Here is a 53,465-nt window from a genome sequence, read left to right on the forward strand (position 1 = left end):
AACTGTAGAACTGTTCATATGGTGCAGATTTGAGTTGCTGTGGTTGCCGACCACTTGAATTTGGTATGTAGGAACATCATTTTTGCATCAACTAAGGTATGTCCCGGATCAGCTACTATGTTTATTCAGCTAATATTGTTACTCGGCAACTATGTTTATATAATTTGCATATTTGACAAAACATCTAGAAAAATGCCTTGAAATGCCTAGGCTCGCTTAGACTCGCCTAAGCTCTAGGCTGTGGGTCACCGCCTAGAAACCGCCTAGTGCCTTTTTTTTAACATTGGTTGTTTTGCATGTGCTTTATGGTTTGTGCTCCTGCAGCATACGCATGCATGCTTAATGCAGCACTAGAGTTGGCACATGCAATCACTCCTCTCCTGTTTTCTTTCCTTTTTCTTCCTTTAGATCCTTCTCTTTTATTTATTTTACTTCTTGTTTATATTTATATCTTATCTGTGTAACTAACTTATTCGCAATGTTAAATTATTTGTTCGCTTTTGTAGATTAAATCATTCCATGATGTTAACTTATTTGTTCGTGATATTCATTTTTCATTATTTATCTATACAATTAAATGGTCGCGATATGTAATATTTTGTTCATTGTATATTATTATTTGTATGTTTAATTTTTTTCATGGAAATAATCATTTGTTCGTGTTGTTAAAATATTTGTTCCTACTTCCTACTAGCCAAAATTAATTACTAAAACTTATAAAAAATACATTTTCAAAATATTGTGCAAACATAGACAAGTGTGGTTAGAAAAATAATGGTATAATTCAAATTTAATTTTGATACTCGGTTTAATGCTTATGACTTTTTTTAATTTTGAAGTCTGACTGCATGCATGTGAGTCAGTCACCCTCCTTTATCCTTATCTGCATGCACAAAATCTCTTCATAATTTGTAGAAATAATCCGTCTAGATAACTGGGCCTAATTACAGCCCAATTCACTATGTGCACCCACAATTGTCCGCTTCACGTGATGGTTCGCATAACCATCACCCCGAAGTAGGGATGAAAACGGACGGAAATATTTCCGTTCCGACCCGTTCCGTTTTCTATTTTTGTCCGTCCGTTTCCGTATTTGTGGGATCCCGTTTCCGTATTTACAGAAGTAGAAATGAGGTTTTTCTGTCCGTTTCCGAGGAATCTCGTTTTTACATGGAATTGACCCGTATTTATTCTGTTTTCCATCCCATTTTTAATCTACATAAGGTATGTCTAAAAATTGATATGTTCAAAAACATATCAATCACTAAGTATGCATGTTAACATGTTAACACATGTCATACTAGTGAATATTGGACTAATAACTTCGTACGTGTATATTATTTTGTGACTTTGTTAATGTATACTCGAGAATATTTGATCGCGTTATTCTTTCCGGCTCAATGTCCGTATTGATTTATTTCTGTACTTCCGCGTATTCCGATCCCGTTTTCGTACCCGTATTTTTCGAACCCGATCCCATTTCCGCCAAAATATATAGAAACTATATTCCAAATAAATTTATTTAAAAAAACTATATTCAAGTATCTATGTAATGATATCAAGTATGTATTATAAATATTAGTATTTTTTTATATAAAATTAATCAAAGTCATTTCTTAGGAAGTGTGAACGACAAATATTTTGGGACGGAGAGAGAACACGCTGGTGGTATACTGAACATACCAGCAGAGTGCTGAACAGTTCTGATGCACGGGAGGAGGATCTGATCACTATGATGAAATGTCTTATGAAATGCAAATCTAATAAATCTTGGAGGTGCCTGCAGTCCTGCGGGCTGCAGCAGAAGACCACAGGTCCACTGCACCAGCACATATGGCTGCCTACGCACGGCCGTACGTTCATGCATGGTTTTTGACTTCTCCTCCTGCACTATAATGCAAAGTTACCAGGCGCTGTGGGACCACGCGGCTCCACCAATTTTTTTTCCCCAATTACCCTTACAAACAAATTCTGTCCTAAAGTCAAGATAGTGAAAGGATCGAGGCTCAAGAAGGGGAGGTTGAATTGGAGTTTTTTTTAATTTCTATAAGGTCCTTAACCTCAGGGGAGGAGCCAGAAATTTATTTTTTTCATTATTAGGAGGGACAACCATGCTAATTTATATAAAAATTTAATCAAAATTCAAATTTTCAATGTAAATTTGGGAGCCATAGGGGGCCAGGCCCCTGCCCGCCCCCTGTCTACGCCCCTGCTTAACCTAGACTAGTATTATCCAATCTATAAATTTGAAATCTAATGACTAGACCACACTAGCAATGGATCCTTAGGTAGGAAAACACACTAATATGCTCATTTTGCCTAGGGAAGACCACACTAGCAACAACAAGTCCTAAACAAAGATTCACACTAACATGCAAATTGTCCTAGTCAAACTACAAGCAAACAAGAGCAAGAGCAAGAACACAATAATTTAATTGCTTGAAGTGAATGCAAAGGACACGAGACAACCGGATTTTTTTCCCGTGGTATCGAGGAGTTGACGCTCCCCCCTAATCCACGTTGGAGCACCCACACAAGGGTATCGCTCCCTTGCTTCACCAAGGAGCAAGTGATCACTAAGAATGCTCCTTCTCTATCTCCGGAACGGCGAGCTGTACACCGTGTACAAACTTCTCTTCTTGGGGCTCCCACAAACTCCAAGAGCTCACCAAGAACCTTCCGATCACCAAGACCGTCTAGGTGCCATCAAACACCAAGAGTAACAAGCTCCTAAGCCTTTACTTGACCTACACTCAGTTGGCCCTAGTTCAAGCACACTTGCTACACTTGTAAAGGTTGAATTCTTCAAGTGTTGAACACTATCAAGCTCTATAACATCACTCTTTTGCTCAATGCACTCTCTCTTTTTCTCAAGAGTGGCCTCAAGTATTCAATGTATCAAAGGCAGCTTAAATGAGTCAGGGGGTGCCCTTATATAGAGTGGAGAGGGTCACATAGCCGTTAGAAGTCCACTGTAGAAAAATCGTGACCATCGGAAGAACCGACGGGTTAGAAGTTGAGGGCGTAGGTTCAACCGGTCTTCTGTGTCCAAATAGTAGCCGTTGGGGGTTCTGACATAGTATCCAGGCTTGCGTCATTGCACCGGTGCATGCTCCGAAGAGTCATCGGTTCAACCGGTGCTGAAGAGGTTCTCTGATCAACTCAAACAAGCTCTCTGGAACATAGTACATCGAATGCACCGATGGTAGTTTTTGAAGCGTTGGATCAACCGGTGCTGAAGGCGAGTTGAGGTCCACCAAACTTGCTCTCTGGAACAAAGTACATCTAATACACCGGTGCTTTGCTTGGGACCATCGGTTCAACCGGTGATATAGAGTGACTTGACTTGATTTCAGCTTGCATCCAGAGGAGATAGACCGACAGGGGCGTCGGAACTTCCGCCAAGCGTCGGATGCACCGATGCTGCAGTTTTTCTTGATTTTTAGCTGAATTGACTTGGAGTTGAATGTTACTTCGATTGTTTCTTCTTCCAAGTGTTTTGTTGACTTCTTTTGACTATCTTGAGCTGTTTTTGAGCTAGTGTGCTAGATCTCTGAGGCCAGCTCAATTTTGGTTAAGCTACTAACTCACGAACCCCTCTTAATAGTACGGTCAAGAACTAGAAACTATAAAACCTAGCTAAATCAAGTGTCCTTCATCTCCTTGTGACACTTGAGACTAGAAAGGTCCTTAATCTTTGAAATTTAATCCTTGGCACGCATGATTATTTTGAATTGAGGGGTCTCCTTTCACATTTCATATGGGACTCATCCAATCATTGATTTTTCCTTCAAAACACACGTTAGTCGCATACGGTTGTAATTAATCACCGAAACTTACCATTAGCGTCTATTGGCCTAGATGCGCTTCAGATAGCAGGAAGCAAAACTAAGTTTAAAGAATTTGCACAATTATAGAAGATAAAAAATTTATAGCAGTCTGGTCATGAAACAACCCAAAAGTTTCTGTCAATGCTCTAACCACCACCCATCATGGGAAAATATTCGATGCGATAGGACCAAGGCTTGTTTAGCTTCAGTTATCCAGTGACAACAAAGATGCAGGAATCTTCTTGTGGCGCTTACGAGGAGTATCCTCAAGCTGAACATGCTCATAGGTACTGTCTCTTTTCAGCCTTGGACTGCGCCTGAGCACCTTCCCATCAAAAAGGAGAAGATGGTTTAGACACTGACTTTGGTGGCCTAGGAGGCAAACCACTAACACCATTGGCCTGAACCTGCACTTGCTCTGAATTTTCAGCTAAAAGTATGGCTTCATCCTTGTTATCACCAACTGAAGCCAAGGGAGTAGCTTCTATCCCAACTTCAACTTGCTCTGTGGCGGTCAAGGGAGCCAGTACAGATTTTCCCAGGTTAATGTATTGATCTCTATCCATATTATCAACATCAATCTTCTGACTTCCAGCCAAAATACTCAGCAGCACATGAGGAATAGGCTTATATGGCACAATGGCTTTGGAGTTGAAGGCTGGGCTCCAGAAAACCTGGATCTTCTTGCAATCCGCGTGCCACCGGTCCCACCAAGTGATAAGCCTTCACAAAAGGTAGACTTATTGAGCACAATTGGCTCAAAAGCAGAGTCCCAGGATCTCTTGAGACCCTTTGGCAGAGGAAGCTCATGCACATAAGGTGGCTTCAATGCAGAGATCGGAGGTAAAATCATCCTGCAGAGATTAGCAAACATCACATGCTCTTGAGGAATTTGCTCTGATTCTCCGTGCAGCTTACCCTTCTCACACGCTGCCTTAGCTTCCTTAACCAAGGATCCCAACAATCTTCTCTTCTCAGCCCGAACTTGATGAGCTTTGGAAATTTCCTCATAGGTTCTTATGCAATGGGGCTTAGAGACAAGATCTTTATATTTAGGTGCCTCCTCTTTCAACTTTATTAGCTCATCTTCTGAAAGCACCTGAATGGAACACAAGCTTCCATGAATGAAATGCACAGTGAGCAGCTGAGAACACAGACTAAATAGTGTGATTTACCTCATGAAAATCATCTTCTTCAGGGAAACATACCACCTTCTGAGCTGTTGCAAGCTTCAGCGCACCCCAATGCTCACATTTAATGCCAGATACATTCTCAAAGCGCCAACTAGCATTGGCCAGGTATTCTAAATAATTCTTGAAGACAGCATCACAACGAAACAAGGCGCCTGCTGTCGCAACAATTTGCTCATTGAGCTGAAATACAAAGAGTGATGCTTTATAACTAAGAGAAAATTGTAAAGGCAATTTTTCTATGAAAACTGGTCGGTCAAAAATAAAGTATTATATGCGCACAACACATAAGCTATCGTATAATCTAACACAAAATGGCAGGGAGCTATAAAGCAGAAAGCATGGCAACTCCAATCATTGAACTCACCATCTCTGGTTCGACATCAAATCCATAACGACTCAGGAACATTTTTAGTCCTTGGCTCATTGGGAAGCGGTCATCTTTAGCCACCTCAGCTTTTTCTTGAGGCACTAACGTGCGCATGAGATGCTGTATGCCCCCACATTACCTCCATCACAATTTCATTGTGCACGCAGGGTATTCCCTGAAAGACGTCACAGCAACAATGACCCTCAAAGTTGTTCAAAAATTATAATCAGAAAAGGAGTAAAATACTCACCAACTTTGATTCAATGATTGTTTTATATTCAGGCTTTCCAACAGCCAATTTCATATCTGGGCGGCGCCAGAGTAGATCAGATCAGCAAGCCTTTTGTTAACACCAGTATCAGCATTAATGGCGCTGGATTTGTCCTTAAAAGCTCGAAATTCAGCCAGAATAGCGGCCTGTTAAGGAAATAAGGGTGAGCATGTTCATGGGCACAAAGAAAAAAATTAAACAATTATCATGCATGTCTTTGGAACAGGAGAAGAGGATGAAGAAGAGGGGGCATTCAGTAGGTATATCTAAAACCATAAAAATGTATACCCTTTTCATGTCCTTGTTTATCAAATACTTCCAGTGTAATTCCTAATATGTTCACAAGTTCAATCAGAAAGTAGCACCACCACATCTGCACACAAATGTTTTAGCGTGTACTAATTGATTCTTAGAGATATCCTTGCACCTATGGTGACCTTTCAGCAAAGAGGTATCATGCTACATGTTTTACAAATAGATGATTGGGAGAACAATGAGTTTCTGTTCCTTTCTCTCAATGCAAAGAGCTACTTAATTAACTTGATGACAAGCAAGTAAGGAGATAACAATCAGATGGAAAAGCAAGGAATGAAGGAGGTACTAACAATTGGTCGGCGACTATCAGCAAACTTTGCCCAGATAACCTGTAAGAGGCAAATAATAAAACGGGGAGATATTGGGTCGCTTGCATAGACCAAAGGAAAAAGAAGCACATCATTGAAGGTCAACCAAGCAAGGAGAAACAACGTACCTTCATAGCATTAGGTAGGTGAAGTTAAACCTCAGAACAAGAGAAAAGTGCAAAACCAGATGGCGTCTCAAACAGCAGCAACATAACCCCATTATTCTTCAATTTTTTAACTGCAAACAAGATATCAAACAAACTTAAGCAAGCAGGATTGCCAAGAAAAAAACACACATAAACGAATCGCATGTTCATGTATCAAGATTCAAGAGTGAAGCCAGCCAGCCCTGGGCATGGGGCTACCCTCGCCTCCGCCTTCAGTCAAATCACAGCAGCAATTCTCGTCGGCGCGGTCAACACCCCCTTCCCTCAGGCCCCTGCCTGCCCTACCTACCTTTAAGAACGCCTCCAACCCCCAGTCCCCAAATTCTAACTCGCCGGTTCACAGGAAGGAGAAGGTTATCCGGATCTGTGTGATCGGATCCAAATAGATTTAGTGAATGTGGAAACCGTCTCCCCAGATCTCTGTTTTCCCCCACCGCTATAAGGATCCTCTAGGGTTTTCGCTCTCACCTTGAATAGCTTACTGACGTTTTCATTTCCGATGTGTGTGAGATTGAGGAGGATGACGGCGGGCGGCTAGCTCACCTATAATCCTCGAAAGGGGCCGCCTACAGTAGATCCCATCCTGAAGAGTCTGCCCCATCGTTTGAAGAGAGGATGCGAGAGGAGATCAAGAACCGAGATCGAGATTTTTGCGAGGTTTGTGGTTGCCGATGGGGGGCGGTGGGCGGGTAGGGTCGCGGGACAGAGGGTGAGGCAAAGTTTAAATCTTTGCCGAGTACTTTAGGGCGTGTTTAGTTTGCGAATTTTTTTGGATTCGGTTATTGTAGCATTTTTGTTTGTTTGGTAATTAGTGTCCACTCATGGACTAATTAGGCTCAAAAAATTCATCTCATCATTTACAGCTAAACTGTGCAATTAATTGTTTTTTAAACTATATTTAATACTTCATGCATGTGCTAAAGAAATTTATGCAAACTCATGCTACATATAGACACGCACACTAGTATCAATTATTCCTCACAAGCACATACGCACGTGATCTACGCACGCTTCCTTTCTTCTCTTTCAGAACAAAATGACTTTTTATAGCACATCTATGCATGCACAAGCGAGAGCAAAAAAAAAATTTAAAGTACAAAATCTCGTCAAACACCCACCTTTAAAAGAACTGTGTTCCTTTCTTCAGCGTCTATATATATGTTTTCTTCAATGTTTGGGAGGGCATGTCCCCAGACAGGGACGGGAGCAACCTTGATCCGGGCTTTCCAAATGCCCACAGAAGAGAATTATATTGATCACTGCGAAACTAACCTCCGGCAGTTTCACATCCACAGGGAAGAAACTGGACACAAAGCATCACTACCGGACTTCCAAACTTTGCCGAGTGTTCATTACACTCGGCAAAGGACAGGTTCCACTCGGCAAAGTCTTTGCCGAGTGTAACACTCGGCAAAAGACACTCGGACTTTGCCGAGTGTTGGATTTCGGGCACTCGGCAAAGGCTTTGCCGAGTGCCCTGACACTCGGCAAAGCAGCTACATGGTGCCACCCTGGTCCGGCGCTTTGTCGAGTGTCTAACGGCAGGCACTCGGCATAGTTTGAATTTTTGCCGAGTGTCCGCGGCCGACACTTGGCAAAGTTCCCGCGCCAGGTTGCCGCCACGTGTCCACTTTGCCGAGTGCTGGACTTTGGCACTCGGTAAAGTTCCCGCGACAGGGTGCGGCCACGTGGCTATTTTGCCGAGTGCTGGACTCTGGCACTCGGCAAATTTTCAAATCTTTGTCGAGTGCCTTTTCTTTAGCACTCGGCAAAGTATGCTGACCTGTGCAGGCCCCTTTGCCGATTGTTTTGGATTAAACACTCGACAAAGTGGTGAATTTTTCTTTTTTTGTTCCTTTTTTCTCTGTTTTTCCATACAAATACAACAGAAATATATATAAATGCAGAGGTCGTTACAGGCAGTTATAGTCCATCACATATAATTGACAATTACAAGAATGACATCGATACAAATAACACAGTCCATCACATATATCACAAGTCCAATACATAACACAAGTCCAATACATAACACGAGTCCGATACATAACATTCCATCAAAAAAAGGCAAACAAATTATTTGCCGAGTGCTGGCTCAGAGGGCACTCGGCAAAACCATCCTTTGCCGAGTGCCAGGTAAGGGGGCACACGGCAAAGAACTTTTTTTAAATCATTTTTTGACACCCTCTCTTTCTCGTTTCAGCATATTTTCAAAATTTGCTGCAACATACTTTGGAAATATCTTGTCAAATTTACTACACAATGCATATTCCAAAAATTACCAAAATTAACCATTATTTCATGTAGTTTTAGCTCAAGTTCCATTTATATAAGTGCAGAAAAAATAATAATTATCAAACGGATTCAAAAAATTACCATTTTTTGACATGATATGATCATTGATGTCTATTGGCTATAAAAAAAATTTAGAGGCAAACCATAAATCGACTGTCACTTTCACTTCAAATCATACCGCACCATTCTCAACAATTTTGAAACTTCTTCAGAAATGTTCCAGGTTGTGAGCAACGTACGTGACAACTTGTGCGAAACATTGTCAATTTTTTACCATAGCCTCCACATAGGATATCTTGACATCTTGTCAAATTTCAGGATTTTCGGACTTCGTTTACTTTTTATAGAACTTAAAATCCGCTCGGGCACGCGATCGAGGTCGTGTTTCCTTAACAACATGTTTGAATTTTCTTTTGATTTCATAAATAAGTCCTCAATGTCGGTTGAATAGTATGAATATAAATTTTTTACTCATTTTTTTCATATATTTGAATCACTTGCAGTTCAAATTTGATTTGATTCAAAAAATTGATGAAAATACAATTAATTCATAAAATATATAAAATACATTTAAAAATACACCAAATTTGAACATGGAGTACCACATGTTGTATGTATTGGGTACAAAAAAATTTGAGGTCTACAATGGAAAAAAATTAAATATTTGCTGAGTGCCAGCGAAATGCACTCGGCAAAACAAACTTTGCCGAATGCCTGCAAAAAACACTCGGTGAAGATTCGGGTTTGCTGAGTGCCTGACGACCGGCACTCGGCAAACAATAACGGCCGTCAGCCGGTTTGACGGCTGGCGCACGCGGCGGCCACGTGCGCAAATGTTGCCGAGTGCCTGCCCCGCGGAACTCAGCAAAGGTATTGTATGCCGAGTGTTGGACTTTTGCCGAGTGCTGGAACTCGGCAAAAATGGAATGTACCGTGCGCGGAAGCTTTGCCGAGTGACTGGGGCTCGGCACTCGGCAAAGAGGTTGTTTGCCGAGTGCTCGTGGTTTGGCACTCGGCAAAGCACCGAGCACTCGGCATATATGCCGTTTCCGGTAGTGCATCCATGGTTTTACCATTTGGCAGTGATCCTCTCATTCATTCTAACCTAGAATCCAGAACTGTCCGGCTTGCCAAAGACGCCCTAAATGTGCTTTCTTTGGCCTCCATGCTTGGGTTGGTTCAGTGTACTGTGGTGCTTCCGTGCATTAGCTTACCTTCTTGCAGACCCAATGCCGGCATTAGCAGCGACGCTAACTTCAGCTTCTCCGTCACAAGAAATAACAGATAAAGAGATTCTTTTAGTGAATAAAGGGAAACTAGATGCAAAGTTGTTTATGTTAGGTACACGGCTAGGAGAAATACCATGAGTGTTTGCTCGCTATTTGCACATCTTGGAAAGCAAACTGTTCTTTGCTTGCTTCTCCTATCAGATATGTTGCTTCAGATCTGATGACAGGAGTCCTATTTATAGTCCCCTACCCTTTGCTTTGTGACATTGCAGGTGTATAGCAGGGAGCGTTGTCACCATTTGCTTTTGCCATCCTCTACATAGAGACCAAGAGAGAGAGACAGAGAGCAACAATGGCAGATCTTGCCATTGGGATTTCCAAGACGGTGGTTGAGAAGCTGGTGAACAAGGTCAGGTCCGCTGTCAAGGAAGAGGCGGAGAAATGGCAGATCCTGCAGCGTGACATTGTTTTCATCAAGGACGAATTCGAGATGATGCAATCCTTCCTCAACACCACCGGGCGGGAGCGCATGAAGAACCAGGTAGCAAGGACTTGGGTGAGGCAGGTTCGTGACCTGTCTTACGACACTGAAGACTGCATCGAGTTCGTCCTTCACCTGGACACAAAGCGGGCGACCTTCTTCTGGCAATTCTTCCGCTTACTGAAGCCCAAGGTGGTACCAGCAGCGCTGCCGCTGGACCAAGCCGTCGCCGAGATAAAGCAACTCAAGGCCCAAGCTGAGGATGTGAACCAAAGGAACATACGCTACAGCCTCACCGGCAGCTCTGGAGATCAGCAGATGCTGCCAGCTCCTGCTGCCAGCAAGAGGACCCTGGACATCTTCATCAAGCCCAGGGATGGCTTTGATAATCAGGCAGGCACTTTGGACCTCGCCAGATTGATAAAACGGGAGGGCAAGGAACTTCAAGTGATTGCCGTGTGTGGAACAGGAGGAGATCTTGGGACAACATCCATCATCAAGAAGGCATATGACGAGCCTGAAATCTGTGGCATGTTTCCATGTCGCGCTTGGGTGAAGCTGATGCATCCTTTCAGTCCCCATGAGTTCATCCGGAGCTTGTTGGTTGAGTTCAGCACAAATTCTTACAAGACCCAAGAGCCCAATACCGAAGGGCTCAAGATCCAAGAGCCCAATACCCAAGGGCCCAAGACCCAAGAGCCCAAGACCCAAGAGCCCAAGACCAAAGATCCAAAGACACAAGAAGAACCCAATACCCAAGAGCAAAAGACCCAAGAGCCCAATATCCAAGAGCAAGGAGTTTTAGAATTAGAAGTACAAGAGCAAGAGCAAGAGCAAGGAGTTAACACCGGAAGTCTGCAACAAGTGCTGGAGGTGATGAAGGCAACCCAAGAAAGTATGCTTGCAGAATTCATGGGGAGAATCAAGGAGAAGCCATACCTCATCGTCCTAGAAGGTCTCTCCACCATCGTGGAGTGGAATGCCATCAAGACATTTCTTCTAGACATGAAGAATGAGAGCCGAGTTGTTGTGTCAACGCAGCAGGTTGAGATGGCAAGCCTGTGCGCGGGACAGCCATACCACGTATGGTTGCTCCGGGAGTTCTCAACTGAGCACTCCGTCTACGCCTTCTCAAACTCAAAGGACCTTCCCAAAAAACCACTGGTAAATACCAACAAACTGCTTTTAAAAAAGCTTTCCTACATTTTTGTACATGTCTCTATATATCTACTCCTTCCGTTCCAAATTATAAGTCATTCCAAGAATTTCGGAGAGTCAGAATTTTCTAAATTTGATCAAATTTATACAACAAGATAATAACATTTACGATACCAATTAAGTATCATTAGATTCTTTGTTAGTTATATTTTTATAGTATACCTATTTGATGTCATAAATCTTTATATTTCTCTTTATAATTTTGGTCAAACTTTAAAATAGTTTGACTATCCAAGATTCTTGGAATGACTTATAATTTGGAACGGAGGGAGTATTTACTACTAGTTACATACATAGTGCTCATCCTACATGAATACATGTGCTGATGTTATGCTTCTTGCTTTGCATACATACGTACCTCTGCTTTGCAGGTTAATGAAGCTACCACATTGGACAAGTGTTTGAGTGACGAGGACACAGAGTCCTCAGACCATTGGCTGAAAGTACATGGCCTTCGTGGGCGCGATTCGGAACTAAGTACACTTTGGGGCCAGGTACAAACACACAGTGTGGTCTCCGTCTGCGGGGTGGCTGGTGCTGGGAAATCTTTTCTCGCCCAAGTCCTCCATACCCATTATAGTCCTCGAGCTCATGGTTGGCACCATGGAAGCTACGTTGTTAATGTACCCCATCCGTTCGATATCACGGACTTCTGTGAGAGCTTGTATCTTGAAATCTTCTCAACACCACCAAAAGAAGGCGAAGATATCTTCCGGATGTGTTGGAAACATCTTGAGCAAAAACCGTGCCTTGTTTTTATTGACGGCTTGCGGTCTAAGGAAGATTGGGACTTGATAGAAGCTAACTTGATACCGGCTGTACCATTGTTATCTTTCCCTTTTGGAGGCTGTACCATTGTTATTACCAGGGAAGAAAGTGTTGCCAGACATTGTGCAACGTCACCTGATGCAGTGTGCCGGGTCAAAGGTCTAGAAGCTGATGCGGCCCGTCATCTCTTCCAGGTGTGTCGTCAACTTGCTTCATGCATGCTAACGATCTAACTAGTCACATATAATATGATCAACTCATCATTTGGGGGCGTGACAACTTGAATATCTATAACAATATGTCTATCCCAATATAAAAATGCATCAGTAATCAGTTAGGGATCCAACATTTGATGTGTCATCCTCCATTCTTGTTTGATCTAAACTAGCCCATTAATACATGCCCCTACTATGCGGGTTACAATGTTAGATGGACAATTATAAGATCATTGATAAAAATTAGTACCTAAAACATATCAAAATTGCTTATCTTATTGTGCACACCATCTCTCTCTCTCTCTCTCTCTCTCTCTCTCTCTCTAACACACACCCATTAAATACTCTGCAATCTCTGTATGTTCACAATAAATTCATGGACTATTATATATGTTTCGCCATCAAATTTCATGTTGTCCCTTTCGCATAATCTCTCCTTACATTAGTTTAAATTATGTTAATTCTAATTGTAGCCTATATCTAGTGAGGTATGAATCTATATTTAGCTTTCAAACATTTGTCTTATTAGGTACCACAATTTCTTTATCCACATGTTAACTATAAACAGTATCTCTTATTGTACCTTTCATTAACTTCCCTTTAGTATTTTTGCTAAAAAATAGATACTAGGTCTTATGCTATACTTTTTTTAGTTACTGCGATGGCATAAACATTCATTTCAAGTATATTGTTTTTAGTTACTGCAATGCCATAAATAGTCATTTCAACGGTACATATTGAATTTTCTCTAACAAAGAAAACTCTATGTGTAGTAGTATTTTAAAAAATAGAGTACATACAACTAAAGTATCATGTAATTATTTTACAATTCTTTAGTCAAAACTTTAATTAAAAATTCTAAGAAGTAGTTACATAATTTATTATCACGAATTACCATACAATACCAATTGGAGGCCTCAAATTTTCACAAGTTTGTTTAGGGGTAAAAAGAAAAATCCTACAAAATGTTCACAATAATTAGAAACATTTGGTCTTTCATTTTGGTAGACTCCAATCACAATCACCAATATTAGACATTGAATCTATTATCTATTGCCAAAAAAACACCTCTACTATTCAAAAAACACATAAAAGGAACACTCTAAATTTGCTTTTGATTTACCCATCTATGCCATTATACGTATTCAAAATAACCCAACCTTTTATTAAATTACATACATATGTCATCATGATAGATAGTTTGGAATAACTTAATTTGTTTATATAAATTTCCCATCTTCTATCATTATGAATGACAAATAATGTATGTCTTAAAATTTGTTTCTAAATTATCAGCATCCACCGTTACAAAAAATCATCTCTGGACGAATACTAACAAAGCTATTACATAAAATAATATTGTATTGGGGTGAGCATTGTTATCCCATCTTAGATCTCACTTCGTGTGGTATCACCGATCCTAAGTGATGTGGTGTTAGTTTTTAATAATAAGTGTGCCCTTTTAGTACTTAAGCATGCAGTTTAGGACATAAATTCATTATTTAAATAAAATATAAAAATAAAGTTAAGAAAAACAATAAGAGTTATAAGAAATCATGGCAGATGAATAGATTTATTTAAAAATCAAAACATAGATGCACGGTGCCATAACATACATGATTGCAATAAGTGCCACCAATGCTAAGCTAAGGTTTGAATTAATTTTTTCGAGGAAAAACTATTAGTACATGTGGAAAATATATGCAGATTGTATTAGGAAACAAACAAATAGAGAAAACTTGTGAATTAATATAAAGTTACTTTTATTAGTCATAGATATTTGATAATCAAATGTAATACTTACGTCTTCTAACTCTCAACCATGTGGGAAAATGGTTTGATGGACTGTAGTTAATATAATGAAAATAAATAACAATGTCATTGTAGTTAATATATTTACATATTGCAATCTGATATATTGATAGTAGTTGAATTGTCTAGTGAATTATAATATTTACCATAATGTTATAATAAATCACTTAGTATGGACTTACAATAGTCTTGTAAGTTAGTATAGTAGTTGAATTGTCTAGTGATATATTGATATGATATTATAATATATATAATTTTTTGCTCTTTTTCTTGTTATATATGTACTAATACAATTTGTATTTCCTATATACAACAGGACACCTTTAAACCTGACGGAATCTCTAAGGGCGATTCTAACATGATGGCTGAAGCAGATCTTATCATAGACAAGTGTGGCAGACTTCCCAAACTAATAGTTGCTTTAGCTGAGTACTTGGCCGAAGTACCAAACGTCATACGGGAGGCCCGGCGTCTGAATGCCAACTTTATGTATGCACTGAAGACGACCAGGAAGGGACTTGATAGCTTCCGGGACGTATTCACCTGGATGTATTCAAGATTTCAGGCTTGTCATCAACTACAAAGGAAATGCATATTCTATCTGTCACTATTTACTCAAAGCAGTATCATTCGTCAGAATCGTTTGGTGAGGCGGTGGATTGCAGAGGGCTACTCTGAGGGCACTGACAGCAACAGCATGGTGGAATATACAGAGAAGCTCATCCGCGCCTGTGGCCGCCCCGTCGGAGCCGCGCTCGCCGCTCCCGTCGGCTCCCTCAGGCTCCAGTGCCCTGCCCCGGCCGTGACATTATTTTAGTTTTAGATTATGCGAGATACACTATTACTTGCATGCTGACCACGATCGAGGCCAGACTCCCGTTAGCAATGGAGACTGGAACTTACGATGGCTTGGACGAGCGCAAAGATGGCGATGGTGTGGTAACGTCCGAAGAAGGAGTCGGCGAGGAAGCCGCCGAGGAGGCAGAGCAGGAAGGAGGTGCCCATGAAGTTGGTGACGACGTTGGCGGCCGCGGCGCTGGGCAGGTGCATGGTGCCCGTCAGGTAGGTGACCAGGTTCACGGCGATGCCCATGGTGGACAGCCGCTCGCACAGCTCGATGCCGAGGGCCAGCGCCACGGGCACCCAACCGCCAGTGCTCGACTTGTCAGAGAGAGATGAGAGGGAGCGTGTGTAGTGGAAGAGAAGGAGAGAGAGAGAGGAGGGGGAGCGTGTGTGGTGGAGTTAAGTCATGAGCCGTAGTTCGTCGTGTGCCAAGATCCAAGACACACAATGGAGTCTTACTTCGCCGTGTGTCAGACTCTAGACACAGCAAAGTTAATTTCTATTATTTCATGTCCACTAGTTTCATAATGAAATATTTAAAAATTAACTAAACCTGAACACTCATATTTTTTATACGGCCTCAATGACATGATAAATATTTTTTTACTAACTCAAATTTCATTGTTTCATGTCATTATTTATTATATTTTAATTATGTCAATTAAAATAGTTTACTTGCAATTAATACATTAAAAATACCAAATGGACCCGGAAAAATATGAAAATTCAACATAAAGCAATCATTAACGCATATTGTCTATAGAAAAAGTTTAAAAGTCAAACTCAATTTTTTTATCATGACACGTACAAATCTAAACTCATCCTCTTCTTCTCTCTGAAACTTCTTCGGGAAACACTCAATTTGTAAGCATCATCGTGGCAAAATGTTCATATCGTGCTCAAATTTTTACCATACATTCCACGTAAGATAGCATGAAGCTGCGGCAAATCTCATAATTTTCTGACGTCATTCTAATTTTATAGAATTGAAATACTATTTGCCACCACGATCATGTAATGTTTCATTACCAGAAACTTTGAAATTTCGTTTGAACTATTAGTTAAGGTTTCACACTACAGTCAATATCATGAAAATCATTTCAACAATTTTTTTTTCCTATTATTTCATGCACTTTTCATTAAAAATTGAGTTATACCACAAAAATCATCTAAATGAAATAAATTAGTTAAATAGAACTAACATTTCTATAAAAATCTCATATTCAAACATTTAGTATCAAACAATATATTGAAAATGTAGATAAATTTTGGGAGGAAAAATTATAAAATTTTAATTAAATTTGCCGTGTGCTCAAGGGTGGCACACGGCAAAGGTTGCTTTTTGCCGTGTGCCAGAGATGGGGTGCACGGCAAAGGGTGTTGTTCGTCGTGTGCCTCTCTGGGTACACGGCAAACGCCGATGTCCGTCAGCCCGAGCGACGGGGCCTGACGGCAGGAGCACGTGCCTGTGGTTGGCACACGGCAAAAATAGTTGTTTGCCGTGTGCCTGTGGTTGGCACACGACGAAAATGGCTGTTTGCCGAGTGTGTTTTATTTGTGTGTGTTTTCTACGAGTTACACGGCACCGAAAAAAAAGCACACGGCAAAAGTTCAGGCACACGGCGAACAGCCGTTTTCCGGTAGTGACTGGGTTTACTCACGCAAGGTTTTTAATGAGGCAACAAGTGCAACACAGCTTGCACGTGTGATGTACTCTTTTCTCCTACTTTTTTTCCCACTAGGTTTTTGGGAGGAGTTTTTGACAAGGCATGCACACAAGCGCAATTCACCCAAAGGGGAGTCTTATGAAATATTAATGTGGGTGAATCTCAAGATTCGTGGAGCACAAATCTCAAAGCAAGGAGTATGTTGGCTGGAGTGCCAAATTGTATCCTAACATGCATGGTTGGTTAATGGAATTGCGAAATTCCATTGAAAAAAAAGTTATGAAAGTCTTGTAAATAAAACTGGCAAAAAAACAATTCAATTCAATCCATCACCAGTAATTGGCAATGGGAGCCTAATATAATGTGCTGGATTTGCGCCATCCAATAGATCGTGCAAACTATGAGCTCTGCGCCATCATGCATAGATAGATATCACGCCATCGCCATGCATTATGCATATGTACTCCTCACTCGCAAGCACAACGCCGATGCAGTAGTTTCCTGCCGCCGGTACGGATGCTAGCTAGGTTGGTAGTATGAGATACAACAATGGAGACCCTACGATAAAGGCCCCAAGGACAACAAGAAGAACCAACGCTGCCACGTCCTACAATGCATCTCATCAGTACACAGATATATATGCAGGCCAATGTTAGTTATATGCATAAATAAAAGATATATAGTGTATGTTATATACTATACAAATTGTACTTACTTTACGTGATAATGGCCGCTCCGACTCAGAATCAGCGTCTGCTTGTCTTGCTGGGGCGGACACTACTCCTCCTCCTGGTTCTTCTGAGCTCGGCGGCGCTGCTGCTGTGCAGACATTGTTCATCTCCTGGTACTGAGACACGTCGTCGAAGTAGGCTCCCATGCCGCGGTGGTACCAGTAGTAGACATGCTGCCCCTGCGCGCCGAACGACGGCGGCGGCGAGGGCAGCTGCGGCGGCGGCGGCGACAGGAAGGGGAAGCCTCCATGGGTCGTCGTAGCTCGGTCGGCCCTGGTGACGACGACGGTGGCGGTCGCTGTGGACGAAGCGGATGCGGGCCGCGCACCGGACGCACACCTCGCGGTGGCCGCACGGGGACACCGCCACCCACTCCATGGGCTCCATGCACACAACGCACGACGACGACGTGGCTGCTGCTTCCAGTGCTTCGTCGTCGTCGTCTCCGGCTGCACCTTCCACGTCGATGACGACATGGCTACTAGTCGCTGCAGGGTCGGTTTCAGCCATGCTTATTGATTGATCGCGTGCTTTTTACTAAAACTAAATCAATCGATGGATTAGTGAAAGTGATCGGGTGCTCTAACTTAAGAGGGAGAGAGAGTGAATTAGGCAACTAAAAAACCTTAACCTATGACTCCAATTAATTTGCACAAAACTTAAACTAAAACAAACTATCTAGATGTGCAACTACGGTTCACCTTAGTGTGAAATTCTCATCACAAAAGAGTTTTGCAACCTATAGCCAATCCGAGCAAGATACTACACTAAGAGAGTAAAGACACACAGTTGCAATATGAAATGCGGAAGCTTAGAGAGAAGGGATGAGAGGAAGCGAACTCTCGACACGAGGATTTATTCCGTGGTTCGGATTGCCACAAAGGCGCCCCTACATCCACGTTGTTGAAGCACTCACGAAGAGTATCGCTTCCCGGCAATCAAGTCTCTTCCGTGAACACAATCACAGTCACCTTGATCCGGATATCCACTAAGGGAGATTGCCCATGAAGGAGGGGTCTCTGTCCCTAGCACAAAGTTATCGACGCCGCTCCACACCAAGCCGGAGGGTCGTTGACGTGCCGGCGAGCCTAGGCCTGGGCGTTCGGTAAATACCGAACCAATCGGTTCGGTACTTCGGTACCTAGACAAATTCAGTTCCTCAGAAATTGGTACCGATCGGTTCCTAAAAAATCGGTACCGAGCAAATTCGGTATCAATAAATTCGGTTCGGTTTCGGTATTTACCGAACAGTATCGAATTAGTCACAGAGAAGATGTAATAGCCAGTTCAAAAACTAATTTTAACACAATTTCATAGATACCAATAGTGCAAAATACAAATACATATAAAAATCCACATGACTATAAGTGTGAGTGCCAAAAATACATAATATATTGTCTATAATTGTATAATCAATTATATAACAATACTCAAACTTATCACATTTCATGTAAATTCGGTAACTTTGGTAAACCCGGTTCGGTTTTGGTATTTACCTCGGTACTTCGGTTCTCAAGAACTAGGAACCGAATTTTTCGATTTCGGTATTTTTCGGTTCGGTTTTCGGTTCTCGGTATTTCATGCCCAGGGCTAGGCGAGCCACCAATGCTCTTAGGAGGCCGAAAGGCCATGCAAAGCAAAACATGAAGAAAGAACACAAAGAAACGCTGAATTGGACGAGTTCTACTGAAATCAATAGCACCGGAAGAACCGATGCCTATAGCATCGGTGCATCCGATGGTTGTCGGAAGATCCGACACCCTGTCATCGGTGCAAGTCTGAGCGCCTCTAGAAATCAAGGGGAGATCAACAAAAGAAAGAGTGTAGCACCGGTTCAACCGACGGTCCATTCAAAAGCATCGGTGCAATCGATATACCATGTTTCAGAGACGGTGTCAAGCGTGCAGCAGCCAAGCCTTCAGCACCGGATGAACCGATGCCCATCGGAGCAAGCGTCGGTGCAATGACGTCAGCAAGGTGCAACGGCTATCTACGGATCAAGTGTCACCAGAAGAACCGACGCCCAAGCATCCCTGAAGTTGCTACGGCCGTGTCAGAAAAGTCAACGGCTAGTTCAGAGCGCAGAGTGACCGGAACAACCGATGCACTATGCATCGGATGTTCCGATGCCTACGCAAAAAGCTGCAAACGGCTAGTTTGACTTGGAGGCCTATATATATATATATATATATATATATATATATATATATATATATATATATATATATATATATATATATATATATATATATATATATATATATATATATATATATATATATATATATATATATATATATGCTCCCCCAGCCATTTGAAGATGGCTGGAGTCCCAAAACATCACACACACATCCAAGAACACCTCCAAGCCATCCAAGAGCATAGATTTAGGGGCCTCCTTAGAGCATTGGTGGCTCGCCGGCACGTCAACGACCCTCCGGCTTGGTGTGGAGCGGCGTCGACAACTTTGTGCTAGGGACGGAGACCCCTCCTTCGTGGGCAATCTCCCTTAGTGGATATCCGAATCAAGGTGACCGTGATTGTGTTCATGGAAGAGACTTGATTGCCGAGAAGCGATACTCTTTGTGAGTGCTTCAACAACGTGGATATAGGGGCGCCTTTGTGGCAATCCGAACCATGGAATAAATCCTCGTGTCGAGAGTTCGCTTCCTCTCATCCCTTCTATTTAAGCTTCCGCATTTCATATTGCAACTTGTGTGTCTTTACTCTCTTAATGTAGTATCTTGCTAGGATTGGATATAGGTTGCAAAATTCTTTTGGGATGAGGGTTTCACACTAAGGTGAACCATAGTTGCATATCTAGATAGCTTGTTTTAGTCTAAGTTTTGTGCAAACTAGTTGGAGGCATAGGTTAAGATTTTTTAGTTGTCTAATTCACCCCCTCCCCCTCTTAGGCTAGAGCACCCAATCACTTTCAATTGGTATCAGAGCCGGAACTCACTTCTCTCACGAAGAAAACCAATTCCATTGGCAAATTTGCATTTACCGGCTCATTAGATCGGTAGGTTTCACCGCCTAGTGAGTTAGCTCTTAGGGGGAAAGGATGGATCCTTTTAGACCCGCTCCATGGTTCGACGGCACGGGCTTCCAACGATAGAAGATTTTAATGCAAGCCCATCTCCAAGCGACGGGGCTAAATGTTTGGAGAGTTGTGAGTGAAGGGATAAAGAATAATGGTCACCAAGAGAAGCAACATGATGCCACCGCTAAATGCATAATCTTGTCTTCTCTTAGTGATAATGTGTTCAATCGTGTTTATTCTTGTGAAAATGCTAAAGAGCTATGGAAGACTATCATTGAGAACCATGAGGGCACAGAGAATGTTGCAAATGAAAGATACCATGTTCTCTTTGATAAACTTAACAGCTTTAAGCAACTTGATGATGAGAATGCCGAATCTATGTACTCATGATTGAACACTCTTGTGAATGAGATCAATTCTTTAGGTGTGAATCAAATTGAAGATACGAAACTCATTCGCAAGATCCTTCATTCACTCCGAAGGCCGGATTATGATTTGGTGACCACAATTCTATATGAGAAAGATCTCACCACCTTAACACCAAATCAAGTCCTCAACAAGGTGATCGACTATGAGCTACGCAATGACATTAAGACGAAGGCGCCTTCTTCTTCACCAATGCATTGCGCACTTGCATGCAAACAACTCAAGAAGTTGAAGAAGATGGCCATCAAAGATAGCTCAAGTGATGAGAAAGAGGAGAATGCAAGAAGCTCCTCAAATGATGAAAAAGAACCAATGAACCCCAACCTCTACAAGCAAGTGAAGAAGATGAACAAATACTTGAAGAAAATCAACTCAATGGGGTATATGGTCTTCCTCAAAGATGGGCCTCACCATCAACTAATGAAGGTTGAGAAGAAGTTCAAGAAGAACAAGAGAAAGAAGGAGAAGAAGCCCAAGCATGAATCATTTGCCACATTTGGTGAATGGGTAACCGGTGGTGAACAATCAAGCGCAACCTCAAGTGATGAATCAAACAAGCAATTCACCACCCGCATGGGATCATCATCCAACACTTGCTTTATGGCCAAAGGTATGGATAGTGAAGTAAGTGATGATGACTCCGACTCTCCTTCAATTGATGAACTTCTTGACCTTGTTCATGAGGACTAAAAAGTCATTAAGAAGCAATCAAAGAAAATCAAAAACCTTAATGCTCTCAATAATATAAATGTTTCTCTTGCTACAAGTTATAAAGAATTGTTGTGCAAATTCAAATTGCTTAGCGAGGAGCATGAAGAGCTTAAATTAAAATTTGAGAGCATTAATGATACTAATGACCTTTTGGAAATGAAGCAAACTATCCCTTGTGCAATTTCAATCTCTAGGGTAGATATTTCAACTTCTTGCATTGATTTAATTGATGAATCTTGCTCTAACCCTTGCAATGACGAATGCAATGAGAATGTTGTTGTAGAATCATGTGATGATCTCATTGCCAAGGAGAATGATGAGCTCAAGTAAGAAGTGGAAAGGCTCATGAAGAACTTGTATAGATTGAAGGGCAAAGGCATAGAGAGCAATGTCCATCCTTCTCAAGATAACCTTGAAGACATGGTGAAGAAACTTGAGAAGGGGTCCACCGTGACTTACTCCAAGTGCCACAAAAAAGACCACAAGTCCAACAAGTGTCCTCAACCAAGGAAGAAGCTTCCGGATGAGAAGAACAAAAAAAAAACTCACAATCAAGAGTTCTCTCATCTACACCAAGCCCAACCGGAGGAACAAAAGAGATAGCACCTCCTATGTGATCAAAAAGAAGACCAATGACAATGTGGTTGCTCACAAGGTTGGGAAGAAGGAAAGGAGTTGGAACCACTCCATTTGGGTGCCCAAGGACATCATCACCAATATGAAGGGGCCTCAAATGGTGTGGGTTCCAAAGGAGACTTGAAGCCCAAGAATAACTTCGGGGGATTTGGAGGCCTTGCTTACAAGAGGATGAGTTGATTCAAGCTAAGAAGCCAAAATCACAACTTGGACATTTGTTGTCCAAGTCCCCATAAGGTAATGGTAGCTAGATTTCAATTCAAGCATCATGTAGCTCCATTGCTCTTGCTAGGATGTTTGCATGTGTTGCATCTCCTAGTGTTATATATGGTAGGTTGCTTGTGTCATGATTCTAACCCATGAGCAACCTACATGGTTTGATAAGTGTGTAGAAAGCTACACAAAATTACCTTTCATAGTCCATAGACTTCATGAGGTATGTATTTCATATGTGTACCATGAACACAAGCTATAGGGTAAACTTTCCAATTGTATCAAAATCAATGTGCATATATTTTCTTGGTGATTCAAACACTAAATGCACACATTTAGGAGGAGTTCATCCTATGGTTTGTGATTTTGAGACCAACATGTTTGCAAATTTATCTTTTGTAGTCTCATGTTGGAATTACCACTCTAAGAGAATGTTATTCATGTTCAATGTGAACAAACAACTCTATAAGAGTGATTAGATAAATTGTGCTTCATGCATATTGAGTCATGCTCTATTGAACTTAAATGCTCATATCTAAATTCATAGGCTATGTGCTCATACATTTGCTCAAGTCTAGTGTACCAAGTGCTCTTTTTTTAAAGGCTTTCAATTGGTTGCAAGTCACTTTCAAATTGGTACATGCAAGGTAAATAAATACCCCCGGAGGTATGCAAGGTCCTAAACTCATTCAATTGGTATCATTGTCAATTTTTTATCTTTTTTAGAGCTACATCCGTGCATGATATAATCTAAGCTTTCTTGTTGAATAATTTAGTTGTACACTTGATTTTCACATTATCATTTTGTATACACACTTGTGGAAAGTTTAGCTCATGTCATGCTAGTTTCGTGATTTTGTGATCCACCGTAGTGAAATTTTCAATTGGTATCTTCATTGATATCATGCAATTGGATCATGAGTCATGTAACGAATTCCCTAGACTACTAATCTTCTCTTGAGCTATATTGTTTTGCAAGACCTTTTAGGTGCAAGACCTTTTAGGTGATTTGATTCCAAAGGGAGAGAAATGTGGATCAAAGCAAGGCATGTTCCCAACAAAAGAGGAGAGATGTTCCCAACAAAGAGGGAGAGATGTTCCCAAGAAGGAAAAGTATATTCTAAAGGGGGAAAATGCCGATTGGATCAAGTCGACACATGAGAGAAGAGTAGCAAATAGGAGGAGGAACAAAGGGGGATCATGGTTTTAAGGGGAGGCCAAATCGTCATTGGATGATGGTAAGCATTCAAGCAAGTGTAAGTGGTTCAATTTGTCAATTCTTGCAATTCATCTTTTTTGTTTTGTTTGTGTTGTCATCAATCACCAAAAAGGGGGAGATTGTAGCGAAAATGGCCTCTCATGCCATATTTCAATATAATGTTTTGGTGATTGATATAGACAACACAACACTTGGACTAATATGATTATTAAGATGACTATTCTCAGGCTTTTAGGTTCAAGTGATGACAAAGAGAAGATAGGCGTAGCTAGGCCCGAAGGGCCGCCCCTACGGTGGTTCCGCTGTGCTTGTGTTTTTGTGACTAACATGCTTTCAAAGTGATATTTGTTGTAGTCACACTCCCTTAGTCCATATGGTAATACACTCAATCCTTCGATATCAAGATGATGCACATTGCAGTTAACCTTACAATTGGTATCAATTGATCAAGAAAGATTGGACAAGGGAAGAAGACCAAGCCATAACTCCCAAAGGTTAAAGAGATAAATGATATAGGGAGGCATGGCTAGGTAAAACACCTTTCACCTAGTTAATTCATTTTGCTACTAATGCTCCTTGTTGCTAGTGGTTATGAAGCTTTTAGGTGTTTGATGACAAAGGGGGAGAAATGTACCCTAAAAGCAAGCAAATGATGCCATTAGCAAGGGGGAGGAATGGAAAATGCAATGCAAAAGGATGCATAATGATAGGGGGAGGTACTTAGTCAATATGGGGGAGAAGTGCAATTTGATGATCCCATGGACTAAAGTACAAAAAAATTTCATTGCTCATTCCAAGGGACAAGAATTGAAGAGACCGTGAAAAAATCCAAGTCGAAAAAATCAAAACGAAGACAATTTGCTATCACTAGTTAAACCGATGATGAGCAAATTACACTCATCAGTGCAATGAACTTGGCACCGGATTAACCGGCGTTGGGTGTTTTACACTCACCGGTGTAATGGACTTGGAGGCCGAAGAGACAGCAGGAGTTTTACAGGCACCGGTTAAACTGACGATCAAGGCAAAGTGAGCGTCGGTGCAGTTGTCCAAAGACTCTATTTTTCGGGGGGTCTCTGAGCTTGCACTCACCAGTTGTAGCGAAAATGGCCTCTCATGCCATTTTTCAATATAATGTTTTGGCGATTGATGACACACACAACACTTGGACTAATATGATTGTTAAGATGACCATTCACAGGCTTTTAGGTTCAAGTGATGACAAAGAGAAGATAGGCGTAGCAAGGCCCGAAGGGCAAGAATTTTGCTATCATCGGTTAAACCGACGTAGGGCAAAATAAACTCACCGGTGCAATCACAGAGAAGGTCTGCGGGCTAGGGTTTGGCACGGATTAACCGGCGTTGGGTGGTTTACACTCGTCGGTGCATTGACTTGGAGTACACTAGGCTAGGGTTTTACACCAGTTGAACCGACGCTAAAGAAATTGCATACGTCGGTGCATTGACAGATGAAGACAGAGGAAATTCTATACACCGGTTAAACCGACGATTAGATATTGGTGAACGTCGGTGCAGTTGTCCAGAGAGTTAGTTTTTCAGCAACTACACTCACCGGTTAAACCGACGCTGCATCGATTGATTACGTTGGTCGATTGAGGTAGCCATTGAAGTATAACGGATAGTTGGAAAATGCACTCACCGGTTAAACCGGTGATGACAAAAATGGGAGCATCGGCTTTTTGTCAGCCTTTTTCCAATGGCTAGTTTGGGGTGTGTGGGCTATATATATGCCACCCCACGGCTCATTTGAGAGGGCTGGAGACCAAGGAATTATACAAGAGTTCAAGATCATCTCCAACCACCATAGAGCTTCATTGTACATCATATAGGCTTAAGCACACTTGTGAGAATGCTTAGTGCTTGTTTAGGCTTAGTTCTTGAGAGAACTAGCTTGAGTGAAAGCCTTGCTGCGGCAAGCATCTTGTGATCCGTCGTGTGACCCTCCGATTTAGTGTGGAGAGGCAACGACACTTTGTGCGGGGGAAGAGGAGACCCCCTCCTTGGTGGAGAAGCTCCGTAGTGGATTTCGGCTGGGTGACCGAGAGAGACGGTGGCGGTGCATGAGACTCGGTGTCTTGTGTGCACTTGCCTTTACTTGCCGGCAGCGCCTTGGTGGTGTAGTGCAAGACGGTGATCGGAAGAGCCTCGGTGTCCCGTGGACGTAGGCTTTTGTGCCGAACAACGTTACATCACCGTGTCCTCTCGGGAGTTTGCATATTCTCTCCCTAACCTCTTTACTTACCGTATTACGTTTCCGCATTTACTCTACCTTGCGTGCCTTTACTTTCCTAGTTAGTTTGATTAGGATTGGCTATAGGTTGCAAGTCTTTAGGGGTAAGTTGAGAGTAGCATAGATAAACCTTAGTCATAACTAGCATGTGTAGGACGTATTAGGTTCATCTTATGCAAATAGATTGAGCCCTAGGTTAAAAAGCGATTAGCGACCCTATTCACCCTCTCCCCCTCTAGGGTCGGACACCCCGGTGATCCTTACACCAGTTAAACCGACGATGATTTCAAGAGCGTCGGTGCAATTCATCAAGTAGCCGTTGGAGCAGTAACGGCTAAGTTTCTGGGAAAATACACTCACCGGTTAAACCGGTGATGACAAAAAACTAAGCGTCGGATCAACCGGCGTTAAGGGATTTCGTCAGCCTTTTCCCAACGGCTAGTTTGAAGGATTGGGCTATATATATGCCACCCCACGCCTCATTTGTGTATGCAGGAGTTGCTGAAGCCTACTACACTTGAAGAACACCTCCAACCACCATAGAGCATCATTGTACATCATAGAGGCTTATGCACACTTGTGAGAGTGCTTAGTGCTTGTAATAGAGATTAGTTCTTGCGAGAGCTCCCTTGAGAGAAGCCTTGATGCGGCAAGCATCTTGTGTACTCGTCGTGTGACCCTCCGACTTGGTGTGGAGAGGCAACGACACTTTGTGCGGGGAAGGAGACCCCTCTTGGTGAGAAGCTTCGATAGTGAAGACGGTGTCGTGGGTGACACTTCGAGAGAGACGGTGGCGGTGGACTTGTCTTGGTGACTTGGGGTCACTTAGCCTTTGCTTGCCGGGAGCCTTGGTGGTGAACGCAAGACGGTGATCAAGCGAAGAGACTCAGCATCACACTTGTTCTTGTTGGACAAGTGGCCATGGACGTAGGGAGGGACTTGGTGTCCTAACCGAACCACGTTAAATCGTGTGTCTTGGTGTCTTCACGGGAGTTTACATATTCTCTCCCTTACATCTTTACTTACCGTATTACGTTTCCGCATTTACTCTATCTTGCGTGCCTTTACTTTCCTAGTTAGTTTGATTAGGATTGGCTATAGGTTGCAAGTCTTTTAGGGGTAAGTAGAGAGTAGCATAGATAAACCTTAGTCATAACTAGCATGTGTAGGATGTGTTAGGTTTATCTCATGCAAATAGATTAAGCCCTAGGATAGAAAGCGATTAGCGACCCTATTCACCCCCTCCCCCTCTAGGGTCGGACACCCCGGTGATCCTTACATTAGTATTTTTGAGCCATTGGTCAAAGTTCTCCGTTTGGTTGATGGGGATGTGAAGCCATCCATGGGTTTCTTATTTGGAGAACTACTAAAGGCAAAGAGAGAGATCAAAGAGGCCTTTGGAAATGTTGAGTCCCGTTACAAGGAAGTCATTGATATTATTGAGAAGAAGATGAAAGAAGACTTGATTCTCCATTGCATTTGACTACTTATTTGCTCAATACATACTATAGTTATGGTGACCCATCAATCTTTGATGATGCCACAATAATAGAAGGATTTATCAATTGTGTGGAGACCTTTTATCATCATGATGAGGATAAGCAAGATCAGGCTGTCAACATTGAACTAAAGAAACTTCATAATAGAGAAGGACCATTTAGTAAGAAGCTTGCAAGGAATTGTCAAAACTTTGATTACAACCCAGGTAAAGCTTGCAAGTACTTGTCATCTAACAAGATTGCTTTAACTGATAACTAAAAGAGTTGTTTTCATTTATTTTAGCATCTTGGTGGCAGTTGTATGGAACTGAAACACCAACTTTACAGAAGATGGCTACAAGGATTTTATATTTGGCATCAAGCTCTTCTAGTTGTGAAAGAAATTGGACCGGTTTGAAATGGTTAGAACCTATGAACCTATCTAGTGTCAACATTCCAGCAGCATTACAATTAATATGCAGGACTGAAAATGCTCTCATTTTGAATTTATAGATACACACTAAGAAGAGAAACATGCTTACTACAACTCGCCTCAACAAATTGGTATTTATTCAATTCAACACCAAGCTGATTAATAAGAAAGAAAAGATCAAGGCAAAGAGGATCAGTGATGTTCTCTTGTCTAGTGAAACAACAGAAGCTCAAGGTTTTTTGCATGAGGATGGAGATTAGTGTGCACATGTTATCTATAGAGATGAAGAAGATGAGGAGATGGAAGGTACAGGGGTACCTTGATCTGTTATTGGAGAGGTAGTGGGAGCAGATGAACAACTTGAGCTGCGCAGAAGTGCAAGAATGAGAGAGTTGTATGAAGGAGAAGAATTTGACTCCGAAGAAGAAGAGTTTCAAGAAGATGAGGATGATGATATGGAACCATATTGAAGAAGATATGGCACTGGGGCTTTATCATTTCATGTTTTATGTTTTCTAAATTCTGATGCATTCACGTGAACTATGTGTCTTAAACTTATGAATTGTTGTGTGTCTGTTATTTTAAGAGTAAATTGCACCGACCATACAACAACTTGTCAGGTGGGTGCAAATTAGTCCAACAACTTCTAGAATGCTCAATTTAGTGCAATAACTTGAAGGTGGGTGCAGATCGGTCCAGCAACTTGTAAAATGCCCAACTTAATGCAATAACTTGGAAAATAGGTGCATTCACAGTCCAAACATTACACGGTAATGTAACTAACGCAAAGTCTCAATAAAGAGTATATTCATGTTAGTACAAATTATTAAGTATTATTTGACCATTGATTTTTGTGCTGCGCATGTGTGATAATGTATTTGGCAAGGATAAAAACCCTCGCTGTTTAAAAATTAATGTTATGTCTCTACATCAATTACTTTTGTATAGTGATTTAATTTTAATTAAAATATTTAATTTTATATTCAATATTGAAAAAATCACCTTCACTGTTTACGATTTATTTGATTATATGCACTGTTAAACTAAAAAAGTCAATACGTTGATACAAACTATTGATACCTTTTTGGAGCTTGGTATATATATTTTTAAAGCCTCATACATTCGTTAGAAAGGAAAAATAAGCTAAATAAATAGAAACAAACATGAGCATTGTTGAATACATGAGCAGAAGCGCAGAAGAAATCTAAGGTTTCGGGGTCTCTCTTATTAACTTCAGTATTTGAGTGATGCTAATGGTGTAATTCTAATTTTCTTTTTGCATTTGAACTAATAAAAAATTGTACATAGTTGAAAAGCAACAACCGGATCACCATCAATAATTTCCATTTATAAAATTTAAGAATTATTGACGTTCATCTACTTTGCTTAATATGTTGTTGTAATGGTGGTTAAATAATATATTATTTTTAATAAAACCATAATTAATTTATTCTGAGAATAAAATTATTGGTGTCCATTGCGACGCAAAAATCTACAGTCAAATAATATGTTCCGGTGTGAATATACACTTTATTTTTACTTGACGTTAGCAAATATATTGTCGTGTAATGTATGGATTGTGAATGCACTAATTTACCAAGTTATTGTACTAAATTAAGCATTTTCTAAGTTGTTGGATCAATCTGCACCCAGCTATCAATTCATTGTACTAAATTGAGCACTTTACAAGTTGTTGGACCAATTTGCACCAACCTGTCAAGTTGTATGATGGGTGCAATTTACTCTTATTTTAATATACTGATGTCCAACTTGTGTGGTAAAATTTGTACGGTTGTCCATCTTGTTTATTCCTTGCTGCTGATATGGTCTCATGGATGGAAGATGGCTAAGATAATTTAGATAAGTATCTTCCTTGCTTGCTAGTATGTTTTTCAGTTTTTCTATACATTGTATTGCTGATATCAAACTGTAGAACTGTTCATATGGTGCAGATTTGAGTTGCTGTGGTTGCCGACCACTTGAATTTGGTATGTAGGAACATCATTTTTGCATCAACTAAGGTATGTCCCGGATCAGCTACTATGTTTATTCAGCTAATATTGTTACTCGGCAACTATGTTTATATAATTTGCATATTTGACAAAACATCTAGAAAAATGCCTTGAAATGCCTAGGCTCGCTTAGACTCGCCTAAGCTCTAGGCTGTGGGTCACCGCCTAGAAACCGCCTAGTGCCTTTTTTTTAACATTGGTTGTTTTGCATGTGCTTTATGGTTTGTGCTCCTGCAGCATACGCATGCATGCTTAATGCAGCACTAGAGTTGGCACATGCAATCACTCCTCTCCTGTTTTCTTTCCTTTTTCTTCCTTTAGATCCTTCTCTTTTATTTATTTTACTTCTTGTTTATATTTATATCTTATCTGTGTAACTAACTTATTCGCAATGTTAAATTATTTGTTCGCTTTTGTAGATTAAATCATTCCATGATGTTAACTTATTTGTTCGTGATATTCATTTTTCATTATTTATCTATACAATTAAATGGTCGCGATATGTAATATTTTGTTCATTGTATATTATTATTTGTATGTTTAATTTTTTTCATGGAAATAATCATTTGTTCGTGTTGTTAAAATATTTGTTCCTACTTCCTACTAGCCAAAATTAATTACTAAAACTTATAAAAAATACATTTTCAAAATATTGTGCAAACATAGACAAGTGTGGTTAGAAAAATAATGGTATAATTCAAATTTAATTTTGATACTCGGTTTAATGCTTATGACTTTTTTTAATTTTGAAGTCTGACTGCATGCATGTGAGTCAGTCACCCTCCTTTATCCTTATCTGCATGCACAAAATCTCTTCATAATTTGTAGAAATAATCCGTCTAGATAACTGGGCCTAATTACAGCCCAATTCACTATGTGCACCCACAATTGTCCGCTTCACGTGATGGTTCGCATAACCATCACCCCGAAGTAGGGATGAAAACGGACGGAAATATTTCCGTTCCGACCCGTTCCGTTTTCTATTTTTGTCCGTCCGTTTCCGTATTTGTGGGATCCCGTTTCCGTATTTACAGAAGTAGAAATGAGGTTTTTCTGTCCGTTTCCGAGGAATCTCGTTTTTACATGGAATTGACCCGTATTTATTCTGTTTTCCATCCCATTTTTAATCTACATAAGGTATGTCTAAAAATTGATATGTTCAAAAACATATCAATCACTAAGTATGCATGTTAACATGTTAACACATGTCATACTAGTGAATATTGGACTAATAACTTCGTACGTGTATATTATTTTGTGACTTTGTTAATGTATACTCGAGAATATTTGATCGCGTTATTCTTTCCGGCTCAATGTCCGTATTGATTTATTTCTGTACTTCCGCGTATTCCGATCCCGTTTTCGTACCCGTATTTTTCGAACCCGATCCCATTTCCGCCAAAATATATAGAAACTATATTCCAAATAAATTTATTTAAAAAAACTATATTCAAGTATCTATGTAATGATATCAAGTATGTATTATAAATATTAGTATTTTTTTATATAAAATTAATCAAAGTCATTTCTTAGGAAGTGTGAACGACAAATATTTTGGGACGGAGAGAGAACACGCTGGTGGTATACTGAACATACCAGCAGAGTGCTGAACAGTTCTGATGCACGGGAGGAGGATCTGATCACTATGATGAAATGTCTTATGAAATGCAAATCTAATAAATCTTGGAGGTGCCTGCAGTCCTGCGGGCTGCAGCAGAAGACCACAGGTCCACTGCACCAGCACATATGGCTGCCTACGCACGGCCGTACGTTCATGCATGGTTTTTGACTTCTCCTCCTGCACTATAATGCAAAGTTACCAGGCGCTGTGGGACCACGCGGCTCCACCAATTTTTTTTCCCCAATTACCCTTACAAACAAATTCTGTCCTAAAGTCAAGATAGTGAAAGGATCGAGGCTCAAGAAGGGGAGGTTGAATTGGAGTTTTTTTTAATTTCTATAAGGTCCTTAACCTCAGGGGAGGAGCCAGAAATTTATTTTTTTCATTATTAGGAGGGACAACCATGCTAATTTATATAAAAATTTAATCAAAATTCAAATTTTCAATGTAAATTTGGGAGCCATAGGGGGCCAGGCCCCTGCCCGCCCCCTGTCTACGCCCCTGCTTAACCTAGACTAGTATTATCCAATCTATAAATTTGAAATCTAATGACTAGACCACACTAGCAATGGATCCTTAGGTAGGAAAACACACTAATATGCTCATTTTGCCTAGGGAAGACCACACTAGCAACAACAAGTCCTAAACAAAGATTCACACTAACATGCAAATTGTCCTAGTCAAACTACAAGCAAACAAGAGCAAGAGCAAGAACACAATAATTTAATTGCTTGAAGTGAATGCAAAGGACACGAGACAACCGGATTTTTTTCCCGTGGTATCGAGGAGTTGACGCTCCCCCCTAATCCACGTTGGAGCACCCACACAAGGGTATCGCTCCCTTGCTTCACCAAGGAGCAAGTGATCACTAAGAATGCTCCTTCTCTATCTCCGGAACGGCGAGCTGTACACCGTGTACAAACTTCTCTTCTTGGGGCTCCCACAAACTCCAAGAGCTCACCAAGAACCTTCCGATCACCAAGACCGTCTAGGTGCCGTCAAACACCAAGAGTAACAAGCTCCTAAGCCTTTACTTGACCTACACTCAGTTGGCCCTAGTTCAAGCACACTTGCTACACTTGTAAAGGTTGAATTCTTCAAGTGTTGAACACTATCAAGCTCTATAACATCACTCTTTTGCTCAATGCACTCTCTCTTTTTCTCAAGAGTGGCCTCAAGTATTCAATGTATCAAAGGCAGCTTAAATGAGTCAGGGGGTGCCCTTATATAGAGTGGAGAGGGTCACATAGCCGTTAGAAGTCCACTGTAGAAAAATCGTGACCATCGGAAGAACCGACGGGTTAGAAGTTGAGGGCGTAGGTTCAACCGGTCTTCTGTGTCCAAATAGTAGCCGTTGGGGGTTCTGACATAGTATCCAGGCTTGCGTCATTGCACCGGTGCATGCTCCGAAGAGTCATCGGTTCAACCGGTGCTGAAGAGGTTCTCTGATCAACTCAAACAAGCTCTCTGGAACATAGTACATCGAATGCACCGATGGTAGTTTTTGAAGCGTTGGATCAACCGGTGCTGAAGGCGAGTTGAGGTCCACCAAACTTGCTCTCTGGAACAAAGTACATCTAATACACCGGTGCTTTGCTTGGGACCATCGGTTCAACCGGTGATATAGAGTGACTTGACTTGATTTCAGCTTGCATCCAGAGGAGATAGACCGACAGGGGCGTCGGAACTTCCGCCAAGCGTCGGATGCACCGATGCTGCAGTTTTTCTTGATTTTTAGCTGAATTGACTTGGAGTTGAATGTTACTTCGATTGTTTCTTCTTCCAAGTGTTTTGTTGACTTCTTTTGACTATCTTGAGCTGTTTTTGAGCTAGTGTGCTAGATCTCTGAGGCCAGCTCAATTTTGGTCAAGCTACTAACTCACGAACCCCTCTTAATAGTACGGTCAAGAACTAGAAACTATAAAACCTAGCTAAATCAAGTGTCCTTCATCTCCTTGTGACACTTGAGACTAGAAAGGTCCTTAATCTTTGAAATTTAATCCTTGGCACGCATGATTATTTTGAATTGAGGGGTCTCCTTTCACATTTCATATGGGACTCATCCAATCATTGATTTTTCCTTCAAAACACACGTTAGTCGCATACGGTTGTAATTAATCACCGAAACTTACCATTAGCGTCTATTGGCCTAGATGCGCTTCAGATAGCAGGAAGCAAAACTAAGTTTAAAGAATTTGCACAATTATAGAAGATAAAAAATTTATAGCAGTCTGGTCATGAAACAACCCAAAAGTTTCTGTCAATGCTCTAACCACCACCCATCATGGGAAAATATTCGATGCGATAGGACCAAGGCTTGTTTAGCTTCAGTTATCCAGTGACAACAAAGATGCAGGAATCTTCTTGTGGCGCTTACGAGGAGTATCCTCAAGCTGAACATGCTCATAGGTACTGTCTCTTTTCAGCCTTGGACTGCGCCTGAGCACCTTCCCATCAAAAAGGAGAAGATGGTTTAGACACTGACTTTGGTGGCCTAGGAGGCAAACCACTAACACCATTGGCCTGAACCTGCACTTGCTCTGAATTTTCAGCTAAAAGTATGGCTTCATCCTTGTTATCACCAACTGAAGCCAAGGGAGTAGCTTCTATCCCAACTTCAACTTGCTCTGTGGCGGTCAAGGGAGCCAGTACAGATTTTCCCAGGTTAATGTATTGATCTCTATCCATATTATCAACATCAATCTTCTGACTTCCAGCCAAAATACTCAGCAGCACATGAGGAATAGGCTTATATGGCACAATGGCTTTGGAGTTGAAGGCTGGGCTCCAGAAAACCTGGATCTTCTTGCAATCCGCGTGCCACCGGTCCCACCAAGTGATAAGCCTTCACAAAAGGTAGACTTATTGAGCACAATTGGCTCAAAAGCAGAGTCCCAGGATCTCTTGAGACCCTTTGGCAGAGGAAGCTCATGCACATAAGGTGGCTTCAATGCAGAGATCGGAGGTAAAATCATCCTGCAGAGATTAGCAAACATCACATGCTCTTGAGGAATTTGCTCTGATTCTCCGTGCAGCTTACCCTTCTCACACGCTGCCTTAGCTTCCTTAACCAAGGATCCCAACAATCTTCTCTTCTCAGCCCGAACTTGATGAGCTTTGGAAATTTCCTCATAGGTTCTTATGCAATGGGGCTTAGAGACAAGATCTTTATATTTAGGTGCCTCCTCTTTCAACTTTATTAGCTCATCTTCTGAAAGCACCTGAATGGAACACAAGCTTCCATGAATGAAATGCACAGTGAGCAGCTGAGAACACAGACTAAATAGTGTGATTTACCTCATGAAAATCATCTTCTTCAGGGAAACATACCACCTTCTGAGCTGTTGCAAGCTTCAGCGCACCCCAATGCTCACATTTAATGCCAGATACATTCTCAAAGCGCCAACTAGCATTGGCCAGGTATTCTAAATAATTCTTGAAGACAGCATCACAACGAAACAAGGCGCCTGCTGTCGCAACAATTTGCTCATTGAGCTGAAATACAAAGAGTGATGCTTTATAACTAAGAGAAAATTGTAAAGGCAATTTTTCTATGAAAACTGGTCGGTCAAAAATAAAGTATTATATGCGCACAACACATAAGCTATCGTATAATCTAACACAAAATGGCAGGGAGCTATAAAGCAGAAAGCATGGCAACTCCAATCATTGAACTCACCATCTCTGGTTCGACATCAAATCCATAACGACTCAGGAACATTTTTAGTCCTTGGCTCATTGGGAAGCGGTCATCTTTAGCCACCTCAGCTTTTTCTTGAGGCACTAACGTGCGCATGAGATGCTGTATGCCCCCACATTACCTCCATCACAATTTCATTGTGCACGCAGGGTATTCCCTGAAAGACGTCACAGCAACAATGACCCTCAAAGTTGTTCAAAAATTATAATCAGAAAAGGAGTAAAATACTCACCAACTTTGATTCAATGATTGTTTTATATTCAGGCTTTCCAACAGCCAATTTCATATCTGGGCGGCGCCAGAGTAGATCAGATCAGCAAGCCTTTTGTTAACACCAGTATCAGCATTAATGGCGCTGGATTTGTCCTTAAAAGCTCGAAATTCAGCCAGAATAGCGGCCTGTTAAGGAAATAAGGGTGAGCATGTTCATGGGCACAAAGAAAAAAATTAAACAATTATCATGCATGTCTTTGGAACAGGAGAAGAGGATGAAGAAGAGGGGTCATTCAGTAGGTATATCTAAAACCATAAAAATGTATACCCTTTTCATGTCCTTGTTTATCAAATACTTCCAGTGTAATTCCTAATATGTTCACAAGTTCAATCAGAAAGTAGCACCACCACATCTGCACACAAATGTTTTAGCGTGTACTAATTGATTCTTAGAGATATCCTTGCACCTATGGTGACCTTTCAGCAAAGAGGTATCATGCTACATGTTTTACAAATAGATGATTGGGAGAACAATGAGTTTCTGTTCCTTTCTCTCAATGCAAAGAGCTACTTAATTAACTTGATGACAAGCAAGTAAGGAGATAACAATCAGATGGAAAAGCAAGGAATGAAGGAGGTACTAACAATTGGTCGGCGACTATCAGCAAACTTTGCCCAGATAACCTGTAAGAGGCAAATAATAAAACGGGGAGATATTGGGTCGCTTGCATAGACCAAAGGAAAAAGAAGCACATCATTGAAGGTCAACCAAGCAAGGAGAAACAACGTACCTTCATAGCATTAGGTAGGTGAAGTTAAACCTCAGAACAAGAGAAAAGTGCAAAACCAGATGGCGTCTCAAACAGCAGCAACATAACCCCATTATTCTTCAATTTTTTAACTGCAAACAAGATATCAAACAAACTTAAGCAAGCAGGATTGCCAAGAAAAAAACACACATAAACGAATCGCATGTTCATGTATCAAGATTCAAGAGTGAAGCCAGCCAGCCCTGGGCATGGGGCTACCCTCGCCTCCGCCTTCAGTCAAATCACAGCAGCAATTCTCGTCGGCGCGGTCAACACCCCCTTCCCTCAGGCCCCTGCCTGCCCTACCTACCTTTAAGAACGCCTCCAACCCCCAGTCCCCAAATTCTAACTCGCCGGTTCACAGGAAGGAGAAGGTTATCCGGATCTGTGTGATCGGATCCAAATAGATTTAGTGAATGTGGAAACCGTCTCCCCAGATCTCTGTTTTCCCCCACCGCTATAAGGATCCTCTAGGGTTTTCGCTCTCACCTTGAATAGCTTACTGACGTTTTCATTTCCGATGTGTGTGAGATTGAGGAGGATGACGGCGGGCGGCTAGCTCACCTATAATCCTCGAAAGGGGCCGCCTACAGTAGATCCCATCCTGAAGAGTCTGCCCCATCGTTTGAAGAGAGGATGCGAGAGGAGATCAAGAACCGAGATCGAGATTTTTGCAAGGTTTGTGGTTGCCGATGGGGGGCGGTGGGCGGGTAGGGTCGCGGGACAGAGGGTGAGGCAAAGTTTAAATCTTTGCCGAGTACTTTAGGGCGTGTTTAGTTTGCGAATTTTTTTGGATTCGGTTATTGTAGCATTTTTGTTTGTTTGGTAATTAGTGTCCACTCATGGACTAATTAGGCTCAAAAAATTCATCTCATCATTTACAGCTAAACTGTGCAATTAATTGTTTTTTAAACTATATTTAATACTTCATGCATGTGCTAAAGAAATTTATGCAAACTCATGCTACATATAGACACGCACACTAGTATCAATTATTCCTCACAAGCACATACGCACGTGATCTACGCACGCTTCCTTTCTTCTCTTTCAGAACAAAATGACTTTTTATAGCACATCTATGCATGCACAAGCGAGAGCAAAAAAAAATTTTAAAGTACAAAATCTCGTCAAACACCCACCTTTAAAAGAACTGTGTTCCTTTCTTCAGCGTCTATATATATGTTTTCTTCAATGTTTGGGAGGGCATGTCCCCAGACAGGGACGGGAGCAACCTTGATCCGGGCTTTCCAAATGCCCACAGAAGAGAATTATATTGATCACTGCGAAACTAACCTCCGGCAGTTTCACATCCACAGGGAAGAAACTGGACACAAAGCATCACTACCGGACTTCCAAACTTTGCCGAGTGTCCATTACACTCGGCAAAGGACAGGTTCCACTCGGCAAAGTCTTTGCCGAGTGTAACACTCGGCAAAAGACACTCGGACTTTGCCGAGTGTTGGATTACGGGCACTCGGCAAAGGCTTTGCCGAGTGCCCTGACACTCGGCAAAGCAGCTACATGGCGCCACCCTGGTCCGGCGCTTTGTCGAGTGTCTAACGGCAGGCACTCGGCATAGTTTGAATTTTTGCCGAGTGTCCGCGGCCGACACTCGGCAAAGTTCCCGCGCCAGGTTGCCGCCACGTGTCCACTTTGCCGAGTGCTGGACTTTGGCACTCGGTAAAGTTCCCGCGACAGGGTGCGGCCACGTGGCTATTTTGCCGAGTGCTGGACTCTGGCACTCGGCAAATTTTCAAATCTTTGTCGAGTGCCTTTTCTTTAGCACTCGGCAAAGTATGCTGACCTGAGCAGGCCCCTTTGCCGATTGTTTTGGATTAAACACTCGACAAAGTGGTGAATTTTTCTTTTTTTGTTCCTTTTTTCTCTGTTTTTTCATACAAATACAACAGAAATATATATAAATGCAGAGGTCGTTACATGCAGTTATAGTCCATCACATATAATTGAGAATTACGAGAATGACATCGATACAAATAACACAGTCCATCACATATATCACAAGTCCAATACATAACACGAGTCCAATACATAACACGAGTCCGATACATAACATTCCATCAAAAAAAGGCAAACAAATTATTTGCCGAGTGCTGGCTCAGAGGGCACTCGGCAAAACCATCCTTTGCCGAGTGCCAGGTAAGGGGGCACACGGCAAAGAACTTTTTTTAAATCATTTTTTGACACCCTCTCTTTCTCGTTTCAGCATATTTTCAAAATTTGCTGCAACATACTTTGGAAATATCTTGTCAAATTTACTACACAATGCATATTCCAAAAATTACCAAAATTAACCATTATTTCATGTAGTTTTAGCTCAAGTTCCATTTATATAAGTGCAGAAAAAATAATAATTATCAAACGGATTCAAAAAATTACCATTTTTTGACATGATATGATCATTGATGTCTATTGGCTATAAAAAAAAATTTAGAGGCAAACCACAAATCGACTGTCACTTTCACTTCAAATCATACCGCACCATTCTCAACAATTTTGAAACTTCTTCAGAAATGTTCCTGGTTGTGAGCAACGTACGTGACAACTTGTGCGAAACATTGTCAATTTTTTACCATAGCCTCCACATAGGATATCTTGACATCTTGTCAAATTTCAGGATTTTCGGACTTCGTTTACTTTTTATAGAACTTAAAATCCGCTCGGGCACGCGATCGAGGTCGTGTTTCCTTAACAACATGTTTGAATTTTCTTTTGATTTCATAAATAAGTCCTCAATGTCGGTTGAATAGTATGAATATAAATTTTTTACTCATTTTTTTCATATATTTGAATCACTTGCAGTTCAAATTTGATTTGATTCAAAAAATTGATGAAAATACAATTAATTCATAAAATATATAAAATACATTTAAAAATACACCAAATTTGAACATGGAGTACCACATGTTGTATGTATTGGGTACAAAAAAATTTGAGGTCTACAATGGAAAAAAATTAAATATTTGCTGAGTGCCAGCGAAATGCACTCGGCAAAACAAACTTTGCCGAATGCCTGCAAAAAACACTCGGTGAAGATTCGGGTTTGCTGAGTGCCTGACGACCGGCACTCGGCAAACAATAACGGCCGTCAGCCGGTTTGACGGCTGGCGCACGCGGCGGCCACGTGCGCAAATGTTGCCGAGTGCCTGCCCCGCGGAACTCAGCAAAGGTATTGTATGCCGAGTGTTGGACTTTTGCCGAGTGCTGGAACTCGGCAAAAATGGAATGTACCGTGCGCGGAAGCTTTGCCGAGTGACTGGGGCTCGGCACTCGGCAAAGAGGTTGTTTGCCGAGTGCTCGTGGTTTGGCACTCGGCAAAGCACCGAGCACTCGGCATATATGCCGTTTCCGGTAGTGCATCCATGGTTTTACCATTTGGCAGTGATCCTCTCATTCATTCTAACCTAGAATCCAGAACTGTCCGGCTTGCCAAAGACGCCCTAAATGTGCTTTCTTTGGCCTCCATGCTTGGGTTGGTTCAGTGTACTGTGGTGCTTCCGTGCATTAGCTTACCTTCTTGCAGACCCAATGCCGGCATTAGCAGCGACGCTAACTTCAGCTTCTCCGTCACAAGAAATAACAGATAAAGAGATTCTTTTAGTGAATAAAGGGAAACTAGATGCAAAGTTGTTTATGTTAGGTACACGGCTAGGAGAAATACCATGAGTGTTTGCTCGCTATTTGCACATCTTGGAAAGCAAACTGTTCTTTGCTTGCTTCTCCTATCAGATATGTTGCTTCAGATCTGATGACAGGAGTCCTATTTATAGTCCCCTACCCTTTGCTTTGTGACATTGCAGGTGTATAGCAGGGAGCGTTGTCACCATTTGCTTTTGCCATCCTCTACATAGAGACCAAGAGAGAGAGACAGAGAGCAACAATGGCAGATCTTGCCATTGGGATTTCCAAGACGGTGGTTGAGAAGCTGGTGAACAAGGTCAGGTCCGCTGTCAAGGAAGAGGCGGAGAAATGGCAGATCCTGCAGCGTGACATTGTTTTCATCAAGGACGAATTCGAGATGATGCAATCCTTCCTCAACACCACCGGGCGGGAGCGCATGAAGAACCAGGTAGCAAGGACTTGGGTGAGGCAGGTTCGTGACCTGTCTTACGACACTGAAGACTGCATCGAGTTCGTCCTTCACCTGGACACAAAGCGGGCGACCTTCTTCTGGCAATTCTTCCGCTTACTGAAGCCCAAGGTGGTACCAGCAGCGCTGCCGCTGGACCAAGCCGTCGCCGAGATAAAGCAACTCAAGGCCCAAGCTGAGGATGTGAACCAAAGGAACATACGCTACAGCCTCACCGGCAGCTCTGGAGATCAGCAGATGCTGCCAGCTCCTGCTGCCAGCAAGAGGACCCTGGACATCTTCATCAAGCCCAGGGATGGCTTTGATAATCAGGCAGGCACTTTGGACCTCGCCAGATTGATAAAACGGGAGGGCAAGGAACTTCAAGTGATTGCCGTGTGTGGAACAGGAGGAGATCTTGGGACAACATCCATCATCAAGAAGGCATATGACGAGCCTGAAATCTGTGGCATGTTTCCATGTCGCGCTTGGGTGAAGCTGATGCATCCTTTCAGTCCCCATGAGTTCATCCGGAGCTTGTTGGTTGAGTTCAGCACAAATTCTTACAAGACCCAAGAGCCCAATACCGAAGGGCTCAAGATCCAAGAGCCCAATACCCAAGGGCCCAAGACCCAAGAGCCCAAGACCCAAGAGCCCAAGACCAAAGATCCAAAGACACAAGAAGAACCCAATACCCAAGAGCAAAAGACCCAAGAGCCCAATATCCAAGAGCAAGGAGTTTTAGAATTAGAAGTACAAGAGCAAGAGCAAGAGCAAGGAGTTAACACCGGAAGTCTGCAACAAGTGCTGGAGGTGATGAAGGCAACCCAAGAAAGTATGCTTGCAGAATTCATGGGGAGAATCAAGGAGAAGCCATACCTCATCGTCCTAGAAGGTCTCTCCACCATCGTGGAGTGGAATGCCATCAAGACATTTCTTCTAGACATGAAGAATGAGAGCCGAGTTGTTGTGTCAACGCAGCAGGTTGAGATGGCAAGCCTGTGCGCGGGACAGCCATACCACGTATGGTTGCTCCGGGAGTTCTCAACTGAGCACTCCGTCTACGCCTTCTCAAACTCAAAGGACCTTCCCAAAAAACCACTGGTAAATACCAACAAACTGCTTTTAAAAAAGCTTTCCTACATTTTTGTACATGTCTCTATATATCTACTCCTTCCGTTCCAAATTATAAGTCATTCCAAGAATTTCGGAGAGTCAGAATTTTCTAAATTTGATCAAATTTATACAACAAGATAATAACATTTACGATACCAATTAAGTATCATTAGATTCTTTGTTAGTTATATTTTTATAGTATACCTATTTGATGTCATAAATCTTTATATTTCTCTTTATAATTTTGGTCAAACTTTAAAATAGTTTGACTATCCAAGATTCTTGGAATGACTTATAATTTGGAACGGAGGGAGTATTTACTACTAGTTACATACATAGTGCTCATCCTACATGAATACATGTGCTGATGTTATGCTTCTTGCTTTGCATACATACGTACCTCTGCTTTGCAGGTTAATGAAGCTACCACATTGGACAAGTGTTTGAGTGACGAGGACACAGAGTCCTCAGACCATTGGCTGAAAGTACATGGCCTTCGTGGGCGCGATTCGGAACTAAGTACACTTTGGGGCCTAGGTACAAACACACAGTGTGGTCTCCGTCTGCGGGGTGGCTGGTGCTGGGAAATCTTTTCTCGCCCAAGTCCTCCATACCCATTATAGTCCTCGAGCTCATGGTTGGCACCATGGAAGCTACGTTGTTAATGTACCCCATCCGTTCGATATCACGGACTTCTGTGAGAGCTTGTATCTTGAAATCTTCTCAACACCACCAAAAGAAGGCGAAGATATCTTCCGGATGTGTTGGAAACATCTTGAGCAAAAACCGTGCCTTGTTTTTATTGACGGCTTGCGGTCCAAGGAAGATTGGGACTTGATAGAAGCTAACTTGATACCGGCTGTACCATTGTTATCTTTCCCTTTTGGAGGCTGTACCATTGTTATTACCAGGGAAGAAAGTGTTGCCAGACATTGTGCAACGTCACCTGATGCAGTGTGCCGGGTCAAAGGTCTAGAAGCTGATGCGGCCCGTCATCTCTTCCAGGTGTGTCGTCAACTTGCTTCATGCATGCTAACGATCTAACTAGTCACATATAATATGATCAACTCATCATTTGGGGGCGTGACAACTTGAATATCTATAACAATATGTCTATCCCAATATAAAAATGCATCAGTAATCAGTTAGGGATCCAACATTTGATGTGTCATCCTCCATTCTTGTTTGATCTAAACTAGCCCATTAATACATGCCCCTACTATGCGGGTTACAATGTTAGATGGACAATTATAAGATCATTGATAAAAATTAGTACCTAAAACATATCAAAATTGCTTATCTTATTGTGCACACCATCTCTCTCTCTCTCTCTCTCTAACACACACCCATTAAATACTCTGCAATCTCTGTATGTTCACAATAAATTCATGGACTATTATATATGTTTCGCCATCAAATTTCATGTTGTCCCTTTCGCATAATCTCTCCTTACATTAGTTTAAATTATGTTAATTCTAATTGTAGCCTATATCTAGTGAGGTATGAATCTATATTTAGCTTTCAAACATTTGTCTTATTAGGTACCACAATTTCTTTATCCACATGTTAACTATAAACAGTATCTCTTATTGTACCTTTCATTAACTTCCCTTTAGTATTTTTGCTAAAAAATAGATACTAGGTCTTATGCTATACTTTTTTTAGTTACTGCGATGGCATAAACATTCATTTCAAGTATATTGTTTTTAGTTACTGCAATGCCATAAATAGTCATTTCAACGGTACATATTGAATTTTCTCTAACAAAGAAAACTCTATGTGTAGTAGTATTTTAAAAAATAGAGTACATACAACTAAAGTATCATGTAATTATTTTACAATTCTTTAGTCAAAACTTTAATTAAAAATTCTAAGAAGTAGTTACATAATTTATTATCACGAATTACCATACAATACCAATTGGAGGCCTCAAATTTTCACAAGTTTGTTTAGGGGTAAAAAGAAAAATCCTACAAAATGTTCACAATAATTAGAAACATTTGGTCTTTCATTTTGGTAGACTCCAATCACAATCACCAATATTAGACATTGAATCTATTATCTATTGCCAAAAAAACACCTCTACTATTCAAAAAACACATAAAAGGAACACTCTAAATTTGCTTTTGATTTACCCATCTATGCCATTATACGTATTCAAAATAACCCAACCTTTTATTAAATTACATACATATGTCATCATGATAGATAGTTTGGAATAACTTAATTTGTTTATATAAATTTCCCATCTTCTATCATTATGAATGACAAATAATGTATGTCTTAGAATTTGTTTCTAAATTATCAGCATCCACCGTTACAAAAAATCATCTCTGGACGAATACTAACAAAGCTATTACATAAAATAATATTGTATTGGGGTGAGCATTGTTATCCCATCTTAGATCTCACTTCGTGTGGTATCACCGATCCTAAGTGATGTGGTGTTAGTTTTTAATAATAAGTGTGCCCTTTTAGTACTTAAGCATGCAGTTTAGGACATAAATTCATTATTTAAATAAAATATAAAAATAAAGTTAAGAAAAACAATAAGAGTTATAAGAAATCATGGCAGATGAATAGATTTATTTAAAAATCAAAACATAGATGCACGGTGCCATAACATACATGATTGCAATAAGTGCCACCAATGCTAAGCTAAGGTTTGAATTAATTTTTTCGAGGAAAAACTATTAGTACATGTGGAAAATATATGCAGATTGTATTAGGAAACAAACAAATAGAGAAAACTTGTGAATTAATATAAAGTTACTTTTATTAGTCATAGATATTTGATAATCAAATGTAATACTTACGTCTTCTAACTCTCAACCATGTGGGAAAATGGTTTGATGGACTGTAGTTAATATAATGAAAATAAATAACAATGTCATTGTAGTTAATATATTTACATATTGCAATCTGATATATTGATAGTAGTTGAATTGTCTAGTGAATTATAATATTTACCATAATGTTATAATAAATCACTTAGTATGGACTTACAATAGTCTTGTAAGTTAGTATAGTAGTTGAATTGTCTAGTGATATATTGATATGATATTATAATATATATAATTTTTTGCTCTTTTTCTTGTTATATATGTACTAATACAATTTGTATTTCCTATATACAACAGGACACCTTTAAACCTGACGGAATCTCTAAGGGCGATTCTAACATGATGGCTGAAGCAGATCTTATCATAGACAAGTGTGGCAGACTTCCCAAACTAATAGTTGCTTTAGCTGAGTACTTGGCCGAAGTACCAAACGTCATACGGGAGGCCCGGCGTCTGAATGCCAACTTTATGTATGCACTGAAGACGACCAGGAAGGGACTTGATAGCTTCCGGGACGTATTCACCTGGATGTATTCAAGATTTCAGGCTTGTCATCAACTACTCAGGAAATGCATCTTCTATCTGTCACTATTTACTCAAAGCAGTATCATTCGTCAGAATCGTTTGGTGAGGCGGTGGATTGCAGAGGGCTACTCTGAGGGCACTGACAGCAACAGCATGGTGGAATATACAGAGAAGCTCATCCACGAGCTTATCACCATTGGCATGATGGAGACACATACCAAGGCCGGTGACATGAGAATGACTTCTTGTCAGATCAACTCATTGTTCCTGGACTACTTCATCTCAAGGGAGATGGAAGAGAACATTTTCCTTCCACTAGAGGTCTCCGTACTGGTGCAGGACAGCACGATGAACACACAACGTGCAGGACAACACCTGGCAATAGGGAGCAGCTGGAAGAGGGACAAGTTTGTGTTTGAAAGCTTGGACTTCTCACGGCTGCGGTCTTTGACTGTATCCAGAGAGTGGAAGCCATTCTTCATATCTGACAGGATGAGAGTGCTTCGAGTTCTCGATCTGGAGGACACAAGTATAACAGATGATGATGTCGAAGAAATAGTGAAGAAGCTGCCTCGCCTCAAGTTCCTCTCCCTGAGAAGATGCACAAAGGTTTCTTGCCTGCCAGATCTGTTAGGTAACCTGAGGCAGCTCCAATCTCTGGACATAAAGCACACCTCTGTGACTAAGCTTCCTAAGAGCATCATCAAGCTGCAGAAACTTCAGTATATTAATGCCGGCACGAAGGTAGCGGCGTTGACTGACGACGAGCCCTCAACACCACGGAGGATTATTAGGCATGGACATGTTGTTGCTTGTGATGGCGTCATGGTGCCTGGAGGAATTGGGGCACTGGTCGCCATGCACACACTGGGTGTTATCAACGTCAACACAAGAGGTGGTTGGGCCACCCTGAAGGAGCTCAAGAATCTGACCCAACTCCATAAGCTAGGAGTATCTGGCATCAGTAGGAGTAACTTCAAGGGGTTGTTTTCTGCTATAGTGGGCCATAACCATTTGGAATCCCTATCGCTGCAGCTCCACATGGACAAGGATTTGGACTGGTTGGCTAAACTCACCCCTCCAGGGAACCTACAACGTCTCAAAATACACGTACATGTAGAAAAATACGCACACTGGAGCTGCCTACAGGCCCTTGGGCAGGTGAGAAGGCTGCAGACCCTTAGCTTTCGTTTCAAAACGGAACAAGATGTTGAGCTCCAGTTCAGTGACATGATGGACAGTGGCACCTGGTATGCACCCAACCAATTCTGTGAACTCAAGGTCCTCGAGATAGCTTGCAGCTCCAACCTACATGTCAAGTTCGCAGAAAATGAGATGACTGAACTTGAGCTGCTCAAGGTTCACTGCTTGGAAGGGTCGTCGCTCAAGTTTTCTGGGATAGAGCGTCCAGCTAAACTCAAGTATGTGTGGCTCAAGGGTTCTTTTGACGACACAGTCAAGGCAGAATTGCGGCAGAAAGTTAAGCAGCATCAGAACAAACATCTTGATTTGAAACTGGAGTAACAATGTTTATCCGGATAATGGTGGTTGCTGCAGGTCCACACTCTTCTGGCTGGTGCATATTATTTTATTTCTCTTTGTCCGATCCTCTCAATACTCTTTACTTCCTATCTTCTCAACCAAAACTAGACAGGTAGTCACTCAATTTCAAATTCTCAAATTGTAAGTATCTAGATGTATTGTATATCTAAGTGTGTAGCAAGAACTATGTAAGAAAAATAAAGGCGAAACAAAGTGCATATTGACATTAGTAAGCCTACAGCTAGTGTATCTTGTAATTTACTTTTACTCCATCTAGTAGTTGCCTTGGCTTCCAAGTAAATGAGAAAACTTGGCATCCAAGTAGTCTAAGGCATCTTTGCTTTATGCAAGGAATATGCTAGGGGTAGTGGGTGGTCTGCTCTACAAAAGCAAGGCAACCGCACATGGTCTGTAACTGAACCGAGAGCTTTGCTATTTTCAATTCAATCCAAGTGGCCCTCAGGTCAAGCTGACCTCCGGGCGTTTGGCCTACTGTGTGCATATCTAGGCAACAATTGGTATCGGAGCCTAGGGCTTCTACGCCGCCACCGCCACATCTGCCATGTCCACCTCCGTTGAGCGTGCCAGCCGAGCAGCCGATGCGACCACAAAGGAGAAGGGTGCCTTCACCCCGGTTGAGGATGGCACCCTCTTAGATCCACAGAGGTAACGGGCTAGACCGGGTTTGGGTCGCGGGTCGAGTTAGAATTAGGGCCAAACATGTTAAAGACTTTGGTGGGGCCCGCGAGGATAGTTAGCATTTGAAATTAAATTGAGGGGCACTCCTCAATTTAATTTCCACACAAGTTCAACCAAGCAAATAAATCCGATCAAATTCGAATAAACAATGTAGATCCATTAAAATCCAAATACTTCACACTAACAAAAAAATAATCGTTAATTCAATTCAAAATTTTAATTACCAGAGATATAAGAAGGTAGAATTAACACTTAAATGAATTTACTACAGCATACCACTCAAAAAAATTTGAAATACACATTTTTCGACTTTAACAATCCAGAAAAATCTATGATGTTACACAGGGGGAAGAAGCTAGGCTCCCTGAATCATGGTCCATAATTGTGGTCCTGAAGACCAGTGGATCCCAAAGACCTAAAGATTGAGCCTGATCTTGAAGATCAAACTATTATACTCTTTTTTTTCTTGGTGAGTTTTTCCCACTCACTACCGGATTCTGGCCATTTGTCGTGTGCCCAAAGCATACGGCGAAGGCCCCAAAACACACGGCATACATGTTCGCCGTGCCCGGCCCACGGCGAATCCTCGACGGCGACCAAACACGACGGCAAAGCCGGCTTCGCCGTGTGCTTTTTATCGGGCACACGGCAAAGACCTTTCCCGTGTGTTTGGGCCGGCAAACGGCAAACGGCAAACTAGAGCACATGACGGCGGGGACGGCCACGGGGGATGGTAACGGCGCGAGGAGGCGACGCTGGATTCGAAGTTCGCCATGTACCATGGATCCTGGCACACGGCAAAGATTTGAACTTCGCCGTGTGCCAGATCCTGGCACACAGCAAAGATTTAAAAAAATAAAAAAAGATTCTGTTACAGCTGCCGCGCGCCACAGGCGCCACCGCGTCCGGCCGCCGCCGCACGCGCCGCCGGCCGCTGCACGCGCCCACACGCCGCCCGCCACGAGTCCAAGTCGCCGCCGGCAGTCGCGTCCTGCCGCCAGCCGCTGCACTCGCCCGCACGCCGCCCGCCGCGAGTCCGAGCCGCCGCCCGTGGCTCGTGGCCGCCGCGCCTGAGCCGCGCTCGCCGCTCCCGTCGGCTCCCTCAGGCTCCAGTGCCCTGCCCCGGCCGTGACATTATTTTAGTTTTAGATTATGCGAGATACACTATTACTTGCATGCTGACCACGATCGAGGCCAGACTCCCGTTAGCAATGGAGACTGGAACTTACGATGGCTTGGACGAGCGCAAAGATGGCGATGGTGAGGTAACGTCCGAAGAAGGAGTCGGCGAGGAAGCCGCCGAGGAGGCAGAGCAGGAAGGAGGTGCCCATGAAGTCGGTGACGACGTTGGCGGCCGCGGCGCTGGGCAGGTGCATGGTGCCCGTCAGGTAGGTGACCAGGTTCACGGCGATGCCCATGGTGGACAGCCGCTCGCACAGCTCGATGCCGAGGGCCAGCGCCACCGGCACCCAACCGCCAGTGCTCGACTTGTCAGAGAGAGATGAGAGGGAGCGTGTGTAGTGGAAGATGAAGGAGAGAGAGAGGAGGGGGAGCGTGTGTGGTGGAGTTAAGTCATGAGCCGTAGTTCACCGTGTGCCAAGATCCAAGACACACGACGAAGTCTTACTTCGCCGTGTGTCAGACTCTAGACACAGCAAAGTTAATTTCTATTATTTCATGTCCACTAGTTTCATAATGAAATATTTAAAAATTAACTAAACATGAACACTCATATTTTTTATACGGCCTCAATGACATGATAAATATTTTTTTACTAACTCAAATTTCATTGTTTCATGTCATTATTTATTATATTTTAATTATGTCAATTAAAATAGTTTACTTGCAATTAATACATTAAAAATACCAAATGGACCCGGAAAAATATGAAAATTCAACATAAAGCAATCATTAACGCATATTGTCTATAGAAAAAGTTTAAAAGTCAAACTCAATTTTTTTATCATGACACGTACAAATCTAAACTCATCCTCTTTCTTCTCTCTGAAACTTCTTCGGGAAACACTCAATTTGTAAGCATCATCGTGGCAAAATGTTCATATCGTGCTCAAATTTTTACCATACATTCCACGTAAGATAGCATGAAGCTGCGGCAAATCTCATAATTTTCTGACGTCATTCTAATTTTATAGAATTGAAATACTATTTGCATCATCGTAATGTTTCATTACCAGAAACTTTGAAATTTCATTTGAACTATTAGTTAAGGTTTCACACTACAGTCAATATCATGAAAATCATTTCAACAATTTTTTTCCTATTATTTCATGCACTTTTCATTAAAAATTGATTTATACCACAAAAATCATCTAAATGAAATAAATTAGTTAAATAGAACTAACATTTCTATAAAAATCTCATATTCAAACATTTAGTATCAAACAATATATTGAAAATGTAGATAAATTTTGGGAGGAAAAATTATAACATTTTAATTAAATTTGCCGTGTGCTCAAGGGTGGCACACGGCAAAGGTTGCTTTTTGCCGTGTGCCAGAGATGGGGCACACGGCAAAGGGTGTTGTTCGTCGTGTGCCTCTCTGGGTACTGTGACACCTCAGGTGTTAGCACATTTAAATACAATCAATGTACCTTAGTTAAAGTTAAAAGAAAAATTTGAGAAATTAATTCAAAGAGAAAGGATCAAATAAAAGACAAATCATACAAAAGAAATTAAAGGAAAAAGAAAAAGGAGTGAAAAGCTACTCAAAATTTAATTCAAAAATGTGCACAAAATTTTTGTTGGCTCATGAGAGGTGTTTCAATTGACATGTGCTCAATTGACCTTCAGCCAAATTCAAGTCAAAAACTGAAAAAAAAAACTAAAGTCTTTTTGTGCAAATATGCAAATGTACCAATAGTTCAAAATGTGGGGTCCAAATGAAAATTTGCGTAACACGAAAGTTGTAGATCTTGAAAAATTATGCAAAAGTGGTATCCAACACTTTTCCATTTGAGCCCTCCAAATAGGAGAAAATTTTTGTTTACCAAAAGGTCCCTGGAATTTCAGAAATCCCAAATAGGCCCTCACCTTCACCTCTCTCTCCCGGTGCTCTGTTTTCCCGCCGCCCGCCGTACGCCGCCGGTGGACGAAGTCCACCGCGCGCCCGCGGCCAAATGGACCCAGGGGAGTCTCTCAGCGCCACCTGGCCGCCCCTTGGCACCTCCTCGCGCGCACACGCGTCTCAGACCCCTTCCCGAGCCGCCACGACACCCCCGGCCGGTGCAGCGCCGCTGCAGCTCCGCCCGCTCGCCGTCGAGTCGCCCAGGACCAAATCGACCCCCCCAGTCACTACATTCCTCACCCAAGAGCTCTTTGGCCTATAAAGACCCCCAGAACTCCACAGTCGCGCCCCTTCTTCCCCTTCTTCCTCCTCCCGCCGCTCCGCCATGGCCGCCGAGATCCAGCTCTTGCGGACCGGCTAGCCCAGCCCCACATTGCCCCCTCCGACCACCGCAATAGCTTCGCCACCTCCTAGATACGCTCCACGCGCGCGGAATCGAACCCAAACCTCCTCCCGATGCCGTTCCCCTTTTGCGCCGCCGCCGGCGAGCTCAGGCTCACCGCGGACCGGCCAGCTCCGAAGGAGACCGAGCACGACAGCTACCCCAGAAGCATCCACGAGCTCACGCGGTGCTCGTGTGCGCCTTGTTCCCCTACCCCGAGCCCTCCTTCACATCCAGCGCCGGCGAACCGAACAACCGACCCGCCATCAACGCCGACGAGCTCAAAACCGTGCACCAAACACTCGAACGTCGACCAGGGTAGGTGTTCCTCGATCCCTTCTCTCCCACGCGCCTCCCCGTGGCAGCCCCGGTAAGCCCTGCACCGCAGAACACCACCGGCAAGATGCCACGGCGGAGAAGGCCGGCGAAGGACCCGGTTGTAAATACTTTTCTTCGTTCAAGGGTGTTTCTGCAAGTTTTTCAGTGTATACCAGTGAACTCCTAAAATGCGAAACAAATCACAGAAAAATCGGAAAAATGTAAACTCAACTGATCTGGATTCCTTGTAACAAGATCTACAAATTTTGTAACATTCACATTTGCAGAAACTCAACCAAATTTAATCTAGGGAAAAGAATAAGAAAACCATCTTATGCATGTTCATGAAGTTCTGCCCATCAAATAACCTTGATTTTTGGATATGTTATCACTAATGGAATTTTAAGATCACATTAAAAAGATGGCACCCAACCAAAGCAGTATCATATTGGAACAATCAAGATTCTCTAATCTGTTGTTAGCTTTCTCGATTTAATTCTGGAAAATATGCACATGAACTTGCTCTGACATTTTTACTGCGTGCATGTAAAACTAAAACACTGTTAATATCTAAATTTCATATTTATTAGAGTTCATTTGCTATATACCATGATTTATGCTTGTGTAATCAACTTAATTCCTCATATATATAGTTCTTATGCTCAGAAAAACCTATATTTATTTCTGGAGTGTCTTTTTAGCTCTGTGTTCTTGTCTAAAAATTTTGAGCTGCAGATACTGAGTTTTACTTTATCGAATAATCATGCTTAGCATCTTAGGGCTAGGTTTACTATTTTTGTTCTGAGTAATCTATAATGTTTCTGATCGTTATTTTTGGGCATGATCTTGTTTAGAGTATGCTCTACCCGTAATAAAAAGTTCATATGCAATACTGGTTAAATGCACCTTGAGAAATTTATGCAAACTCATGCTACATATAGACACGCACACTAGTATCAATTATTCCTCACAAGCACATACGCACGTGATCTACGCACGCTTCCTTTCTTCTCTTTCAGAACAAAATGACTTTTTATAGCACATCTATGCATGCACAAGCGAGAGCAAAAAAAAATTTTAAAGTACAAAATCTCGTCAAACACCCACCTTTAAAAGAACTGTGTTCCTTTCTTCAGCGTCTATATATATGTTTTCTTCAATGTTTGGGAGGGCATGTCCCCAGACAGGGACGGGAGCAACCTTGATCCGGGCTTTCCAAGTGCCCACAGAAGAGAATTATATTGATCACTGCGAAACTAACCTCCGGCAGTTTCACATCCACAGGGAAGAAACTGGACACAAAGCATCACTACCGGACTTCCAAATTTTGCCGAGTGTCCATTACACTCGGCAAAGGACAGGTTCCACTCGGCAAAGTCTTTGCCGAGTGTAACACTCGGCAAAAGACACTCGGACTTTGCCGAGTGTTGGATTACGGGCACTCGGCAAAGGCTTTGCCGAGTGCCCTGACACTCGGCAAAGCAGCTACATGGCGCCACCCTGGTCCGGCGCTTTGTCGAGTGTCTAACGGCAGGCACTCGGCATAGTTTGAATTTTTGCCGAGTGTCCGCGGCCGACACTCGGCAAAGTTCCCGCGCCAGGTTGCCGCCACGTGTCCACTTTGCCGAGTGCTGGACTTTGGCACTCGGTAAAGTTCCCGCGACAGGGTGCGGCCACGTGGCTATTTTGCCGAGTGCTGGACTCTGGCACTCGGCAAATTTTCAAATCTTTGTCGAGTGCCTTTTCTTTAGCACTCGGCAAAGTATGCTGACCTGAGCAGGCCCCTTTGCCGATTGTTTTGGATTAAACACTCGACAAAGTGGTGAATTTTTCTTTTTTTGTTCCTTTTTTCTCTGTTTTTTCATACAAATACAACAGAAATATATATAAATGCAGAGGTCGTTACATGCAGTTATAGTCCATCACATATAATTGAGAATTACGAGAATGACATCGATACAAATAACACAGTCCATCACATATATCACAAGTCCAATACATAACACGAGTCCAATACATAACACGAGTCCGATACATAACATTCCATCAAAAAAAGGCAAACAAATTATTTGCCGAGTGCTGGCTCAGAGGGCACTCGGCAAAACCATCCTTTGCCGAGTGCCAGGTAAGGGGGCACACGGCAAAGAACTTTTTTTAAATCATTTTTTGACACCCTCTCTTTCTCGTTTCAGCATATTTTCAAAATTTGCTGCAACATACTTTGGAAATATCTTGTCAAATTTACTACACAATGCATATTCCAAAAATTACCAAAATTAACCATTATTTCATGTAGTTTTAGCTCAAGTTCCATTTATATAAGTGCAGAAAAAATAATAATTATCAAACGGATTCAAAAAATTACCATTTTTTGACATGATATGATCATTGAT

The 53,465-nt window shown here is 41.8% G+C and overlaps 2 protein-coding genes and 2 pseudogenes across 2 annotated transcripts; 2 read left to right on the top strand and 2 right to left on the bottom strand.

Moving 5' to 3' along the window:
- Window positions 1–3,835: 3,835 nt before the first annotated feature.
- On the bottom strand, window positions 3,836–7,165 carry LOC120666426 (annotated as a pseudogene).
- A 3,098-nt stretch (window positions 7,166–10,263) lies between these two features.
- Window positions 10,264–15,286, top strand: LOC120667955. Its single transcript, XM_039947927.1, has 3 exons — window positions 10,264–11,620; window positions 12,046–12,636; window positions 14,786–15,286. The coding sequence occupies exons 1-3, from the start codon at window positions 10,328–10,330 to the stop codon at window positions 15,284–15,286; spliced, it is 2,385 nt and encodes a 794-aa protein (XP_039803861.1). The 5' UTR covers window positions 10,264–10,327.
- An 18,594-nt stretch (window positions 15,287–33,880) lies between these two features.
- On the bottom strand, window positions 33,881–37,166 carry LOC120666427 (annotated as a pseudogene).
- Window positions 37,167–40,309: 3,143 nt separating this feature from the next.
- On the top strand, window positions 40,310–46,570 carry LOC120667956 (disease resistance protein PIK6-NP-like). The gene is made up of 4 exons (XM_039947928.1): window positions 40,310–41,666; window positions 42,092–42,215; window positions 42,568–42,683; window positions 44,819–46,570. Exons 1-4 carry the CDS (start codon window positions 40,374–40,376, stop codon window positions 46,568–46,570), a joined length of 3,285 nt encoding a protein of 1,094 aa, XP_039803862.1. The 5' UTR covers window positions 40,310–40,373.
- The last annotated feature ends 6,895 nt before the right edge of the window (window positions 46,571–53,465 follow it).

Source organism: Panicum virgatum, chromosome 3N (assembly GCF_016808335.1).
Source record: "Panicum virgatum strain AP13 chromosome 3N, P.virgatum_v5, whole genome shotgun sequence".
Classification (NCBI taxonomy): Eukaryota; Viridiplantae; Streptophyta; class Magnoliopsida; order Poales; family Poaceae; genus Panicum; species Panicum virgatum.

What these genes read in the sequence shown, in the direction of transcription:
- LOC120667956 (XM_039947928.1), top strand. Translation starts at nt 40,374, where the DNA reads ATGGCAGATCTTGCCATTGGGATTTCCAAGACGGTGGTTGAGAAGCTG. An exon ending in ACCTTCCCAAAAAACCACTG is followed by an intron (nt 41,667 to 42,091) that starts GTAAATACCAAC and finishes TCTGCTTTGCAG; the next exon opens with GTTAATGAAGCTACCACATT. An exon ending in AAGTACACTTTGGGGCCTAG is followed by an intron (nt 42,216 to 42,567) that starts GTACAAACACAC and finishes TCCCTTTTGGAG; the next exon opens with GCTGTACCATTGTTATTACC.
- LOC120667955 (XM_039947927.1), top strand. Translation starts at nt 10,328, where the DNA reads ATGGCAGATCTTGCCATTGGGATTTCCAAGACGGTGGTTGAGAAGCTG. An exon ending in ACCTTCCCAAAAAACCACTG is followed by an intron (nt 11,621 to 12,045) that starts GTAAATACCAAC and finishes TCTGCTTTGCAG; the next exon opens with GTTAATGAAGCTACCACATT. An exon ending in CGGCCCGTCATCTCTTCCAG is followed by an intron (nt 12,637 to 14,785) that starts GTGTGTCGTCAA and finishes TATATACAACAG; the next exon opens with GACACCTTTAAACCTGACGG.